The sequence below is a fragment of the Tribolium madens genome, unplaced genomic scaffold (genome assembly GCF_015345945.1).
Source record: "Tribolium madens isolate multiple individuals breed KSU strain unplaced genomic scaffold, Tmad_KSU_1.1 Scaffold_97;HRSCAF=244;Tcas5.2_LG3a, whole genome shotgun sequence".
In the NCBI taxonomy this organism is placed as follows: domain Eukaryota; kingdom Metazoa; phylum Arthropoda; class Insecta; order Coleoptera; family Tenebrionidae; genus Tribolium; species Tribolium madens.
Window position 1 is genome coordinate 8,073,775 of NW_025401069.1, and position 72,089 is coordinate 8,145,863.

The window sequence follows — 72,089 nt, forward strand, 5'->3', positions numbered from 1 at the left end:
ACAATAACTAAAAAACTATTAAAAAAATTTTCAAAATACAAAACATTCTTAAAGCCGTAATTGAAGCAAAAAAGTGATTTTAGAAAAGCTAAATACCTCTTCTTTTAATCAAAATTTACAGTTTATAAGGTTACTAGTTACTACTTACTAATTTACCCTCAGGGCATTTTCTCATCAGTCAACTGCAAACTTCTCTAATTTTTTTGATATTATAGTAACAATAAATTTAAAAGTATGCAAACAGTTGCAGATTTCTAGATTACGTTATTTCAGAGCTTATATTTAAACAGGACAATTGAAGAAGATGATAGTCTGTGCGGTCATTTGAAACAGAATTTATAACAGAGTTCACAATTGAAGCAATTTGCCTTATGTGTCGCACAAGATTAAGCACTTCTTGTATGTAACTACATACATCGTATATAGAATTGTATATTGTCTCAAAATCACCACATGTATGTCGTCATGAACCTGACTGGACCTTTATAATACCGTTTGAACGTAGTGGATCAAAAATCACTTGTTTAAATCACATTTATTAAAAAAAATACAGTTTAATTAAAAATCGATTTTTAGTTATATAGCTGATTAACAACGAAGAATAATATAAACCTAAATTTTGCCTTCTTATTTTATATTATAGTACCTCATTAAGTTTCTGATACTGTGACTTCGAAATTAAGTTGGCAGCACCAAATTATTGCTAGTACTTATTAGATTGTTTCATCTGATGATTACGCTAGACGTTTGAGTTTGATGGTCAAACTTGACAACTTAATTTCAAAGTCACAGCTTACTTTAACCAAAAATTGTTACTGTTACTATTATTATACCTTGTGCTGTATCGTTTCAAATGTGTCTCTGAAGGATGAATATAACTTCCCTGTTTATGTTCCATCAATAACATACCTACTTTTTCCACCATAGAATATAACTTGGTAAATTTATGAGAACGTTTTGTAAAGATTTCACAACTGGATCACTCTATCTAGTTGGTAACCCCCTAAGTTGATATGAAATCTTTCAATTACATAACAAGTTCTAAAAACTTTACTTATTCTCGTATGAAACTCAAAGTAACAAACATATTTTACAAAGTATAGAAAATCATAAGTAAAATTATTTGAGCTAGATTAAATATAATACAACTGCTTATAAAATTGAAAGGATAAATAAATCTAAAATACAGCTACCGCAGTTCCTTCTTTTTTTTATAAAACTGTTACCATTATAAAAAAAATATCTATTATAAAGCAGATGCTACCTAATTTTTTTATATACAAAAAGTTGAACAGAAAACATAAACAAAACAGTATTTTCCGTTTAAATTAGACCGTATTGTTAAAAAAAAGGAATTCTGGTTTGCTATAATTTAAAGGTCTTTTTAATTTAAACTTGATTAGCGTGCTGTGACAAAGCTCTTTGAGTTAAATAAAAAACAAAATCAGTTAAATTTGGTTGTCATTTGACAATGCTGTAAGCTACGAGTACATGCCTTGAAATCAAAACAGTCCGTGTTGGTGATTTTATAAAAATCTCTAGAAATTAAAATTACAAGATTAATAAGATTATACAATTCTGCGTTAGTAGTATATGAAATGTTACTTTTGGACCAGAACATTTGATGTACAGATCTTTGGGTACTTTTGTGAATCTAAAAATTAAGATTTTTCAAAGATTTCCCTTGTTTCATATCCTCGTTTAGTTGTTTTTTAATGATTTTTTCGTATTCCAGATTGCCAAAGGTCTTTTTTTAAAAGTAACATTTTATTGTTTACTCGCGTTCATTAAATTGCTTTGTTCATTAACTTTTATTGATATTAATCCTCAGTGGGTGCGTTTGATGCTTGTTTACAGCTAATTTCATAAACAAATAGTTGACTTTATGTCTGTTCGAAGTAATTATAATATAACATTTCGACATAAAATTTTATTATCTTGAGCTTAGTTTTCAGTAAACATTTGAAATCAAATAACTTTTATCTGGCAAAGTAGCTATAAGTTTATTAAATTTTAATTTAGCATTTTATGCGATATTTGAAAAGTGGTACTCATCGCAAGATAAAAGAAGGAAAACGAAAAATGACTTTTGAAGAACACTTAATATATAATTCAAATCTTTCAAAGGACGTTTAGTCTGCGCACGACCAGACAGTGCAATATCAGGACTCTTATTAAAGCAACCATTTACATGGTGCAATTCACTCACGAGATATCGTAATAATATCATGCATATGCAGCACTACTTTCAACTGAAAACTCAACTGAAAAAATTACTTTCCATCAAAAGAATGAATTAAAACACTAAACTGCTCTCGTTCTCATATAAGATTTTAACTGAAAACATTATATGAATGGCTTCAGAATTAAATAAATGGTACATGATATAAAAGAAAGTGTTTTTAGGATACACAAAACACTATATTTTCTAATTTTTACACATTTACATTTATAAATCTTACACTATTCGGAAGCATTTTAGCTCTTTTATTGAACGCAAATGGTCATGGTCTGTCTAACAAAAACGAGAGGGTGAGCGCGAACTCAAACGTTACACTGAATGCAAGGGTAACACCACACAATTTGTAGCAAAGCTTACCCTTAAAGGTCAGACAGAACACCCTCTTATTTTCACACTTGCGTTTTATTATAAATCGGGGGAGTGTTAAAAATAATGACCCAGAAAGAAATTAAACAAGCATAAAAATTGAAGGAACTATTAGGTAACACAAATGATTATAAAAAAAATAACATTTTAATTTAATCATTCAAAACAAATACATAGTTAATTACAATGTGCAACTAATTTTCGCTTTTTTTCTTCCCTATTAAATGGAAATTTTAACAAACATATAAAATTGTCAAATATACAGTGTCTATTTTTAGTTTAATTTAATTGTTAATAAATCGCTGTGACGATAGAAAGTGCTTTGTGAGAATAATTTGGTAGAAAAAGCAAACCCCGAGAGAAAGCTTTTCGCCCGTCAGGGATTTTACATTCCAGCGGAGGACACAGCAGTGTCATGCATTAAACGGCGTAGCCATATGTATAAATCTTGATAGTATCAGTAAACGCGTCATTTCAATGTTATATTGTTATGACGAATATCCCGTTGTGTTTTAACAATCTGGTCATGAAATACGGTTGATAGGATCACCATAAGCGTCTTCCATTTGCCCCAAACAACTATATCGTAATCAAACGGGAAAAAAAGATTTCGGTACACTTCCTCCAAGCAGATCACACTTGGTGGCTTTGAATATTTTAAAAAGAAGGGTCGTAGTGCGAAATAACAAAACTTTGAAATTGCAGCTTTTCCAAACGTCCAACTTATTTCACGCATCGTAAATTCTCACGGTTGTGCGTTAGTTGATTTATTTTTTCGGGCTCATATATGCCTTGCAAACTTGCAAAGATCCGAGATGCTACCTTACGAAAATTTTTATTATGTTTAATAATTTCGTAGATGATGAAAATTCCTCTCCGGTAAACGTGTAGCCAGCTGAAAATGAAGTTTGAGCTGTCAACTCTTTAAAAAAGAAATAAGACGCATAGACAAGAAAAGACACTATTGATACCATCAACAAAATCCTCGACACAAAGAACCGAACAACTTTAATTTGCAGTCAAGTTTCGTATTTTTTCCTAAACAAATAAAGCATCTCTGGCTCGTCGGTTTGTGACGTTTATTGTAAGCAGTTTCTACGTGATTGTCAGCGAATTTCTAAGCTCGTGTTGCTCTCGGAATCTTATTTTGAGGAGAAAAGAGAAGATACACCGATCAAATTGAATCAATGACACACTCGGTCTTGGATATATTGTTCCAATTGACGTTTTGACAGCGTTTGAAACCTATATGTTCTCTTCACTATCCAATACATACCTACAATACTAGTTATATAAATTTCAACCCTTTACCGTAAGCTTCTTGAATGATATGTCATATTTTTAGCTACACAAGTCAAGAAATGATTGAAAAAGTAGGTACTAAAAACGGCAAGAATTTCGAGCATTTTTTTTACAACAAGCAAAAAAATTCATAAATTACTCATAGTATTCTTTGAAATTTTAATCAAACTTGAGAAAATAAAATATTTACTAAAAAGTTCACCTTACCAGCACTCTTTTTCATTAAAGAAACAAGAAACAAGTTATTTATTAAGTATAAAACTTTATTTTATTTGGTTTCAACTTCGAAATGTAATCGTTCAAAAGCATTTAAATTAGATACATTTCGCAATGAACAAAATTTTCTTTAATTACTCATTCAAGCAAAAGAAGCGATTTTCACAAATTTAAGCAAAAAAAACATTTGAGTGATTTTACTTCAGAGTTTCTATAGCTAAATTAATAAAAAAGTAAAATTTTAAGTAGATCCTTAGATATTGCGTTGGGAGGCAATAAGTTTTTCCCTTTGATCTAGTTTCATGTCTTTCGCTTTATAGAGGGGCGAAAGTAAAATTGCCCTTACTGAAATTCAACTAACTTCTGCCCTGTGCCACTTTCAAAGAACATTCATCATATTTGTACACTATAAATATGTAATTGTGTTTCTGAACAATATCTCATACCGTTATAAATAATTGATAACTTTTGTAATTTGAAACGAGGCTGGCAATTTTGTGCCTCTAATATTGATACACCGTTACAGGTGGAATAAATTCTACTAAAATCCAACCCCAAAAGAGCAAAGTTACCTATATTGAAAATAAATCAAGTAATATCGCTCTTTGATGTATTAAATATTAGAAATTTATGTTTTAATACTTTAAAATATAATAAAAACCATGTAAAATTAAAATTATATGTTTAGTATTTGCTGAAGAATGAAGTAAGAATGCAACAATCTATCACAGTGGCTATGCAAGCTATGCAATGTTGTTAAGAAAATTTTAAATTCCCGAAACGTTGCAAACTTGCAACACGTTCACAGTTATTTTAAACAATACGATCTCATCCGCATTAATGAAATTCTAGTTCATAATATAGAAAATATGTGTTTTCACCCTTCAGAAATATTTTTTTAGAAATAATACAAGTATGTACTGCTAAATCTCTAAACGAATAAATCAGTTGTCTAACAATGCTCGTAATTTTTAGAATTTACCTCAAGGGTCATCCCAGAGGATCAGTAATGTTGATTAAAAGGATGTTGTAATCTAGGTATACGGTAATCCAATTAATTTAATATGGAGACTGTTAAAAATACTTCTGTAGCAGCCTTGGATGAATTCTTGAAAGATTTTTTTTTCCGTAACCAAATGTTAACATTTGCTTAAGTTATTCTATTCACAATGCTTTTGTTATCCTTGAAAAAGCAGAATAGCATGATAGAAATTTTCATTCGAATGTGGAAGAATAAAAGGCCCAAACAAATCCGTTGAACAGTTTAACCCAACTAAATGTAATTTTCCCGTTCATTCGGCGGTTCGCTAACAATCAGCACTCCCATTAGTTTATTTTCCATAATTAAAACTGAAATTCGCTTGAAAAACAGTATGGCAATCGTTGGAAAGATTTAAGTCAAACCGGAACAAAGATGGAACTAGAGCGCAATTAAAACGATGTAAAGTAATTGTGGGCCGTAACAGTAAAACCCTTTCATGGCATCCTATTTTACAACCTCACAATCCCAAAATCGAGATGGCGCGGACAATATTCAACAATTAAGCGTGTAATGTTGAAATATTAAACCAGAAAGAGGAGCAAAGACCAAAAGGAAGTTCAATAGACCAGCTCTCGTTAGGGTTTCCTTGATGAAAAATGACAAGGCGAGGAGATATCATTGCTGCTGCCACTTCCAATACCGATGCATTTATTTTCCTCTCAATCTCTTTCATGAAATGATTCTACCAATTAATTTTCTATTTTATGCGGCTTCAGGGATACGAAGTCAAGGACCGTTTATAAGACCTTTACTCTAAAACTGATTTTCTGGGAGAACAATACAGACTTAATTTCATTGCAACCCACAATGCATACTTAATAAGAAAAAACAATCTTTGCTTTAAATTAAATTGTTTTATTCTTTTATCCGTTAATAAATTTTATATCCAATCACAGTTATGTTTTGATGGTCCGTTTACACAAAATGTTAAAATATCCGTATAAAACACAGCGAATAAAGCAACGAAACTTTTACTACATAATAAAATGCAAATTTGTTTTTGTCGTACAGATAGACACTGTAATTTATTAACGTATTTGTAGCAATGTATAGAGCGCATTCAACATTTTACGATACCATTTCACAATTTAAAGTTAGTATAACTATAGCACAGACTGCATTTACTTTAATTCGACTACCTAATGATTTTTAGGAAAAACTAATGTAACTTTTTCATAACTAGAGATGTTGCTGAGAAAAAAATACAAGTTGTTGTTAACTCACTGTGTACATCGTACACCATCTCTGGGTCGTTGCGAATACTATCCGCTGCTTCAAATGCGTATTTTATCCACAAACGTCACAAAAGTAACCTTTTTATGACTAAATGACACAAATAAAAGTTTTACCTTAACAACTCTGTTTTCTTTGCATAAGCGTTTTACTTTTAACATGACATTTACGATGACTTTTACTAATGTTGTCTCTTTTTTATCTCTTTCGCGGTTTTAGTAATTTTTGGATAGGTACATACATTGTACCTAGATCATCAGCATTCGACATTTTGCACTACTAACTGCACTCGTCATCCACTAGTTGTATGAATCACTTTCAAAGACCTCAACACAAATTCCGATACTGACGCATGATGTTTGTTATGATTTCAGTGGTAAACATTCTGATTATTTTGTTCATTTACTTGCTCTGTACTGTCGATTTGAATAAGTTTGCGGACAAAATAGTATAATTATATTATTCAGAGTAAAAGTAAACTAAACACGCACTTTTACTCCTAACAATTTAATATACTGTTTACTTTAAATTTAGAAAAATGTTAATTTGTATTTTTTTCTTGGTAACGATATGCGATTTACAAAAAAAAATATTAAAATTTGTTTTGAGTGTCATAATTTAACACTTTTTTTATATGATTTCAAAACCACCCACTTATTAGCTAAAAGAGATTTTAAAAATGTGTCATCAAAATATTGGACTCAAGAAAATCTAGGTTACAAAATATGTGTATGTATAATAGAAAAAATTTTTAGAACGATCAAAAAAAATTTTTTCTTTAAAAAAAATAAAACTATTTTAGCAAAAACTAACTTGCAAATACTTTTTTGCACATAAGAAAATACTTCTCACAAACCTTAATTTATGAAAACATAATATCTAAAACAATGACTTGTAATCAACATTCACCATGACCACAAATCACAGAAGAACTAACTTACAGTCAAATCCAAAAAAAGTAGTCGTCAATGTCATTTCAAAACTTAATAAATAATAAATGATTTACATTTACAACAAAATTGATTTGATGACAAATTACCAAACTTCATGATGCCAAATAATGTAAATTTTTAAGTACGCTCATTTACACAGACATAGGTAAATAATATCATGGTAAAATGTGACATTGACGACCACTTTTTTTTTAAATTTTACTGAATCTCAAACCCCTATGAGACCATAAAAATCAGAAAATTTTAATAAATCTGGTCGTCACATATTACTATGGTTAAAAATATGAAACAACGTAAGAAACTAAATTAACGATTGATTTGTGAGAGGTTCTTGTGAAAATAGACTGCAGTGAAGACAGAGATTCTAATTCCCGCTGGGAGATGGCAAAGCAAATGTTTCTGAAAACCAGGATCTTCTCTTGACTCATTACAACTGCTGGTGATTTATTTAATATGTATAAACAGAAAAAAAAAGATGCTATATTAAACCTTAGTTTAATTACTTATAATTCGCGAAAGTACATATTTGTACTGGAATAATTCTCTTCAATAACAACTTTCGTGCTCATTGAATAATGAACTATTATTGAACGTCTTTTTCTTATTGTTTCACTGTAAAGTAGCACGTATAAGTTCTTGTTTCGGGTATAGATTAGAACAACTAGATTTGCTTTACATGTCAAAGTTTTTTTTTAAACTTTTATTTTGCAAAGTAAGTTAGGAGTGTATTGATTGATGCTATAAAATTAAACGTTTACACCTTGGCTTCTGTAAAAGTGCATCTTTCTCTTGATCCTTTCGAGCAAGGTGATAAGGGTCTAATCTTTTGTCCAGCCACTTCATTCATCTAGCCTCTAATCCCTTGTTCTTTGCTTAATATCCGTAGGGTTTTCCTGTAGGTATTGCACTCTGTGGCTTCAACACGCTCATAAGAACTTCCGTAATAAGAGCAACACTGACTCCACCGCTACTCTCCTGGTTAATTGATCGTCTCGTCTAAATATCGGCGAACAGCCTACCACTAGTCTAGCAGCAAAGGGCTAATGGTTTCATTTGGAAGTGCTAATTCGCGGCCAGTTGTGGTCCGTAATGCAGAACCTGTACGATCTGATAACACTTGCAGGATTATCCTCGAATACATTCCATTATCCGCATTAATTGTAAAATGTATATCGACTTTAAATTCGTTGATTAATTATCGCTAAAAGCAATCTACTTTGCTACTTGATCTCGGTGAGTTACGACCTGTTGATTAAAAATTTCACGTTTCTCTATAACTCAAGATAACTTTCTGATCTATTTAGTAACTAACGAGTAATGACTTCTTCACAAGTTTTGTTTACGCCAACGAAACTCAACGAACTACGAGATCATGTTATTCCTGAAAGTGGATCAAGTTTGGAGAAGTTGAGGCAAGTTATAGATTAAGCTTTCACCACGTTCGTTTCCTTGTTTCACGGACTCTGCAAACAAAGTGAACGCAACAGAATATGAAACGTGATCGTATTATTATCGCTTTGTTTAGAGAGACTTGCTTCGCCATATTGTTTATTTCTGATATAAACAAAACATATAACAAAAAGAAAATCTTATTGTTGCCCGTTAAAGCTCTCTTTGATGAAACAAGGGAAAAGAGATTTGTGTAGAAGTTTACTATAGCTTTAATAAAAAAATTACTATTAATGCAATTATCTGAAAATTATAGTGTAGCTTCGTATCTTAACTATTAACACATGTCACAAAACAGTGTTCTATTCTGAACTATAGACATGAGTTTATATTGCAAATAACTAGGTATTTTACTCCAATTACTTATCTATTATATTAGTACAATTCCTTAATCATTATGCGTGTATCAGCTTCAACTAAACAACCCCCTATAAATTGGCCGTTATAAAAAAGTAATAGCATTATCAACTCATATTTGGTTTCATGTCTGTCATAAAGCGATGTCAGTCTGAAATCCAAAGATGTTAGTTATTTGATGTGCAGAAGTCTTTAAAATGTTATAAAGATTTATGTGGTGATAAGCAATGGTATAAAAAATATAACTTTGTAACAAAACGATTTATGTACAACTTTGTATAAAAAAAGATTGAATCTAAGAAATAAACGCACCTGAAATAAGCGCACAGAAAAAAGCACACAAGAAATAAAGCGTACCTGTAAACTGGAAAAAAACGCACAAGACAAAAACGCATGTTGAAAATTTACTTAGTAAATTCTACATCCAAATTTATAAAATCTTGTAAATTTATTTTGTACATCTTTATATAGAAAAAGATTGAATCTAAGAAATAAACGCACCTGAAATAAGCGCACAGAAAAAAGCACACAAGAAATAAAGCGTACTTGTAAACTGGAAAAAAAACGCACAAGACAAAAACGCATGTTGAAAATTTACTTAGTAAATTCTACATCCAAATTTATAAAATCTTGTAAATTTATTTTTTTTGTATTTTGCTTTAAAAAGGCTCTAGATTGAAGATCACCTTGAAAATTTGTTCAAATGTAAAAGTAACTATATACACTAAAACAATGAAAACCATGAAACACAATTTATAATTTTAAGGTAAAATTGTGACGTACCACCACCGTACCTAAATGAAAAATAAATGATAGTTTATGCTGCGCTTTTTTCCTTGTGCGATTTTTTCCGTATGCGCTTTTTTCTCTGTGCTTATTTCCTTTGCGCACATTTCGGGTCACCAATTCTGAAATACATAACGTGGACTGTCATAAAACATATCAACTGATAAGGAAGTGACCACTTCTCAACCTAAACCTACTATTTTATGCTATTTGTTAAATAAAATTCAAATGTCATACTTTCCAACTTTTCACATGCAAAGTAATTTGATTATTACTTTATGATTGTGAATAAAATACTGAACTACGAAATAATTACAGATTTTTTTGCCATAAGCTATTAGAAGAAAAACATCAGAGAAGTTGTGGCTTTTATTTATTGTTTATGTACGTGTACAGTTCCTTGCATTAACAGTAATTAACACCAAAATTTACCATCGATCTTTTGCATCTATTTTTACGCACTGGCGAACTTTTGATAACACTTGGAAGGCTGCGCAACGAAAGCTGTAAGTACAACCTACCCCAGACATATCTTCTCAATTTTTTTGCAAAATTTTACACCATAAATAGTAACTCTGGTGGAAAAAACACTGTTAATTAATATTATGAGTCCTAATATCCTTTAATAGAGTGATTAAATGACAGATGTTATGCAAATAAGAGCAGGTAATCACTAGTGATAATCTAATTTGGTGCAGCAGTCCCCATGGGAGCGCCAGTACATACAAAGCGTCTTTACCGTTCATCACTTTCGCCCTCTGCACCCTCAACCAGCGGTCTTTGCTCAAAGAGAAATTTCATATTCAATTCATACAGACTGCGCTAACTAGAAGGGAGCTGTTATACATTGTAAACATAGGGATAACATATCTGACTAGAATATCAAATAAGATGGTTGTATTGTCGCGTCCCTTTACTTACGTTGGTCACATACTCGCATCAGTTTTTTAAAATGTGTCTCGACTAAAAATTGACATAAATATATCAATACGCGGTTTCAAACCAAGCTTATTTCTTACAAACTCCGAATTCAAAACGTGGTTTGATTGGAAAGATTGCTAGAAGGGTTAAAACGTCAAAAAAAGTTTTAAGTAGAAAGTAAATGGAAACACCTAAGTGCAAATGAAAATAAACAGAGGACATAAATAATGCATCGTTGAAGTGTTGAATTTCTATAATATGAGTTGGAACTAAAGGGAATATCTTATCAAAGGAGGCCTGAGTATGATGCAAGCCTGCCAGGCTCGAAGATTCGTTAGAGGAATATGTTTAGTCAGATGAAACATTCTACGACATTATTGAAATTCCGTGCGTGTGCTGTGGGGTTCTTTCTAATAAAAAATTTCGTACATAAACAACGACTGACATGAATTCTGCTCTTTTGTAATAATTACTTTTTTCTTTCGGCTTTTTAACATTTGATCGGCGGTATTTTCATGCTTCAAAGAATTTCCCTTTTTTTACATCAACGAAACAAAGAAACTAAATTTGTTTTCAAATAGTTTGTATCAACTGAGCGTATAACTAACAAACCCAATTTAACGACATGTAATTAAAGTTAAAATTAATTTTTAAGTAAATAGACAAAAAAACATAATTATTAAAATTCGCAATAAGTTCCGTTCCTTCTTTTAACGAGTACAAACCGAGAACAAGTCCATTAAATATGAAAAATTAACACAACTTAGCTACGATAATAACAGCTTAACTACCGCTATTAATTTTCCGGAATTCAGAGACAAATACATTATCTTCACAATTATAAAATATATTAACAAAGCGTGTTCTAGAGCTGAAAGAGAATTTCAGGACACGCTGTAAAAGTCTCCTCGTTCGGGTTGTTGACGAAGCTTTTGGAGTGTCAGCAACACCAAATAAGACCATGATGATCACCAAGAGTTGTTGAGGGAAAGTTTTCTGCTCACGCAAGAACCCGCTTGGTGGAGATATCTAATTTCAACATTAGAATAGGTATAGGATTCATTATTTATGGATCAAAAAATAACTCAGCTACTCCATCTTTAATCTCATTATCCTAGTTATAAATTGGAAGATATTGATAATTTTTACTGCTTGTTTATTCAAATTAAATACTTAACTAATAATTAGAATTATTACAGATTAACTGCCGTAACAAAACGAAACAGTATAAAAAAATTATGAGTGGTAGTAATTTACGTACTAAGTAATAATTTTTCGTATTAAAGATTACTTAATAGTATATAAATAGAAAAAAAAGGTGATTTTTTTTTGATAAATGAATGTCTTTTGTGGGTGCTTGATGATGTTTTAAGTTAACAAGACATAAATGTAAGTGGAATATTTTCCATGAGCCCTCATGACTCGAAATACATACAACTGAGACTTTGTGAGAACAAACATTGACAAGTTATTTTTTCCCGTGGTAGAGTCTGAAACATTATCCGGCACTTAAAATAAAATTTATTAAAGTTAATTCCAGTTGAAACAAAACAAATTTCAGTGCTGATAAACCACTTTGAGAAAGTTTTCGAGCTTAATCACCATCGGGGGATTTCAGTTTGACTTCAAATCCTATAAAAATAATCCATAAATGAGATACACTAATTGCTGTAACATACCTAACTTTTATAACAGTTTATATTCCAGCTTCCTTAATTACACACGAGTACTTGATTAAGTCATGCATGATTGATTTAATAAAAAAAAAATTAATAAAAAGAAGCCACCAAAATAAAACAATAATTGCTAGTAAAGAGTATTAACGTAATTGCTAAATATTAGTTTTGATGCTCTAATTCTGGAAACACACCACATACATTATTTGGCTGCATGTGTTTATGACAGCGTAGAGATAAAGGGTGCCCTGGAGATACAATACAACTAGCTATTATCAAAATAGTAGTCAGACTATAACTAACAACTGGTTTTCATTAATTGATCAAAGAAGTTGGGCTTTGGATTACACAATGAAAATCACTTAATGTGTTAAGCCTGTTATGTTCATGCATGGAAAAGTCTGTTTAAATGTTTAATTAAAACTGAATTAATAATAACAATTACTTGGTAAGCATTAGCGAGAAAACGTGGATTTGTGCTCTAATAACATTCCGTTTCCGAGAATAAACCTGAATTTTCGTACAAAAAAACTGAAAAGCTTTGAATAACAAATTACCACTAATTTAAATTGTGGTCCTAATTTTAGTCAAGTTTAAATATTATTTTCTCTTTTTTAAAATTCTTGCACTATAAATTTGAATTTTGTTGATTCAGCAAAGTAAATGTAGAGTTTTAATTATATTTTTGTTAATTTTATCACAAAGATAATCTGTAAATAAAGGCTTGCACTTTGAGAATTAGGAAATGCAGGTCCAGCGCAGTTTATTTATTCAGGATGTTACATAATTTACTTACAACTAAGACGTGCATCACAAAAGTCTAGTCGTTGAAAAGTTTGTATTTATTTAGAAAACAATAGGAGCTACAAACTTATTTATTGCGGACTTTACTTTCATGAACTTTGACCCACCCGATGCTCGATAATTCGCAAATTGAAATAACAAGGAAGAAGTTTGCAGACTTATGTTTGTTATTCATGTATGGCTGGAACATTGCCCATATGTATTTATTTCTTATTTTCGAAGGCACTGCATAGTCCGCAAAGGACATCAGAACAAACTAGTGATTTCAAATATTCAGACTGTCAACGTATGCTTAGGCCAATTCAGTTCACGGTTCTCGAACTGAATTATAATTTCCAAATGCTTACTATTCAAATTCGATTTTACAATAGTACAGCCAAAGCCCTTGTACACATCTTGATTTTGTCGTGCTTTGCATTTTATTTTGATTTTGTAACAATTGAACGTTCCTAACGTTATTGATGCAATTTCCGTACCTTTAACCTTTAAACTAATGAAAAATGGAGAACTAACCAAAATATTACTGAATTTTCATATTCGGTTAAGTATTAAGTAAAATGCAATATTGAATCAAAACAATCTGAGAACCGTTTATGACAAATATGCGAAAGCTTCTTATTTAGTCTGCATTGTCTAAAATGTTTAAATTTACAAGAATTTACAGTATTAGGACTTAAAAAAGAAAGGAAATGTTAATAGAATCGTAGCGTCGCAAAGGATTTGGAACATAATGGAAGAAAAACACTCTGCGGGATTTTAAATGCATACAATTAGAGCCATCTTACGGTTTAATTATTTAAATTGCAAATTTGACTACCTACAGCCCCTCGCTCAGACATTCCATGACGCCACATAAATAAATTTTAACGGAATTTCAAGGCGAATTGCCTAGAGATTAGGAAAGTTTAATAACCCTTTTTATAGCAATTATCATACCCGATAACTGATAAAATAATCGTTGATATAACTTTGAATAAAGGTTTCTAAAAAGTCAAAGTACCAGGCCAGACACTCCGATTCTTCTGCAAGAATTTCTGAAAAATCAGAGGAAAAACATTAATATAAAAAAGAGAAAAATAATTATGAAAGTTCAGCAGCCCAGATATTAAAAGCTAAGATGAAAGCAGCGGCACAAAATTTAGTTAAACTCAAGACTTACTGTCTAGCAAGAAAACTTGTACATTCTTTGGCAATAGTCCAAAGGATTGTAACTGAGACATCATAATTTTATAATATCAATTAAAAGGAATTAGCAGTAATAGTGTACTTGATAGCTATTTAATTTACATTTGGAAATTTGCCAAATCTAACACATGTTGTGGGGATATAAAATTAATTAAAACCGTATAACATGGAACATACCACAGCTACATAATTATATTGAACGAAATATTCCTATCACTTATCAAAGCTAAATATTATCCAAAACCAATAACACAATTGCCAGACATGAATTAATATGGCCGTGTTTCATTTATTCCACAAAAATTAGATTCAGAATTTAAATGAAAATTAAACACCATTTATCTGACAGAATTAAGATTTATTATTTAAGAGCCAGCTGCAATAACACATTAATTATTTCAAATGTGGCAAAACGTATTGTTATCTGATACCTTGTAATTTATAAGTTCATGTACGTGTACAATGACTACTGAAAAAAGTTATATGCGTATGTAAATTCACACCTACTTATAAAAACGTACCTTTACTTAACACAATGTTTATTCTATTACGAAACTGCATATTTCTTAAAAAAAAAGTTGTCATTAAGGGGGAATTTCAGTAACTATTTGCTGTTTCAAGCATCTGTAGAAATTAAAATAAACAAATTGGAAAAAAATAATGGTAGACAGAAATCTTTGAACATTAGTAAGTAGTAGTAGTAAATTAGTTAAACAGTAATTTAAAGATTACAAATTTTGAAACATGACAAATCGTACTGCTTTAACAAAAAATGATACTTTAAAAGTTTAATCATCCACCTAGTGTAAAGCAAATACCTCACTTTAGGAAGATGAACGCGTTATTCAAACAGTCTACGTCAAGATCGCGACTTTTGATCTTTGGTGTGGTCTCAACGTTCAAGCGCATTTATCTGGACACCTACTATGAAGTTGTGAAGTATCGACAAGCAGTCAAGCCGTAAGAGAAAGTATAAAAGTTACTGAACTGTGTTAAATCTTGCGAAAAAGCGTGGTGATTTATAATTGAAAAATAAACAAAATTAAATTTTAAATAAAATTGATTAGTATGATAATTAGGTCGAATTTTAAATCGGCACGGGCTTGTAAGACCAAGACAACTTTTAATTCTCACTAGACTGAAAGTTCTTTTGAGCCGGAAATAATCCGTCTCAAAACTTAACTTTTGTGAAGTTCGTTCCTTTTGGGTATAAATAAATCCCAAGCGATTTTCACTAATTTAAAAAATAAATTAATTAATAATTTAATGACTGAAAAAAAGTTCAATACAATCAGTAATATTAAATTCGTATTGCTCGCACAAAAACCGTTAAAGTTTAAAATTTAAATTGGAACCAGAAACACTAGCAAAGACGCTAAATATATGTTTTCTTTTTTAATCTATTTTCTCCTTTAGTAAGAATATAAACGCACCGGAATCACACCCCAGCGGCTACAGTTCTGTTAGTTTTCTTCCGGAATTTCTCAAATTTAAAATTACTTTTATAACATTCCAAACTTTTGTTATTTCAATTTATTTTTGCTTATGTTTTGTAAAAAATGTTGTTTCAAACGGGTAGAAAATTTCCTCGATGTAAATTAAAAATTTAAGCACGAGCTACCTTTATGGCAAAATACATCGTTGCCTTCATTAACCGCAGTACTTAATAATAGCTTTATCCGCCTAAACAAATTACCTCAGGCAATCAAAAGCTTTACGACTTCAGCATGATAAATAGCTACCTTATGTCTTATTCACGTTTCCGCCAAGACCATCAAATTCAAATGAAAGCGTCTGGAGTCGCCATCTAGTAGCTATATAAACAACACTTCAATAAGTAGCCGAAGCAAAAGCAATAGCATGCACTCCCGGCTGAGCTTTTGTTGAAAGTTTAAAACTATTTCTTGCTGCATTTTATTTAAACTTTTACAATGAAATTGTTCATTGTTTCAGGTAAATTCCTAATAAACTGCAATTGCTTCTCCGCGTAACTCGATTGCAACTTTGATCTTCAATATTTAATCAACACGGGACGAGTTTTACAACTTTGCAGTAAAACAACTGTATACATTTATAGCAATGTGGCAATGCTATGTAACATAATAATTACCTGCTGCTTTCAGACTGTTTTCTCACCACACTGGGAATTTTAAAAAGTTTTATTTTTAAGACTGAAAAAGTTTGCTTTCTTAACAGTGAGAAAAGCGCACTAAACCTATCATTGATTTCATAAGCGCGAAAAAGCAATCATAGCCATGAACATCGACGTAACCCTATGCGATCCTTTCGGGAACTGCATGTCACAGCTTTCGTCTAAAACCCAAGTATTGCGCAGGATCGTCCTGAAATTATCTCTCAAAACGAACAATAGCATTGCGTTCTGAAGCGGTTTCTTTCTTTTTAATGGAACTGTATCCAGTACGAAATAAAAAAAGTAGCATTTTTAGAAAGAAATCAAAGAAGCATTGATGACACAGTTTAGATTTCAAAGAGTATTGCGGGGGATGTTTTATTAGTTGCCGACAGCTGAGCTTCCTTTTCTCTCTAGTTTTATTGACACTTTTGTTTGAAGTTGACGTTTGTTTTTGTAATTGAAAGTTATTGAAAATATTCTTCTGGGAAATAACTGGTAATACGATATTACTCGTCTTACTTATATTTCGCGTAATAAAGAATTTGTATTGTAAATTAAATATTGATTCAAGCACCACTTGGAGTAATGCTGCAAACGATAGTTTCTCTTTCTTATTGCCTTTCGCCTTTTCTAAGATCACAATCTTAAATATTACCTTTTTGACTTAGGGCTAGTTTCATAATCGTACTTTACGAAACTTTAAAGTTAAAGTTGGTTTAGAATGTGCTAATTACTATGGATATTTTAACAAAATTTCACTTTCTAAACTAACTTTACTTTAAAATCTCTTTAATTTGATTATAAAACTGGCCCTTAATTGTTTTTTTTTATATTTATCTACCCACAAACTAAAAATAATCATACCCACGTCATATTTAAAAAGCTCTGAGGTTCAACAATTACGCCATTATACGCATTACAGATTATGTTCTCAACAAAATTCAAATCGAAGGGTATAGAAACTTTTATAGAAGTTCGATGTAATAAGCTTTATTTTATAATTAATCCATCGTTTCTGTTTATTGAATACATACCTAGTTCGCCTAGATGTGAAGTTTAATTAATCAGTTCAGTGTGTTGGTGTAGAAAATCCTAGTGTAATAAGGTAATTTGTCTTTCAAGGAGATTGCACACAGATTGCAAAACATACCTGGCGGAACACGGCAATTTCATAAAAATATGAGCGTTATTTTATTACCATTTCTTCGTAAGAAATAGACAGTAAAAAATGAAATAAACCCCGTCTCTATTTCATGGTAAATTACATCTTTAGAAATGGCCGGGATTCGTGAAATGGGCTTTGCAAACTTTTGTTTGTAAAGTTTTGAATTAATCAGCGAAAATAGCAAATGAGATGCAATTGCGGTCTTCGGTCTAAAGCGATTAAATAATAATTCTTTAAAATTTCGTTTATTTATCTTGCATTAATTTCGTATTGTTAAGAAGCAAAGTATCCATCTGGCAAACAACAAAAATGAATCTGATTAGTGACGTGAATGAAACGATTAATTTGATCCTTGTAAAGAAACGAGCTATTTATACGCTTTTCATACTTTTGTACTGTCTCTAAAATAAAAGTAAATTGAGGATAATGAACTTATTCATTAATTTAAATTTGAATGCACGGGAGCTGTAATGGATTAGCTACACAACCTGTTCAAAGTGGATAAAGTACGACGGACTACATTGTTATTAACAAACAATAAACAACAAGACTAACTTTAAAATTTTGCAAATAAAAAGAAAGTTTAAAGAAAATGGCCTGCAAATTTACTAATAAAAAAAAACTATAAAAATTACAATAATATACGACTGCCTCTGTAAGTTACTCAAGTAATCTTGAATTAATGAATTTTTTTTGGCTAGAAAATTTGATTGGTTTAGATGATTCAACACTTTCTTGTTATTACCAAGAAAATTTATTAAATGGATGGTGCCGATGTTTATCCTTAAAAATATGTAAACAAAGAGGCAAAGAAAATCAAGTAAATTAATCTTAAGTACCAAAAGTCAAAGCTATTTTAGTATTATATTTCACTTAAAGAATTGATTTTTAAATATTAATCATTAATAAAATAAAGGATATGTATTTCATTTAGATAATGGATTTTCAGTTTTAATTCTCCTAATAAGCTTAAAGGCTTAGAGGCTTAAATAACACAAATGCATTACTACAAAATTCTAAATACAAAATCTGTAATATATTCGTATAATAATAAAAATGCAGTCCATCAAACCATAAACCACAAATCACAAATCTTAAGTTAAGTCCAGATACACAAACTTTATTTAAAGTATTAATTATATTATTACAGTATAATATACAATTATATTTACAAGTTTAAAGATACATAATACTGAATTTTAATTATAGTTTTATTAAATACGACTTCTCAAAATAAATAACTTCTTTATTTCCAATTCTGTTTTTACATGTAAATTAATTTGTGGTTAGATTTTAAAAAACCCTGATTGTTTTCATAAGCAGATCAAGGCGATCAAATAGACAAAGTTAACAATTATGTTGATTCTCTGACTCCTGGATCAAATTTGATGCGCACTGCACTTTCTACATGCGTTGTCTCAACTGAATAGCTAATTAGAAAACAGTAACGGTTGCAAATATTATTATTTTTGTATTAAATAAAAAATAACTTTCCCTGCTAACTCTTCTCAATCCTCCATCAAAACTCAAAGTTCAATATTCTTTTTTAAGCATTATAAAATCATAGAGAAAACATTGTTAAATCGTATTAAATAATTTAACATTTAGAAAGTCAAAAATAAAAAATAAATTCTTTTTTAATTTAACTTTAAATTAAAGTTTTTTTACAAATATTTATTACATTTTATGGAAAAGTAGTGTTAAAACACAACTTTTTTGTATTTGTTATTTTTGGTAATTTTGTGTTGGCCTAACAAATACAGGGTGCGGCAGAACTCACGCCCCAGAGAAAAATGCCGTATAAGGTAAGATTCCAGGAACATGGAAAAAATGTTAAAAAAATTTTATCTTTAAAAATTTCGAAGTTATGAGGGTTTTAAAGTTTGCACTTTGACTCTATTTATTTCTGTTGGAAAAATAATTTTCCAAGTTTTTTTGCTATAGGCTATTAAAAGAGGAAACAAGGAAGCTGTATCCTAAATTGTAACTTTGTTCAATGTTATTTGTAGCTTTTATTGGCAAAATTTTTGTCTTTTTACTAAATAATTGTAAAAAACATATACAAGATCATCAGTATCATTGAATAGATATAAAAAAATGTAAAATGTCAAAATTTTTTGACAGATAGAATTTTTTAAACATTTTTTTCATGTTCCTGGTATCTTACCTTACTTGAAAATTTTCTCTGGGGCGCGAGTTCTGGCGCAGCCTGTATATTAGTGACTACACACAAACAAGTTCGCAAACTTCGAGCGTCATTTATAAAGATTGTGTATATTTTATTTCTTTGTACACAATAATAATAAATTAAACACAATAAACCCGTATTTTCTTACCATCAGATGTGGCAAAAATCATAAATTCTTAATTAAAATTAACGTTCACACAACAAATGAAGGAATAAACAAAAATAAGTCTGAATAATTACATAAATAAATAGGAAACGGCAAGTATCCACACACAACCCATTATCCATCTCTTATGTACATTTGTTTCTGGTTAAACCTAATTTAAAATGTACCCCTACAATAACGTAGCAAACATTCCGAGCGTGTTTTCCGGGTAATGAATCTAATTTTTATTTGCCATAAACCGAGCCTCCGAGTCTTGTTGATTTTGAGCGATGCTGAAGTTGGTGGTGTTAATACACAGTGTACACTTGAGTGTATCCCGCCAACGTGGGAGTTACGGTCGAGGCGACGACGTCCTCGTGATATGCCTTGGAGCCACTGAGCAAATAGGGCGCTACAGTTGATCCGATGTAATTACCCAATCCATTTATTTCTCCGTTGGGATAAATTTGCACTTTGGGTTGCCTATTAGAGAAGTGCACACTGGTCTTTGGGTAAGTAGGACTGGGTGTGGCAACCACGTAGGAATCGTAATCCTGGAAGCTTTTGGTCGGAGGCGTTGGCGAAGGTGCGTATAAGTTTTTGCCATACGCAGGCAAATGCGATCCGCTTATGTGATCGTATTGGTAATCGTAAGAATTCGCCTTGAGAATAGGTATTGGGATTTGGCTGTGTTGAATTTGTACATTCTGCATGGGAAGGTCGTTTTCGGTGTATTTGACGTCTGCTTTGTAGCCGTTTTTGTCGGCTATGTATGACACTATTTGCACCCTGCCGTCTGGCAATTTTACTCTGTATTCTCCATTTGTAGCCTGAGAATTTTGGGATTGAGTGTGAGAGAAGTCATCGCCGGTTAAGTGATCCACTACTTTATACGAGAACGCATAATTCTTGCGATCCTAGAACATGAAAAGCGAGCGAAGAATATTAACATCTTTAGGAGGGTTTCCACCAAATAAATTAATTGCCACCAACGTGGCCTATACTTACGTTGGATAATGAGGAGAGAGTGTAATCCTTCCTTAACTGAGAGGCTGGCTCAGAAAGCACTCTCGCCGCATGCTTGGATAAAGCTTCATATACCTTCGGATTTATGTTCGGGCTCTGCGAACAACATCATCAATATTGTAAATATCATCTTCATGAAGAAAAAAAAAACAGTAAGAATAATAGTAATACATAAATACAGAATTATAACAATACTAGCGATTAATATAAATATTTAGAGCGGATTTGTGTAACACCACTTGATTTTTAACAACATTTTCACTTTTTTTTTGTTTTTATTGTAAGTAATTTACATGCGATCTTGGCATATACCTGAAATGTGTAACTAAATAAACCCGACAAATATCTGTAAAAAATATTTGCTTCTCAGTTTTTCTTTTATTAAGTTTTCTACCCTTCCAGCAAAGTATAATTTCGTTAGTCAAATTTAAAAGCGGTTTTTTACTTTATACGCATAGATATTTTGCTCTATGGTGCTCATTAGTTTTACCAATATTTGAAATTTTATAATTTAAACATTACTGAAATATTTGTTTCACACATGTAACATTTTGGTTAAAGTTAAATTTTATGAAATGAGAAATACGCTTTGTATGAGGGTTTCTGTCGTTCTATTGCGAATTTACAAATATTTTTTTAATTCTGCCACGGGCACCGGTGCTTTTGCATAATTGGTACAAAAATTCCATTCATGTTAAATGAATTGACCCAATTAATTTTGAATTAATAATCCTGCAAAATGTGCTGGCCAAAACTGAGAGCTTCTGTTTGAACACGAATTATGTATTCAATGTTTTAATCTTTAATTATTAGTTTACGAAGCTGATCCGGTGGTCGTAAATTAAGAATATAATGAATGACATCAACCGTAGAATCAATATTTCATAAATTTACTCTGATGGAATTATAGCTTGCATGTAAGTATAAACATCCTAGGTAAGAACATTTTTGACGTCATATAAAAATTTCACTTACTATAATTAAGTACGAGGAGAAAGAACGTAATAAGAATTTTATTTATTTAAGATATAATAAATTAAGACAATAGATAAATACGAAATTATCTTTAGGTTACAACATTTCAGAAAATAATTGAAACAAAATTGAATAACTAATAACATTAAAAAAGACTCATATCAAAGTTTATAATTCTTGACAACATGAAAACAAGAAGGTATAAAATCCAACAAACTCGGATCTCCGATCATAACATAGATTTATCTTAGCAATGACTTATTCATTGTTTATGATTCCAATAAAATGTTAATAAAGCCGAAAAGTCATAACAATCTAACGCATAGAAAATAATAGTTCAGAAATATGAGTTTATATAGGTTGTAGTCAATGACATCCGTTGAATTTATAGTGTACATCCCCGGTATTTGTTTAGTTATCTATTGTAAAAATACAAATTTATAACTATAATTAAACCTGGTTTTTATGTCCCAAGAAAATAGGAATCTTTATTCAATTCGTATACAAAAGTTATTTCAGTTAATAAAACATACATGGTGGAACGAAGACAATTTAAAATTCTTTACTCCTTTATCGCATAATGTATGTACCAGTTCACTAGTTATTGCATTAGAATTGTAATAAAATTCGGGCGTTCTTTAAAGCACGCACAATTCAGCTCTTCGTGTACAATGTATAAGCAGAAACCGAGACATGTCCAGATCCAGTCAAGCCTCCGCCTTCAAGTTGGCATATATCCGGGGTGGCAACCACGTGTTTAGGCTATTATTCTTGTTGTTCTGGCAGTGTGACGTGACTGTAATGCACTTTCCGGGACTGGAGTTAAACCACGGGGAATTAAAAAGCAAGGTCCATATATTTAAATGTCTAACTTATGAATATTTCAGTTCTCTATGAAATTTCGCTTCTCACTGCTCAAACTAAAAGTTAATGTATTGTTTTGGAAGTTGTGACGGACATGTTGGTCGGGCCCTCATACCACAATTTTATGTACATTCCCAACCATTTTCGGTTAAAACAGAAAATTTAGAGATAAAATATGTACAGAAACTGACATTGTGATATTCTGAATTCATATAATATATTTGTTATAAGTTAAAGTCTATCTATATTTGCTTGAATTTTATGGTGCAATAGAGGCAATTAATTTTTGGGCCTTTAACGATAAAGAAACCCCAACCCCTCATTTGTAAAGGTTTGTTTCCTTCGAGGTTGTTATAACGGCTAACTGGTCGCTTTGGTAACAATAGCTTTACAACCATCCTCAGTAAATCTCTTATTAACTAGTTTGATTAGTCAAAAACCATAAATTTCAAGCAAAAATAGGCGGATTTTATAAATATTGGGCTTCTAAAATTAACAAAACACTAAACTGTAAGTACCCGAGAATTTAAACATAAAATTTGAGAAATAATTCAGTTTTTTATGCTTTTTTAAATACTATTATTTAGTGAGTAGATGAAATAAATCGCAAATGGAAGCAAGTTTTTCTTTTATTCATTCTACATTAAATTAGATTTTACCAAACTTTTATTAAAACCAATGTGACATAATTTAGCGTAGTAATATCTTTTTGCTTAATTCTCACAAACGCAAACTTAGAAATCCCTTATTATGTGTCGGGGGCTGACAATAAAGATAAACTTGATACTGTTATTAGTTGAACGAACCACAACGAAGATAATTTTCATTTAAGGCCAATTAGACCGCTTTGCTTTCAGCTTTCAGCAAACATTAAAAACTTTCATTTTGAGATTACCACACATGACCTAAATAGGGTGCAACTTGGTTAATTAAAAGCAAAAGGACGTCCTTTAATTGATAAATAAAGAAATTGATAATTATTTAATTTCAGTATTATTGATTATTTTTTAAACGGTAATAAACAGAGATTGACCTAATTATTATAAAATTAGCCACACATGCCAGAATAAAAAAACAATCGTGCGAAAATGCAAATTTATTATTATGACGGCAATCAGTTTCGCAATTCGTCATGCTGGTCTTTAGTCTAACAAGAACCAAGGAAGCAATCAATGTACTTGTATGTACATAACTGCTACAAATTACATGTGGTGCTAACACTAAGCAATATTCTTAGAAAAAATTACTGAAATTTGAACAACATGCGGAACACTAATTTATCTAACACGAGATATATTTTTCTACATATATGAATTATTTTAAAATATAAGTTAATTGAAAAATAGCTCCCCTTATAAAATAATTATTATTAATTATAACGAAACATTTAAATTTCTCACAAAATCAAAATATCTTTTCTTAATACAGTCGTAGGTAATGACTAATGAATGAATTCTAGAGAAACAATGATTATGTAAAAACTGTCCACTTGCGTTTACAATTTCTTGAATAACTACATGATCCTCAATGATTTCCAAAGTTTCATTATCTAGTCACAAAATTTTGTGTTATGAAATTTTTGAGTACATACATTACTCACATGGTAGCTAATAAATACGTAATTGCCTGAGAGAGTATTTAATGAGACTTGTGCCGTCCTTGGATTGAAAGAAAAGCATTTTTGAAACTGTTTTGTAATTATTTAGATAAAAATGGGTTATGATTAAAACCTTCCTTCAGTTGACACAACGTGCAAATATTACGACATAATTAAATACACATGGCACTAAAGTATTTAACATGCATAAGATGTTAAATTTAATAATACTGCAATATTTCTAAAACTGAAGGCGAGAACATCTAATCACCCACGTTCCTGCTATTACTCTCCACAAATTTCTTCACTAAGGTAATAACGTTTTACAACTGACGCATGAAACGCAATAAATTTTATAAATTCAACAGACAGTAATTAACAATAAATATCGTTATAAAACAGGTCAATAAATAAATCTTATTGAAATATAGCCAAATTGAAGTACTTCGAAATGATCGAAAAATCGAAAACTAATTTATATATGATGCATTATTAGAAAAGAGAACAAACCAACTGAAATTTTTCTACAATTACAAGTAAGGTTGTTCATCCCATAAAAATCGATTCAGCAATTACAGTAAACTACATTAAATAATTACCTGTTGACTAAATCTTCCCGGAAATTGGTATTTTCGTTTCCTGGCTACTTTTGCGTAGGGGTGATTATCTATTGGATGATTCAATTGACGCTCCCTCTCTAGAGTTAAAACATTGCTATTAACAGAGTTATCTTCGTCAGGGGGTGATGGTGGAAACACTACAGGGCCTAGCCTATTTGCATCAGAAGCATCCCTTGGGTCATAACCGGCCTCATAAGGATGAGGGTTGAAATTACGAGGAGAGAGAAATATTTCGGGTTGATTTTCTTCTACACTTGTCACTGATGTCAGAAATAAACTTGCACATAAATGGTGGAGGTGCCATCGTTGCTTTGAGATCTGCAACTAAAGGACTCTCTAGTATCTGCTATTTATAATAAAACAGATAAATGCAATTTTTTTGGTTTAAAAAAATTTTGAATTTAAAACTGAATTAAATTCCCTGAAAATTTCAGATTAAACTTCTATGGATCTCTTAAGCTCCCGCTTCTCTTACGCACAGCAAACATTATTTTAAACAAATATCGGCAACCTTTGGGAATAAGAGCCTCTGGGAGACCATTACATTTGTTTTTGAAAGTATATTAACTTGTGTACAACAAACAATACTTTTCGTTTTTATAATGTATGATATCAGCTACCATCTCAAGATTTATTTTCTAATCAATTATTCAAAATAAATAATTTTCATAGGAGTATCTGGCCAACCTACACATAGGTAAGTATAAATTAAGATTGAATAAAATCACTCACATTATCTAATACATGAATAAACATCTAATTAAACTTGTCACATCATATGCAAAATAAATTATAAATGTAAATCATAAAAAGTTATCATCAATTAAAAACTTTTTCCGCAACAATATTTTGTATCTAGTTTCATGAATAAAACACGCCTTTACACAAAACATTTATGGCTAAAATGTATAAACTCCGCAACTGAAACATCTGTTTGAATCCTTGATTGCCAAAAAACCTGTAAAAATCGAATTATCTTTTTGTGCGCTATAATTCATCGGAGCTTTTTCATAAAACTGATTAAACATCATAGCTTTGTTTAAAAGTATCAACACGTTTTGGTGATTTATGACCAAAGATTTTTGTGTAAAACGAAACTGAATGAAAATTGGTTAGTTCACTTTGCCACGTGTTCATAAAAAATTACACAATTTGATAACGTGGGAAATTTTAATTATTCTTGTGTTTTGTATCATAACAATGTGACTGAAAGTCATTAACGAACGTAATAAAACGTTCAAAAACATTTATTTCGAGATTTATTTAGATTCAATGTTTCACATTATCTTAGTTTTGTCATTCACTAATGGCAAACAATAGAATGACAGTGTTTTTAACACTTTTGAAAGTGAGAAATATTTATTGCAAAACACAAAAAAACGAATAAAATTATCAAAAAAAATATTCATATCAAAATTTTTACAAAAAAAAATTAACAAATAAACATAAACGCTCAAATTATTAAATTTATCATATTCCTGATTTTAAGACTTAAGCATAACTTTCCTTTAATTTAAACTTGCTTCAAAGTTACTTCAAAGTAATTTAAGTAAGTAAGCTATAATGCAAATCTAAAATTTCTTGTTTGAAATATGTATGTATACAAATTTTTAATTTAAATGAAGTGAAATATAGAAAGTGACGGAAATAAACATAAAGAGAGTCACTTATAAAACATGTACAGTGTTCAAGTATTCCACAAATGTGTGTAGATACCTAATACTAAAAATAACTGGAATGAAAATGTATTTCTTAATTTTAATTTGTATTGTTTAAAATGTAAATTACTAAGCGAAAGTAGGTATATTTGCCAAATACGAGTTACAAAGCATTAATAAAATTAAATGCTAATTAAAAATGTACTTGGCATTAAATCTGACAAAGCCAAGACCATAAATTCTGACAAAACTGACAACCATCCTACAACTAGCAGTTACTTCTATACAGCATTATAATCTCACTCTTTTATTCATTAGGCGCATTGTGTAAACCGAGGTTAAGAAAATTTATGAATGAACATTCTTGTGTTAAATATTTATATGCAACAGCTCAAAAAATTTATAATTCATTCCAATTAATTTGTTAAAAAATAGAAAAATATTGCTTGAACAATCTTACAACAATATTAGTTTTACTTTTACTAAACTAAACAAAATATATTAAATAAACAAGAAACAGCAAAAGTTAATTAAAGAAGTTTAACAAGTATAACATGAGTTAAATTTTACTTCGTTACGGAATAAATATTGCGAGAACGGTTTGTTAAGTTCACTCAACTGCATACATGTATTTACTAATTTACACCATAAAACACATAAAAAACAGTTTTTAATTAAAACTCAAGTATTTTTAGCGTGTCCATTCACGACGATTTGGAAATAAGAGTAATATCCTTTGGAAAATATTTCACTATCGTGACGACACTGTAATTATAACATGTGCATTCAAGCCTAAAATTTTTTCGTCACGATGTATTTCAAATACCAATCTTTTTTATCTTTCTTCCAATTAATTATTTTAATACCTACTGGTCGAATCGTAGTAAAACAATGCAACAATTATACCGGGTGGGGCATCGGTTACGCGCACTTGATAAATCGCGACTTCAAATTAATTAAAACTGGCAATGTTTCATATACCTAACTAATTATTGATATGGTATAATTTGAGAATTTTTCTAATTTTTTTTTGATAATAAATGAGTCCGTAACAGTTTTGTGTGTTTAATGAATACTTTCTGTTAATTTGCACTAAATGAATCTGTACGTGTTAGCGCATCAAACTTTGATATCACAATTTCAAATTTTGACTTGGTTAGCCAAATAATCGCTTTTTTTATTTAAACACAAACCAGACCCGTGATTTATGACAAAATAGTAATATTTGCCAACAAAAGTATCATTTACTGGTAGCCGACCGCTTTAAAGGGTCTTTTTGTTGTAAACCTTGGAATCTTATCCCAATTGCTGTTCCCCATTGTCACCTAAATTTACGATGGCACAAGTAGCAGGTCATAAATAAAAATGATTTTCAAAGTTAAGATGGAAAATTGCGTTTAATTCAAAATCTAATTGGTATTTTTTTTCTAATTTTGTAAACAATTGTAGGAAGTGAATCTGCGTAGGTCAGTATAAAAATTAGAATTAAATTTTTTGGGAGAAAACTACTTTTTATTTTTTTTTTGGCTTTGTTTGTGAATGAAAAATTACCAAAAAATTAGTGAATGTACCTTCCTAATGCCCAGGTAAGTGTGAAAAAATTCAACAATTTTATTTAATTAGAAGTGGGGATTTTCTTTTTGGGCGTAACGGATGCCCCACCCGGTATAATATGTAGTTCATAAAAAAAAATATTACCCTGGCCATCCTTTCCATCATGGTTGAAATAGAAGTAATTACATTAAACAGAGCACAATTAACTTCCACAATAGTTAATTAGAAGTTTAGCGTTCGAGCTCATCAACACTGTCAACACAAGTCAAGTATCACAGGTACGCACTCACCCACAATGATTAAATAATAATTTCATGTTGAAATTAGTTTGTGAGACATGTTTAAACTCCGCTATTGTAGTGGTCCATGAAAACTAAATTACCAACTTATAATATTCCCACCACCTTCATATCTCGCATTCCTAACGAAAAGTTTCTTCGTTGGTGGTGGTGTTTGAATGATCAGTATTTTCAAAAACCGTGATTATTAGATCACTTTATTGATAATTTTCACAAAGCAAGGTTAATAAGATGCTTATCTGAAACACTCAAATACCAAAATATGTTCACATTTTACTAGTCAAATTCCAATGAATGTACGATATTTTGCAACCACCTTCACAAAAGCATGAAAATGTTTTAATGCAGACGTGTTAAATGAATTTGGGTAAAAGACATTGTTTTTATTAGTCCTTTTTTATTAACAACGCAGGTACTCGATTATTTTAAGAAAAAATGTTCGATGTGTCGTGACCTCATTTTGAATTAGGAACCAGTTGCGTTAAATAGGGCATAAAATGATTGTACAATTCATAATGATACCTTTGATGCAGTGCACGTGACTTTTTTAGGGTCTCCTACATTTATCAAATTCTTAATTTCGTAACATAGTAATAAGAAAGTGCAAGACAAGGTTCAATCTCCAGAGAAATAAGTTTCTTGAGATACTCTTAAATAGACTGGATAATAATGTTGTAACGTGGGAGTAATGAACAATTGTTGTTACATACCTTGAGAACTGTATGTGTCAGTTATGATCTACACTAAAATCGTTTCATTAGCTATTTATTAGCTCGTTTACGTTATATTATTAAGTAATAGAATTACTCATTATATAGAAATTCCAGCACGCTACTGTATAATAAAAGAAAAAAATCGACTAATTCCTAAAGAAACCATTTTTATCTGACATATAACAAACAAATCAATTTTTATTTGTTCTTTGAATTTATTTCACTTTAAGTTCTCTGGTTGTAGTCATAAAAACGCCAATTGCTTTAATTAAAATTTCATAAGAATCATTTAAAATATTTATTAAATAATAACAATTATAACAATTTAACAAAATTTGTTATGCAATGTTTCACACCTCAATTAATTTTTGTAGTAATACACATTAACAAGTGTGAAGAAGCGTCAAAAACTAAGATTAAAGTGCTACATTTAATATACTGTTCACTAATAATGTAATAATTCAGTTTTATGAGTACTTTTCAAATCTACACTTTTATGTCTCATGTGTTTAAAATTAAAGAATAAAATTTTATAAAAATGTTAAGCGGCTATAAAAATTAAACGAAATTGAAATTAGTTCTGCTAATTAAATAAACAGTTGCATCAAAAACTCAAATTAACTGAAGAAAAAACATTTATCTGGTTAAACTTTACCCAATCTCCAAAATCAAGCAATAATGCATTGTTATCTGAAACAAAAATCTGGGTTAATTAGACAATTAAGACAAAAGCGTTTTAGTAAAAATATAACGGACTATATTGTGTAACCATTGAGTAAAAATTGCAGCATATTCCTAATAAAGTGCTGAACTAGTGTGATTGCAGAGCATGAAGCAGATGATTGCATTAAAATTTGTACAGACTTTACCCAGAGAAAAAATTTTGTTTGACTAAGCCGTATAAAACATTGCTGGTCACTTGGCCAGTTTATCTTAATATTATCTTGCTTTCTTCTTGTTTGTAAAAATAGAATGGCTTACAATTTAAATTCCGGAGTAACTACAGAGTAGTAAAAGTGTATGCTAAGAGTAGATTAAAAAAAAAGTAATGAAAATAAAAAATGTTTGGAGTGTCGTTTTAGAAACTGTTGTTAATGTAGGCTTTTCTTTTCATTTTATTTCTACAGTTATATGGCTGACAAAAGAATACTTTATATTTTCACTTAAAAAATTGTGCACGAGAGTGTTACTGTTATTAATTTGCTTAACCTCTATGAAGGCATCTTGTGATTGGGATCATAGATCCCTGAAAATACCATTCTTTCATTGATTTCCTCTTGAATCACATGCATTTCTTGAAGAATTATGTAATCTACAATTTGCTAGGGCTTTTTTTAATTTCACGATTAGCTGCTATTATCTTTGAGAGATCGTGCACAAAATACCATGAGCTATAAAAAATTGAATCGAAATCTATTACTTCACAAAGCAAATCCAATATCACGTTTATATTCTTTAAAATTTACTTGTCATGTTAACTTATGGTTCCACTTACTTTCTGGACATATTGGATGAAAATAATTTTGTAGTGCAGCTTCAAACTATATTTAGTCCTATAAATTATATTGCATGTGATTCCCGGAAAAATATTGGTTTTGCTTTTATGTAAAATGGGAAAATTAGTTGAAAAGTAACATATTGTTAATATTTACACATTTGATGCTTAACATAGTTTGTTTTAGTAAGTTTGACAATTATTTCAGTGCATATGAACTGTGCTCTCTAAAAATCACAAAAAAAAAAATTCTCACAATAACTTAAAAAAAATATGCTTTTGATAAGCTTAAATCACTTATATTATATGATAATAATATACAAAGAAATGTTATGGAAATAGTTTTATTTTAAAAAAAATGTACATATGTATACATTAAGATTGGAGTAAATTGCATATCCAATCACAAACGTACCTACCTTACACAAAAGATTGAATCAAAAATTGATGTACCTACAATAAAATAGAGTTATTATCAATGTTAGAAATTAAATATTTAAAGTTTACAATGTTAATACGGAAAACTATGTCTTATTATTATGTAATCATTATGCAGCACATATCTACCTGTAAAACAGATTTTCTTGCTGAATATAGAGGGTTATACTTATGAAAACAATAATAAAAGCTCTGATTAATTCCCAATAATCACAAATTTCATGTAATAAATTAATCACAAATATTATGCAATATAAAATAAACAGTTTCCTTTTACTAGCCTTTAATATAAAAGTACTCGTTACCATTCACACAAAATAACACAGTCAGTACATTATTTCTAAAATTCATAAATATTTTATATAACCTCAGTCTCTAATAATAATAATATTGGCATTATACACAAGTGCTCTAAAAATACTTTTACTGATTGTGCAAATTCTGTGATTGTATTTGCACAAAATGTGACGGTAATGTGTGGGTAGATACTGGTATGACTTGAGAAGTGTCCAACATAAGTGACTGACACATCAACAGTGGTTCAGACATATCACTGACCACAAACTGAGTATATTGTTGTAAATGTGGAGGTAATTCGAGTTTTATTGTTTCCATTCCCTGTATTGGTAAATTTTGGACCAGTTGTATTGTCTGTTGCTGCATACTTGGGAACTGGATATTTTCTTGAATGACTGCGGGATGTTGTTCATTTTCCATGGTTTTGTCCCCTAGTTCCTCCATCAAATTCGTCGGGAACAGTTGCTGGGTGTCTTCTTTTCTGCTGTTCTCAGTCATTTGTTTCAGTTCGGTTGTTTGTGAGATGGGATTGGGATTCACCACTTTGGGAGATGCATTAAGACCCTTCTGGACCATCTCTGCCACCAACTGGGGCAACCGATCATTGGGTTGTATGATGGGTTTAGGAGGTTCAGGTTGAGGATCGCAAGTGTGGACAAAAAAGGCATAGGGTTTCGACGTATCCACTTGATGTAAATGCATAAAATTAATCTAAAAATTTAAATAAAGGTGAAGAAATATTATCAAAAATGATGCATTAGTACTTACTTTAACCACGACATTTAATCCTAATCGAATGTGTTTATTTTTTCGCCTTGTAAACGGATTATCAGTCAGCACTTTAATATCTAGAGTACCTTTACATCGCCTCGAATCAAAGAGAAGTTCTTTTTGAACCACTTTCCCGCCTTGAGTCCAACATTGATATTGTTTTCTAAACCTTATTTTCGGACCTGTGTTTGATATCTTTTTCGCCCAAACAGTATTAGTAACTTCCGAGAAGAGGTCAACCCACTCATCGCACAAAGCGTTGAAATCTTCACTATCCCGGGGGATTTGGGTGCGAAATTTTATTTCGAAAAACTTCTCTTCGGTCCATTTTGTGTCTATTATCTCATATTTTCGGTCAATACTGCTTAAAATCTCATTAAATTCGATTTTTGCTCTATCCTCGGCGGCCATTTTGGCTACTGAAAACAACAGAACATCGATCGCTGGTTTCTACAGACAACAGGCTATTTTAACCCTTGGGCACAAGGCGATAAGGTCTATTTTCGCATGATTCTGCATCGAGAAAGAAAGAATTGATGCCTTAGTTTAAACCAAGCAATAACAGCAAAGGTCGGCGTATTTGTAGGCATTCACCTTGTTTAATAGTTCAATGGTGTTTCCATTTCGTGGACTAATTATGTAATAACAAAATTATTATTTTACTTATTAAAAGAACTGGAAATTAACTAATCTAAATAATATACACTGACAACATTTTCTTTCAATATCATTTTGCTGAAACAAGAACTTAGGTAAATAGGTAATTTAATTTTTTTCTATTCCCACATCTAAAACACAGGTTATCGTATACATTTCCATGACGCTAAGTGACGTTTTATATAGGGCTGAAGTTAGCTTTCTGTCATTTTATTTAGCTAAAGACAGAATAAAGGTTTTATGTAAAGTCTGTTTTTTTTTTTTTAAATGGAAATTACCAAGTCAAAATTTTGGTGAAAAAATTGGTAACAGCTTGTCTCCATAGCCACAAATTTTGTTTGCTCTTTGTTTTTGTCCCTAGAAATTTTGTTAAAAAATTATGGTTATGTGTTCCAATTGAGATGTTGTAAAAATTTTGACTTTTATGAATTTGTGTGTCTGTTTCCTCTTTGAAAGCGCTATAATTGAATACTTGAGGACAGACATCATTACCTAAGGTCTAAAAAAAGAATTCAGTGCTAATAGTTCTGACAGAAACACACCGCAAGTAAGTACAATGTTGTGGACAAAAGTGAGATTCTTGCTACAAAAACTTTGAAGAAAAAGGATGTATTTACAGAAAACAGTTATTTAGCAAAAGATACAAGTAGGTATTATGATGATTGGCAATAAATTTTGTGTAATTTATTGAAATTCTTCGTCAGCTTTAGTTTCAAAATTATTACTTTTTCAACTCATTCCTCAAAAAACGATGCACAAGACACTAATTTAATTGCGTTCTTTCCGAGGTTCTTTCTCATTCATGTTTATTTTGTATTCTTGTCGATTTCTTGCTAAAAATTAAGAATATTTAGCAAACCTGCATTACAAATTGCGTCTACATTTTAACGGACCCTTTTTCTAACTTCCTGTTTGCGAACTATTCGTTTCCAAATTTCGAAAAACTGGTAGTGTACCGAATTTGTTTCTTTTTTGGTGTTTCGACTCTAAATTTTCTTAGACGATTTTTTGTGTTGACGTTTAATAACATTGTTTTCAAATTAATTCAAAAAACCGGAACTGCCAACTTCCTTTATTAAAATTACCATTAATGAATTTACTAGTAATGCCAACGTTAAGACTGTTTGGCATTTCCATAAAAAAAAACAGACTTTAGATTATTTTTTGCATTTCAAAATATGGAGTAATTTGAGGAAAAGAAACATTAAAAGGGTACATAACTAATGGAATTTCAAAATCAAGTAGATAACAATTTTTTTCTTCTTTCTTTTTAATAATTTAAGATTTTTTTCAAATTAAAAAATATTTTGTAGAACCTAAATACAGTAAACAAATTAATTTGTTTTCATACTTAAACTTGTTTGTTAATGAACCCTTTATAGATAGGGGTAATGCTCATTTCGTATTTGACAAAAATTGAAATCTTTTTGATCTTTTTTTGGTATACATATTCAGGTAATAGTGAAAATTATGTTCAAAGACCTGAATTTCCTATTTGCTGATTTCGTAACATTCGTATCATTCATGTTTCATGTAACATCTCAAACGTCACACATTGGAGGTTAGTGAGGTTACGTAAAATGTGAGGTTATAGAACTTGTTTTGTAATAGATAATTTCAATGAAAATTATTAACTTCATAAAAAATATAGTTATTGGAGTGCCCATTGGTGTTACAATTCTTGATACTGTCGGTTATGTAGCTCGTGTGGATGGAATTTCCATGCAACCCGCTCTGAATCCTTACCAAAACACAACAGATTATGTTTTTTTGAATAGATGGTCAGTAAAATCCTACGATATAAAAAGAGGCGATATAATATCACTGATCTCCCCCAAAGATCCTACACAAAAAATCATAAAACGAGTAGTGGGAATTCAAGGTTTTTATTTAACACTTTTATGTAACATTTCTTGTTTCACGAAAAAATGATTTTCTAGGTGACGTAGTGGCAACACTCAGTTATAAATCAACAGTTGTTAAAATCCCCGAAGGACATTGCTGGGTGGAAGGTGACCATACAGGTCACTCCATGGATTCAAATAATTTTGGCCCAGTCTCTCTTGGTTTAGTTACAGCAAAAGCCTCCTGTATCGTATGGCCACCATCAAGGTGGCAGTTTATACCGTCCTTCTTGCCTGATTCACGTGTACCTCTTAATCTCTCTTCCAAGTCGTTGTTATAGTTTTAAGTACAAAATGCGTGCTATTTCTTTAGTTAATCGTTTAGAGTTCCAATTTATGGGTAATGTTGCTAGAAATGCTGTTACTTTAGGAGATATAGACAATGATGGGTGTAATGAATTAATTATTGGTAACAACAAAGGGGAAGTCGCTGTTTTTAAGGTTTGATTAAAGTGGTGCCCACTTTATGTCTAATTTTTTTGTGTAGGGAAAAGAACGAATCAAAAAAATAACTGATCTTTCATTTGTTAGTTGTGTGGCTGTTGGCGACATTTTCAATAAACAAAAGAATAGTCTGGTTATTGTAACAGCTGATGGTTGGTGTTACATTTATGAAGTTCCCGATAATGGTATAAATGTTAGTGAAGAAGTTGAAAAAACTGATGAAGATATAAGCCAGGCTAGTCGAGCTAATTAAAAAATAACAAACAAGTTTATGTTTTTTTATTTAGGTTGATGGGCAAGTACAATCAGGGGAGACCTTAGAATATAGCACTGAGTCAAATAGGAGTCAAGGTGACAAAGAAGAAAAACCACAATTGGTTTGTGTCCATATTCAGAGAATTCCTGCAAATGCCAAGGTATACCTGTGAAAAATCTTCAGATAATTATTAAACAATATTCCGACTGACTTAATTAATTAAATTTGTTCTTAATTTTTCAAGAACATTGTTCTGGGTGACATTGACAACGATGGAATGATAGAAATGATTTTGGGCCTTACCGACAGAGTTGTCCGTTCTTATAGATGGGTTAATGAGCCCTTCAAACCGTCTTATGACACAGCTCACAATCTTGGTTAGAAAATCGAAATTGCGGTCATTATTATTATTTGTTTCACATTTCAGAAAATGTACAATATTTTGGCAAACTAATTGCTTTAAACAAATGGGAATGTGCAAACCAAATCGGTTCAATCACACTCCACCACACCAGCGACGGAAAACCCTCTTTATTAATTGCTCAACCAGGCGGCACGTTTATGAGAATTCGTTGCCAGCCCGATGACAGTGGCCAAGCTCAAGAAAATCTGGAATTAAGTGGTTCAAGTAGGTCAGTTAAGTTCAATTATTTGAGTTTTCGTGTGTTAAATTATTTTAATCGTAGCGATACTATGCCCGGCTCTGCCATAGACTACCAGTTCCTAGGAATTTCAAGAATGAGGAATCAAAACATATCAACAGAAATTTTGGGTGATTTCCAATCGAGAAATTTGGAAAGTCAGAATGAAGATGCGAAAAAATGTCCTTATGCTGTTGCTACTTTGGATGGGACGATAATGCTGGTTCAAGATGAAGTCATCCTTTGGTATGTTTCGTGTTGGTTTTAAAACAGTTGAGCAAATGTCGCATTTAGGGCCATTGCTGTTGATCACCAGATTTTTGCATTGTGTAAACTTGATGTCACTGGTAATGGCATGGACGATATCGTCGTATGTTCGTGGGATGGCCAAACTTATATTCTTGATCAAGAGAAAAATTGTGTTAGATTTCATCTTGACGAACCTGTTCAAGCGTTTCATTGTGGACACTATAATCTGACAATCAATGATGATCCCGTAACTTGCCTAGTCTACATCACCTTTAAGAATACTGTACGAATTGAAATTGATGTAGGAAGTTTTGGTTTATATTTTAGTGTTTCAGGTAATTATTTACTATGATATACCGCTCAAAGAACTGAAGTGCAAAAAATACGAGCCTTCGCTAGATTTATTGCGTGAATTGTACATGAAAGACGGAAGAACTGAGGAAGAGGCACAGGAGATGGTTAAAAACTTAGACAAGAAAAAGAAGAATCAACTAATACATCGTCTGTTATACAACGTGAAGAAATCATAATTGTTATTTTATTGGAAGTATACAAATATGTATTTAAATAGAAATAAACTTTTTACAGGAAACATTAAGTCTAATCTGTGTTTTTTCGTTTACTTAATTTAGGCCCTTAAATTAATTTCCTAACGATCACTGAACATTAGACAGATATCTTTCAAACTAATCTAAAGATATGTACATGGAATTATATAAAAATTATCAAATGATATTTCGATGAAATACATTCCAACTGCCCATTTGGCACAATTATTTGACTAGTAAATATTAGAGCATTTCTTATTTAAGTATGATAAATTCGTAAAATTTATTGTATTGGTCAAAACTATACATCTACTTGTACACTAATAATGTACAGAATGGTTTCCATCTAGGTAATTATATACATAATTAGTGATATGAAATGTCATGTGTTGATTTTTAAGTTATTGCACATTAGTAGGTATCATAGAATCAAAAGCGAATATTCAGAGAGGCAATGTTATAAAAATATTTCCTATTGCAATTTTGATAAATGCAGAACAAAAGTGAATATTTTTGTACATAAGTAAACGTTATTCATTAAATGTTCTGATTGATGTTAAAATTTTAACATTCAGTAAGTTATTAAAACTTGACTAAAAATTGGAATTCTATTTACTTCTTCCGGCTGTTTCTTTTCATTTCCGCTCCCATCCTGAATTGTAGAACCAAGAGGATTCATCCCGGGATTTTCCCCAACTAGTTTCCAAGCCATTCTCCTGAAACAATTTTACTGAAATTACCAGAATCGCTTGGCAATTAAATTAAGCTACCCCAAACTGCGAGTGGCTCATTGTCGACGAACTCAGATAATCCATATTAGAATAATAAGGGTAATTGTTATAGCAGTTTGTAGTTGAGTTAGTAGTGCTCAAAACCGGTTGTGAAGACGAGCACCAAGACCGGTGTTGCTCCAAAGTAAAACTATCTATTGACGCCGGCGACCAAATGCTCGAATTTGCAGAATTTGTATAAGTTGCCGATGCAATCTGAAATTAGTCTCATTATTTTGAAACTGTTGGGAATCCCTGGTTTACTACCGTTGGTGAGCTGGTGCTTCCTGTAGATACATGGAGTTGGGGCTTGATATAGTTTGGACTGTCTCTAAGGTGTGGCGCTGCCGTGACGCTCGGTGAGCTTGCTGAAGAACTAAAAATATTGATGAAGAGAAAGAAAAAGAGTTTCGTTATTTTACCTCGTACTAGTGTTGTTGTTTATAGAAACTGGTGTTGGTGATGTTTTTGTCAGAATTGTAGCACTTTTGTTCTTTAGTTTCGAGCTTTTTTCGACGCTTTGTTGCTGGTTATGCTGCTTTTGCTGTTGGCGACACTTTGCTCGACGATTTTTAAACCACACCTGCATTCAAATATTGTTAATAATGTAGATAACTTATAACAAATCATCTGATTGACTTTTAGTCGATTACAACTGCAACATACCCTCGCAAATCCCTGTTTTCTTTTTAGGAATTTTTTTCATTATTATTCTTTACTATGTTATACCTATTTATAAACTTTACTTAGTTTAAGTATTCTAAAATTAAACACAAACAAAATTTTCTCTTCAATTGAAATTCTAATTTATGGTGTAGCTCAAAAATTTACCAATTTTCAAATACCTGAAATTATGTGACACTTTTTATTTGGTAGATGTTATTTGCTTGTGTATAAAGCAATGGTTTCTTGAATTCCAAATTTTTTATTATAATTTTTAAATTTAGAAGTTTTACAAAACTTAGGATTAGCGGAAAAATGAAAGTAGCCATTTTTTTTTAATTAAAATAGTCAATTGAAAAACCAAAATTGAAAGCAAAAACAAAAAGAGTGATCTTTCTACGTATTATTTATTTATAGACGTAAGAGAAAAATGTTATCAAAAATATATATACTTAGTAATCCTTTCAAAGACCTTTATATTCGCAAATGTCATTATTTTACAAAGAAGCTGCAAGTTGAAGCATAGAAACAAATTATTGTTGCCTTTTCGCTCCTATTTAATATGGACTTGAAAGCACAATAGTACCTACTAAGTAAGGAAATGCAACTGAATGTGATACCAAAGCTTGTGCTTTATCTATCTGAAAATCAATAAACTTCGTGTCACATTGTTACAAAAGGAATCCTCACAAATACAGCAAACGAGAACAGAATTTCTGTTCAATACAGATAAAGGTTTCTCTCCTCGATCTGTTGACAATAATTCAATCGTTGCAATGTCACTATTTGACCATTTACATCAAAGAAATAACAAACACTCACACCAATGGCACAGCGAGGAGAGGTTTTTGGAGTTAAAACTCCCCTTAGAACAAAATCAGGCAAAATTGTTTTGTAGTGGTAATAAAACTAAAATTATATTTTAGAAACCACCAAATTAAACATTCGAATTTTGTACACAATGATCTTCGATGTTGTCATAACTTCAGAAGATTCACAAATTTTTACTTTTTTATTTTGTAAATTGCGGCAAAACTGTATCTTAAACGTTGTTGTCATAACTTCAAATTTTTACTTTTTTATTTTGTAAATTGCGGCAAAACTGTACCTTAAACGTTACAATGTTTTTATGCATAAATATGTAGAAGTACGTTTTTGCTACATTTTTATCATCACTGACGGTGCATACTGTGAGAAATTGTTGTAGATCAACGTGTTTCATCGAAACTAAGAAATTTGAGCTATTTTCAAGCAACTCGAGTATCGCATACCTACGTCAAATGACAAAAATATCATACAAAATGAAAAAAAAATATACAAAATTATCTGGCAAATAAATACATACCTATAATAATAAATTTAATTTAAAAATCTCTCAACAGAAAAAAATATGTAAAAAACACGCGTTACAACCTCTCATTGTGATACTCGAATAAGTGCCCGAAATTTTTTACATAGGCAAAGCCCCTTGGCTGCTCTACTGACTCACACTGTTTAAACTAATTAATATTATAATATTAAAATTAGTTTACTGTTAAACAATACAGTTATTATAATGTAATCATCAAGACTACACAAGGATGCAGAAAGTGAACTTTTACAATTTTTATCTCGTTGGTTACCGAAAGTGATCTTGAACGTGTGCCAACAATAAAATCGTTAACCGACATGACAATCGCAAAACGCAGGGGCACAACGAAATGCACAATGCGGAGTCATAATAAATCACTAAGGAGCACATTAGAAAGCGATCCATTTGAGAATGAATGGTAACGATTGTTGAGACCAGTCGTTAACTTATTAGCTATAGAGTGTAATGCATAAGCACGCCTCGCCCACGGCTATTGTTCCTTTAGGAAGGGAACCCCAGTTTGGACCCGAGGCGACAAATTGCTCTCCCGTGTGTTTGTTTCTTTATGGATGACAATCTTCTGCGCGCCATTTGTCATTTATACCTTCTCAATTACAGTAATTTGTTGTGCAATAACACCGTTTTGGTGTCCTAAAGCCGCCGGAGGCTTTTTAGGGCAAGCCGTATCACTAACCGGTAATTTATTAGAGGACTATTAAATTAAAAGGAATGAAGGATACGTATGTAATAGTTAGTTTCATATTATGTATAGTTAATGTAATAATTAAGGCACATTGTACTATATCTATCATATATTTTTTACTCATACTGGTATAGGAACATTCAAGAAATTTAAAGATAAAAATTTAAAATTACCAATATTTTAATGAGTTAATAAATTAATTAATAAAAGGAATTTTTAAATATTAAACCGATGTATACTCTGTGTATGTTGTACCTCTGTGTGGACAATTCCCAATGTTGCTGATAAAGAATATAAAAAATGATAAAACATGAAAAATGTAGCGATTTTCCAAATTTAAAAAAATCATGGAAAAAATAAAGAAAAACCAGCATGAAATACAATTTTGTATAAACATACCTATTGAGTTATTTATTCGCAATATATTTTTTAAATTAGAAAAAAGTAGAAGTTATGGAATTTTTTTGATGAATCTCCAGACGTTACAGTCTTTTTTTAGTAATTCATTTTATTTTCTACGCAATAATTGGTGTAAAGAAAAATAACTTTTTACAAGTCTTACTAAACAACCACGTTTTAACTTTTCGAAAAAACAAATTATTTATTTATGTACTCTTTTTGTAATGAGCAAAACGAGGAGCAAAATATTTTACTGTATTTAAAATACAACTTTTTTGCAGCAGTTAAACTTATAAATGTGCTGTTTTGTAACAGCCATATATGTCATGCATTCGAAGGGTTAATTAGATCAAATTTGAAAAAATAAGTTAAAATTCAAAAGTTTTTAATTATATTTTTGAAAGACGACTGATACCTATCATCATAAAAACAATATAGGTATAGTTGAATCCTGGGGAAACAAGCTTTTTGTTTACTTTAAAGCCCCTAATTTAAATTTTTCAATTTTGCAGTGTTGGAGATGGTGACAAAGATTGTTTTATCAAGTTGAGATCCTTTAAGAATTTTTTCTTAAGTATACAAAAAGTTGTATACATCAAATTGATAATTTATATTTTTAAATCAAAAACAAAAAAATAAGATAACTATTTTTTGTTATTCTTTTATTTTATTTCTAGTTTTTCAATGTTACACAATTTGTATTTTGTAGAAAAGTTTTATTAAATTATATAAAGTCTGTTTTTTTTTTAAATGGAAATGCCAAACACTCTTAACGTTGGCATCACTAGTAAATTCATTCATGGTAATTTTAATAAAGGAAGTTGGCAGTTCCTGTTTTTTGAATTAATTTGAAAACAATGTCATTAAACGTCAACACAAAAAATCGTCTAGGAAAATTTAGAGACGAAACACCAAAAAAGTAACAAATTCGATACACTAACAGTTTTTCATAATTTGGAAACGAATAGTTCGCAAGCAAGAAGTTGGAAAAAAGGCCCGTTAAAATGTAGATGCAATTTGTAATGCAGGTTTGCTAAACATTCTTAATTTTTAGCAAAAAAATTGACAAGAATAGAAAATAAACATGAATGAAAAAGAACCTCGGAAAGAACGCAATTAAATTAGTGTCTTGTGCATCGTTTTTGAGGAACGAGTTGAAAAAGTAACAATTTTGAGACTAAAGCTGAAGAAGAATTTATAAAATACATCAAATTTGAGCTCATTTCAATAAATTACACAAAATTTATTGCCAATCATCATAATACCCACTTGTATCTTTTGCTAAGTAACTTTTTTCTGTATATACATCCTTTTTCTTCAAAGTTTTTGTAGCGAGAATCTCATTTTTGTCCACAACATTGTACTTTCTTGCGGTGTGTTTTTGTCAAAATTATTAGCACTGATTTCTGTCTTTAGACCTTAGGTAATGATGTCTGTCCTCAGGTATTTAATTATAGCGCTTTCAAAGGGCAAACCGGCACACAAGATTCATAAAAGTCAAAATTTTGACAACATCTCAATTTGAACACATAACCATAATTTTTTAACAAAATTTCTAGGGACAAAAACAAAGAGCAAACAAAATTTGTGGCTATGGAGACAAGCTGCTACCAATTTTTTCACCAAAATTTTGACTTGGTAATTTTCATTTAAAAAAAAAACAGACTTTACATAGGTATTATTAAATTCAGTATTGCTAACTGAATTCATTATTATTAATACTTTGTATACTTACGTTTTTACAAATTTATGTTTTATTAGTATTGACCAATTATTATAGTTTTATCATTGTTAGTTTACACCAACCTTATAACTGAAAATTACTTTTTGTAATGTAAAATTTATTACAATAAAATGTGATTCTTCACATTGCTGGGTACTTTTAATTTAAACACGAATTTATTATACCTTAGAGATAATTTAATGAGACTATCTAAACTCTAAAATACCTGTATACTTATTTACCTACAAAATTATTCAAGTGTAAAAGACCAAAAATTTTGTATTTTAAAATATCTATAGGTAAAAAGTAGGTATAAATTGGCTAATCAAATAAATAACTGGATGTGCTGTTTAGTGCGATTAGTTTGTCATTTCAAATAACGTTAATGTGATTTCTAAGAAGTCTGCAGTAAAATAGATCCTCTGATATAAATTTCAACCTCTCGAAATGTTTTCGTTTGAATCTTCTATACACGACAAAATACCTGTCCATTTAACAGCGAGAGCAAAAAAAAATTAATTACCTGAACTCTGGATTCTGGCAGATTAATTTTGAGTGCGACTTCTTCTCTCATAAAAATGTCAGGATATCGCGTCTTTCCGAAGAGGGCCTCCAGGACGTCGAGTTGAGCCCTGGTGAAGGTCGTTCTCTCCCGACGCTGTTTTCGTTGATTACCTGCGCAAACACATGAATCAGGATTATCACCTCTAATCCTTCGCACTTATTAAAATGGCTCAAAAAGATATAAAACAACCAGTCTTTGTAGACAATCGAAGAGCATTTTTATTCATCAAAAAAGTGCTCCACGTCAGATTTGCTAAATTATTTTAAAATATGGATTTGTGGTGTGCGGAAAATTCTGTATAAGCCTGTAAACTAATGATTAACGCTAAAACAAAATCAAAAGCATTGTGACTATAATAAAATGTCTAATTTAATAAATACAAAATTGGTGATACATTAATGTATAGTGGTCGATGTGTATGTTCTAAATAAAAGGGCATTTTGGTTCTGATTTGGTTGCAATAAATTTAAATAATTTATTTAAAATAACATATCTACTCATAAAACGCATATATTTTCAGATTCCAAATATCATTTAGGCATTCAAACAGATTTTAAGGATTTATCATATTTATTTGCAAATAATCACAAATAAAATGATTTTGTTTTATATTGAATCTCTTTATTTTGTTTGTCTACCTTTATGAATACACACATTTTACATTACTAATTCACTCAATACCGCAGAATTAAACAAATACCAACAAATATGCATATTTTACATATTTTATTATTTTAGCTTTTTTGATTTAAATTATTTATCTGTATAAAAATTTATTTACAATATTTTAGTAAAAATTGAAATAAAAATTTACATTTTACAACATTCAACGTTATGCATCAGACAAAAATAATTTTTAATATAATTGTTTGTAATGTAATTTACCTGCTGGGTATCCAGCCATGGACGAATGGAGAGAATCTACTGGAAGTCCATGCAAGCCTAAACCTGGCACGGGGTAAGGGGCCGACTTTAAATAAGCCATACTTGAGGAACTTCCGCCGCAAGTGCTTCCAAAACCCGGAAATAATTCGCTGTCGGGATTGCATCTGCAAGATGAATGAAACTGTTACGTACCTATTATTTAAGCAATCATTTGGACAAAAAGTAAATAATGTGGTTGATTCTTTTTCTGGTTTTGAAAGAAAGGGCTAAGTATTTGCTCAGGAGTGTCATATTCTCTTGTAACAAAAGAAAAAGGATTCAACAGTTCGCAGACAGCATGGTGCCAGAAAATCCCAGAACGCAAGAATTGGTCACTAATGTAGAAAATACTGTTATTATCTGGGGCTTAAGTCGGCATCATACAAACATCTTATAAAAACTTTCTTAAATGTTTGTCTCGTTGGTCAATACACCTTCTCTAAAACGCTTCAAATACTCTTCTGGGCGATTAACTCAAAAAATTGGGTTTCATTCACGAGCGATGTTCCCGTAATTGTCATTAAATCGTACAAAGGAGTCAAGATGACACAAGATACAGCTTTGTGCGGTGTTTTCCAGTTTGCTGATAGGTGAATGGGGTAATATCTATTACTCCCTTATGCCAATTAGAGCCGCTGCCGTTTTATGCGATTTAAATCTAGCCCGAAGTTTTTGATGTCGGAATCTACCCTCTGTGCCTTATTAGGGGTAAACAGAGGGTGGCAATTGAGTTAGGCACGACATGATCACTCTTGATAACGTTAATGATGGACCATTAGCCAGATTGCTGCCTAAAGAGTGGACGTCAATTACTTTGATGCCGTTCAATTTATTTCTTAATTAATCGTCAACTTAAAAAAAAGACAAGCTGCCAGATAAGCAATTTCATTTCATCTTTTTGTGTGGCGCGCATGATTGCCATTTATTTTCCTGCATAATTTATCCCTGAGACGTCCATACGTTAAACCACTTACCTCTCAAGTGTTTATTGTATATTTATGAATAGAAAGGGTATAATTTTGAAATTCTCACCAGAGCCCTGTGTAAACTGTACCTACTCATCGACAGGGTAGAGAAAACATTGCGCTCCCTAGACGTAAGTTGTTTAAAATGTATTTTAATCTGTTTTAATCTGGCAAGGCATGACGTTTCTTTTGTATTTTAGGATTATGTCGTCGCTAACGCCTCTTCTTGGGTCAAGGTGTCAAAGAAACCTGACGCTTGTATCAAGGACAATAAAGTCCATCTTGTTGGAAGTTGTAATCGAACACCCGAATTTTTGATGACAACTTTTTTAGATTCTTAAGCCTCATTTATATCTTATCTGAGATTGACAAGTTCTCTTTAGTGATTTTTCTACATTTAGGGGATGCTAAGCGGGTTATTAGAGATTTTAAGACGTGGTTCTTTCAACGATGCTTCACTTTATGGAAATAAGTAAAAAACATAAAAAAATTCAATAATCTCTATCAAGATTTGTGGTAAAATTTTTGAAATAAAGAAAGCGTATGTGAATTTATTTTTTACAACAGGTAAAATGAAATGAAAATATCAAGTCCGACATTTGTTTAAATTTATGAAATAATTGTTAAATAAAAAAAACGTAGGTAATATATTGAAAACATCTTTAAAATTTAAAAGTAATTAATCAACTATTGAGAGTTTTGATTTTTTTTTAACTTGTTGTCTTTATCTTTGGTAAGCAATTTTAATGGTAACTAAAAAAAATAATAGGAGGGACCGAGGGAGGGACTGTTTGTGTATAAGGAAGTTTACACTTATTTTTACTAACCTGAGATGATTATAAGATGTAAAACAATAGTACTACATACAGAGACATTTTTTCAATTCTGAACATCAGCTCTATATGCTCAATTTAAAAAAAGCAAAATTCATTGCTGCCATTCAATGATAGTGTCAGTGGCGTGTCTACGATTTAAGAGCAACAAAATAAAAAATTGCTTTATTTAAATGAGGATGATGACAAGACAAACAGAAAAATTACAGACAGATAGGACATTAAATGTCTTACAGTAAGAAAAAAAGTTATAGCAAAAATTTTCTTGGAATTGAGAAATTGATTGAAATAAAGCAATTTTTTATTTTGTTGCTCCTAAATTGTAGACACGATACTATACAGAGACTATCATTAAATGAGAGCAATATACATTGATCTGTGCTTTTTTAAATTAAACATAGAGGACTGCTATAATTGAAAAATGTTTCTGTGTACTACATACTACAATAATAATAATACATTTGATTAAATTTTTGAATAAAAAAATGTGTAGTTTTGACGCACAATTTTTTAAACACTTTATTACTGTAATTTAAAACATTAAGATCAACATTTCTTATAAAAGATGGCATCGTAAAGCGGTTTTAAGATCCAAAATCTATTTTTTCTACGGGTTATAATCTTTTGCTGACAAATGAAACAAGATGTAAAAGTATTTTGATTTTTGTTGTCAAATTGTTATGTGTAAAGCTCACACTTTAGTGTTGCTAATACATTTTTTCATCAAAATCATTTATACTCGTGGTCACACGGTAGATAACTGTGCTATTTTTTTGTTAGTGGGATTATACTATAATACGTAATGGCAAACCTCACCACAATCGCTCTAAGTTAACAATCAAATGTTCCCTTAATTTGTTGCCAAAATAGTTATCGTTCCAAAAGTTGAACAAACGCTCTGCTTAAGCGCCTCATTATTCAATAACGATCACTCCATTTAATCTACCGGTGATCATTAGAGGAATAAAAACATGCACGTGTTCACCTATGGCTCAGTTTGAACACAAATACATAATACATTGATCGAATATGTTCCCTCTAAATGATGGAATCATCTTTTGCAACTATGACGACGAGCATTTACACCAACTGACTGCAATTTACCGATAGACAAAAATGCAAATCCTCTTTCCTCTATAATTGTTTAGATAGGGGAGATAAAAGCCTACACTGGGCCGTAAATTTGTATTACGTGTGTTATAAAGTAAGTTTGGCACTTTTAGAATGTATCTTATTTATTCCAGAGTGACATGTCAGTCGTTAAATTAATAAAATCCCTGTGTAAAAATGCGTTGCGTGAATTGGGGTCAGACAAACAGCCTTTTACGGTTGTTATCTCAAGATTCCAGTAGCAGTGTAGCCGTGATGGCCATCGAGAGCCCGAGTGCAAACCCAGATAAGAGCTGAAGTGGCTGTGAAGAGGGGTTCGTCCCTTCAATCAACCCTACAACTAGACAACTCTATTAGAGAAGCACACGACTTTATGTTTATTGTTTTACAGTGGGAAATTTACACCTCGTGCTGTTCTTAAAGTGTGTTATTTAATTATTGAAGGGCGAGTGCATGCCCTCCTAGTGGCATCTGATCAGGAGACGCAAGAAAAATTATGCTTTAAAAATTGACTCAGATTCTGTTAATTAAAAAATACAATAAATAAAATATTGGTTTATTGTAATGAATTTTTGTTATACTTACAACAGAACATGAAAATGATATAAACCAGCGTTTTCAAAACTATGCATGCTTCGTGGTTCGCAGAATAAAATTGCCGGTTTTCAGAAAGTATATAAAGTGTTTACATTTACATTACAATGTGCGAGTTATTGAGTTTAATGCAGTGTATTTATTTATTAAATCATTTATCAAACATTAATATTTACCTATACTTAGCTTTAAATTATATCACAATATACCTTGTATATAAAAGAAGGAAAAAAAAACTTACCCAGCAGTGAGGCTGTTTGACCACATCTACTTTGGTCCCTGAAACAAATTAACAATGAATAATTACATTACCTGTAAAAAGTTTTTAGATCAAATAAATAAGTCAACAAAAAGTTTAAAAATTTTTGCAGATAATTTATTTTTCTTTTTTTCAGGTGATTAAAGGCAAAGAAAGACTAATGTCGTACGGTATTTTAAAGTTCTAGACTCAGTTTTTAAAGAATAAAAGGCAGTAATCCGCGCTCTAAAACTTTTTATTGAAATTTTTGTAGGTTCCTAAATGAAATTATCTACCTATAGGCACTTACGATAACTACTAAATCCTACTTAATTTACTTAGGGAACAAAGCGTTTGATCGACATAAATAACATCTTTCCGTCGATATTGTGGCAGAGTCGTGTTGCATTTCTTCTCTTTTTGCACTTCCACTTTATCGAGCAATGAGTCAAAGCACACTTGATGTTTACACAGAAACTTCATAACGCTCACTTGATTTTACAAAAACGTTTTTAAACATCTGTAAGTTGAATTAAAGGGAGAGGAACGAACGCATTGAAACGTACAAGAATGAGACGGTATTTATTTTGTGTTTTGTGCAATGTCGATCAGATATTAGTACGGATATTGGTTTTGAAGTTTACATTCCTTTTAATGAGTCTTGTATGGGAAGTTTATTCAACTGTGAGTAATATTGCTCTTGATTCTTTTACAAAAAGCTTCTCAAAGTTGCCGCTGACAAAAGTTAAGAAGGATGTTCTATTCAAAAGTTTAACAAGTTTGGCCAATTTTCTAATTTTCGAATATTACACTTTCATATGGAGGATTTGAAGTTTCGGAAACCGTTATTACATATTTCTCTATAAAAAGGCCAAAGCTGAAGTATCTGTTATTAAATCACCCGCTGGCAATTGGGGGTGCTTATTTCAAAACTTAATATCCACAAATCCTTTATACTCATGTGGTTTTCCAAGTGCTATGTTCACTTTGGGTGCTGCTATTAAATTTTCAATGAACATACGCACAAGTACGTTCTTATTACATTTGCCACGTAAGATTCAAATTTCAATTGAAATGTACCTAATATACAGTTATCTATTTGCTAAACGCTCTGAAACACAAATCGAGTCTTAGTAAAGTAATGTCAGTTCTAAAAAAATGTATATTGTATCATTTACACAAACTCTCAACTCGAGGTATTCAAAGTGCATTGCTGGCTTTTATTCTTTATTAGTAAGATCGTGTACAATGAGGATTTTATTTCGCTGAACATCAACATTATTAACTCCTCGAGTTCTCGAATGCATTACAAGCAATTACAACATATCCAAGCCAATCTAGCGACAATGTTTGCGACACAAATATTCAAAAACTGAACATGGAAACGTATGTCAGCAAAATCAAATTCTCACTATACCATCCTTTCTTCATATGAGTGAGTGTACGTGGATTAATAATTACAAATAGCTAATTATAAAATAATAGTAAGTATATTAAAAACAAGTGTTACAAACACTGCTCTTACATTGTGTTACAATGCACGAGTATCACAAATGAAAGGTTGTAACACGTGTTTTTATATTTTTTTCATTGAGCGCTTTTTAAATTGAATTCAGTACTATATTCACAGTTAAAATTAGTAATATTTGAGATATGCGGTACCCAAATCGCTTGAAAATAGCTTAAATTGCATTAGTTTCGGTGAAATACGTTGATCTACAACCATTTCTCACTTAAAAACGACAGTTTGCAGCCAGTGATGGCAAAAGTATTGCATTACATGTTGTCAAAAACAGTGTGCAACTGAAAACGGTTGCAAAAAATGCTTATTGTGACACTAAAATTGAAAAAAATGTGTAAACGGTTTTAACATTGTGTTTTTTCTTTTTTGATAGTTATGAGTAAAATGCTTTTAAAATGTCTTTTTTATCTTTAATAATACTGGTACCTAAGTATAATATTTTTGCTTAGAAAAAAAATAAATAAAAATGGAACAAATTTTGTAGCGAACAATTGATTAAAGAGGTATGAAACATTTAGTTTTTAGTTGGTCATCTCCGTATTTGGAGTTTAAATAATTAATAAATAATAATAAAATTAACAATGCTTCCTTCACCCAAACTTTTTTAGTTTTTAATGTCAGATCAGTTGTATTTTTTGGGAGACTTTACGTCCTATGAATTTGAAAAGATACTTGTTTCAGAAAGACTTTTAGTCTTTTAGATTTTAGTTGAAATAAATGCTTATTACGTCCGGAATAAAAAATTATTGCATAGTTTGCTGTAAGAACTCAAGGCTTGTATTTATTCAATAGTTTAGCTTAAAACTTCTGTTTTATGAGAAAATAGATCACTGACTAAACAAAATATAAGAGATAACTCGGAAAATAAAATATCTACTATAAAAATTGAAATTTTTATTTGTACAACTAGTTTTGAAAGTCATACTTTTTTTCACGAATTTGCAGTTGATTAACTGAGTTAATCAAACAAATGCATTTTTTTGCATAGTAATAACCCCAAAAGAATCTCAAAGACCAAAAAGATATCAATTTGATAAATCAAATCGTAATGTATCGCGAGCTCTTTCTAACGAACTCTATAGAAACTATAGAAATAACTATAGAAATATAACTATAAGTAGAAATCGTTTAAAAAGTATAACTTTCTATACGATTAATCGTGATGAAAATTCAACTTTCATAATCACTATGCAAAAAACTATTTATTATCACTTTTGCTGAGAGCTTTATTTTTTTAATAGGTAACATACCAACTTATCATAGAAATTTACCTATATGGTAAGTAAATTATAACAACCCATTTCCAATTATTAAAAAATACTCTTATTTATTTAAAGCAAAAACTTTCTCAATTATTTCTTATGTTATTTTATTACACAAATAAATTTTGTTAGTTACCTTTCGATTCAGGCTTTTAATCAAACAATGTTTTTATAATTACTTGAAATTTCTAAAAATATAAACTGTTTGCTACTTGCACTTCAACGTAACTACTAGTAATTTTGTTAAAAGCGTAATAATAATTTAAAGGTGATAAAAATTATAATATGTACTCCTAACTTGGTGCAGTTATTTAAATGTAATATTTGCTCAAAGTATATTTATTCCGTTGATTTATTTAAACACTCTCTTGTTTTCAACCCACCACGAATCTTCGGATACGTTTTTCAGTTGAAGTGGTGAACTCCCAATTTGGGATTTTAAAAGCTTGCGTAGGTAAAATCTCTTGCCAAGATCTTATCGGTGTCAGAACATTTGTGCAAATCCGGGGAACGTCGCAAGTTTACACCAATTTCACGGTGGTTTGAATTTGGAAGCCCAGTCAACTGGAAGTCTTTCTAAAGACCATATAATGACCAAGGTGCTTTTTCAACTTTTTTTTTTAAATTGCAAGTTCTAGACCGAAATGAGTTGAAGTGTAAAAAATGCAAAACTACTCACTCATTAATTGATCTTGTTAAGGTAAGGCCGTCGGAGAAAATATTTATTGCAGTTTGGTCGTAGTTTATTATGTCAGGAAGTAGAAGATTAAGACAAACTAGAGACTGAAACCGGTGAATGTGAAAGAAGATCACTTTAACGCACTCACTGTAGAATATTCCTATAAACACTGCAATATTTTTATCACTTGATGTAACAAGCGAAACAACTATCATTAGCGAGTTGTAAGATTCAAACTTTTTTTTACTTTGAATGATTTGCACGAAGTTGCGTTCACAGGAGAAGACGGCGGTGAACTGAATTACCACACAGCTACTCCGAAACGGCACTACTAAATCCAATATAATCATAATATAATGATAATACTCTTTGCGGGATCCGTGGATTTACTAGCAGCTAACTAATCGTCTTATGTGTGAATTTTGCCTCTTTTTCTAATCCGATTCAGGCATTAGACCAAGCGGAACAGTGTCAGGTTGTGATGACGGCCAACAGTGGCCAATATTTTACTACTGGAACTTAACATGGAACAAAATAACAATATACAAGTACATAAATAAATTATAGCAGGCAATATTTTGATTTCACAAAAATGTAACTTATGAATGTTGAGCTTGTGACTGTACTGGGGTAAATACTGATTTTAATTGGACCAGTTAAGTTAACCTACTTCAAGTAATTTGATAGAAACAATTTTATTAACTGTCGATTCTTATCTGTTTGTATAATAAATAGGTGGAATTGTCACAGTAGTGACTGTGACATTTTTGCATGCATAATTGTTGTTGAAGAAGAATATCATTTCCTACATAATAAGCGATGTCTAAAAAGCTATAAACCATAAACTAAACCATTGACTATACTAATGGGTGCTGATTTGTGATAACATTATGATTTTTATCGTAATAGAAAAGTGTACTCAGGACCGGCGCTTCTTTGTTTCTTGTTTGCTTGTGCGGCCTCTAGATTTTTAAGATACAGATAGATTTCTGTTCTTTCCTCTTGTAACACTAAAAGTTTCTTGAATTCAAGTACATGTTTTTCACGTAAATTATAACTTTTATCACTATGGACAAAGAAGTCTAGAAACAAATTTTTCTTACTTTGATCGATGCAAATAAAGTACTCACAAGTTCTTTATAGTTCGTGTTGAATCGAAATTACTCCCAAATCAACTAAACGCGATGCGGCTTTGTTGATCTTGGATATTTTTATTATTAAAATGTTAGAAATTAGAAAATTATTTGCAACATTATTATTATCAGTTTTTCTACTAGGTATGTAATATTATCGTTATAATAAATAATATTTATTACAATTAGTAGAAGCAGTACTAGAAATGAATAACTTATTACATTTATCACAATCGCATGCCTATTCAACTCATTTCTCTTAAAGAGTGGTGTTATTGTACAATAAAAATTTAAAATGCATGATCTAATAGATAGTACTTTCTAAATATGTATTATGTTATTTGTGTTAGGTATATATGGAACTTATAAAAGTGCATGATGATGAATTGGCAGGTTTGTGTAGGGTCAAAAAATTCTTAATTTTTTTTGTATGCGAGAAATCTTTATTATTTTTATACAAAAATATTACAACTTTTTAGTTTTCTATTATAAATTATCACTCTGGTAAACAAACTGAAGACTCGCATATTCATACATAAACGGTATAGACATAAATAAACTAGTTAGGTATATAAAATATATGTATGTTCATTAGGGTGTGTACATTTTTTAAATTTTGATTTATATAGGACAAATTTAATCGATTAACGAACAACTACTATTTAAATAACTATTTCATAAATAATTTAACAAAGATCTAAAATGAATTAATTTAAACAGGTTTTAGTTCCACAATCATGGTAATGTGTATAATGTTATTAATTAAATAGAGCTTCTGTTTCCAGTAATATGCAATAAAAAATATTTGGTCCCGACGGCACTATAGTTGTTGACATCACCAACTTTTACATGAGTTGAGTAAAATAAAAAACCAACTAATTTGGTAAAATTAAATTAAATTGCCATAATATTAATATTTTAATTAGAGAATGTATATTTAGTATTGTATGAAATATGGATAATCAGGAATTGGAAATATAAAATAATGATTCATTTGACAATGAATTCGATAATAGAATGGATATTTTATGAAGTGAAAAATGAGTCCGTTTACATGTGAGTAATGATAAGTAGAAGTTAATTGGTGTAAAATAAAAAGGATAGGGATCATCAAATGATGACGGCGAACCCGTATAAACAAACCAAAACAATATACTAAAAATAATCCGCATTAATCAAATCGGATTAAAATAAAAACGGAATTAAAAGCGCAAATCGCGTCATGGAGTGGCTCGTGTTCGTGAAAGAAGCGTCCGACACCGTCCTCTATTCGAAGAAGTACGTTTTGAGTGAAAACTCACCTTATCGAAAAAAAGAGGTGCAAAGAAACAGATGAGAATATCGGTGCACAACGTAAGTCAATATATATCACTCCATCTATTTGTTCACTTAGTCAAACACAATGCGGAGTTAAGCCGAGGTACTTAGTGTAGATAAAACCCGAGTTTAGCGCAAATCGGTTTACAGTGGATTCCTAACTATATACACGCTCCTAATACGAAAGCTGTATTAAATAAGTAGAATTGATCCTCACTTTTCGTGGCTGAGGACACGCCCCACGCCCCGCAAGCGCGTCGGGGAAGCTCGGTGGCAAAGCGCGATGCACCGCAGGAACGGCGTAGCGGCCGTCCACCGCGTCTACGGCCTACGATCGGGATCTTCCGGACCCAAAGCTCATAAGCTCAAAACCACCACATGCGAGGACGAACGGCGTCACCTGCAGCATAATCGATACTGAAAGAAATAAGGATCATATCCTGCGATTACCTCTTTAAAAAAACACACCTCCAATTTAACTAATTTTTTCCGGTACCACATTTTTAACAAGTAAAGCAGGTAAATTTTTGTCGGAAGAATTTTAACTGGTAACAATTTTATAATTCAACAGAATCAGAATGAGTCAAAAAAGCTAATTTGTCAAAATTTTTGAGAAGTGTGTTATAAATATTTTCTATACTTACCCACTCTTATGGAACTAAATAACTAAATAACATCTTTTATTTTTTTTAACAGTTTACAACATACTAATATTACATAGCACATGTAATGTGTGTATGTAATTATTTTTTAAAAGTGGGAGTAAAAAAGTTTTAAAGCTTTAAAATCGCTGTGATCTATTTTATTAAACTGTGGTTGAAGAATATCAAAAAGTTTAATAATTATTTTACGCTGTCATAAAATTTTGTCAATTACAGACAAACACTAATTTTCTATTAGTATCAGAGATAAATATCGATGTGATAAATAATAACTTTGACTAATAACTTTTTAATTTATAAAATTATAATTTTACATATTGACTTGCACCTTTGTGTCTATAAATTTGCAAAATCGTAAATAAAAAAGAAACTTCCTTAAATACTAAAATTTCGCCTAAAATTGTAGTCGATGAAATTTAAATAAACAAACAAAAATTTAGTTAAAATTAAAGTTTGAATTTAGATTCGGTGTTAAACTAATACACCATCTTAGACTTTGTCAACCACTGGTTTATTAAGTAAAAAAGCACACGTTTTTATTTTACTATTAATTTAATTCTTTTTTGTTTTGAAAATTTAGAGTTTAGAACTTATAACTCTATAAAAGATTCCTAATTTAAAATTTACTGTTTTAAAGCTTTTAGTTTAAAAACCTAAATTTTGAATGTACCTACATACAGTCGAACAAAATGAAAATATAAAAAGAAAGATAAATGAAACTTTAATTGTACATGCCACTTTTAATTTTATCTTTTTAGAGATACGAGTTACACCTGACTAAAATCTTTAGGTGTTGTACTAAAACCAAAGGTTGAATTTTCTCATCAGTACAAATTTAAAAAAAACTTGAAAACGTAACTTTGTCAACACAATATTTCTGAACTGATTAGCGTGTACGTAAAAGAATCATTTACAAACAAGCAACGTCTACGAGTATAGGTAATATTCTCATAAGAAAATATACTTAAGTAATATTAATTTAGAGAAATATCTGTTTCTTCCAAAATAAAAAAAAAATTGGACATTTACTACTCTCGTCATAAACTTACAAATACGATGACGATCATTTATTAATTCAGTATAGGTAATGTCTTTTCTTATTGAAAATGGACAAGATTAAGTACGTCATAAAATCGCTTAAAATTGAAGCAGTTTCTGTAATTTAATTATTTTCAATGCACGCATGATGCTTTTATGGCATGTTAGTGGAAATATCCATAAAATGTGGGTCATAAAATACAAAATCATCTCTTCTCATAAATGTCACATGTCGCATGTTGAAGAAGTCTTTATTGCATTTGGGGCGTACAAAATTATAACAAGTCATAATTTATGACTAAATATGAACTCACACATTAAACAAATTAAAAAAATATACCTAATTTAGATTACACAAAATTTCCCTACATTTTTTTTCCAAAGAAAAATGGTTGCAGGTCCTTAAATTTCTGTCTTTGAAAGCATCCAATTTTATAGGAGACTATTTCGGGGAAAACAGTGTTTTCCTCACCCTACATCCTGTCAGCAGTAAATACTCATCTGCACTTGCTCATGCAAGACTTGCTCAGGAATCGCACCTTTAGGGAAACGTATTCGAAAATTTTTCAAGACTTGTTTGGACGTATGTAGTGTTGGAAAATTGAAAACATCCCCACCTGCACTATTCTGGACTCCCCACCTAGATGGAAAAGTTTGTGGTCCAATGAAAAGCTCCTGAAAGCACAAGCTTGTCTTGTGCAGAGGAAAATGTTGATAGTCGAACGATAATATGAGTGAATTATCACTGCTTATAGGTAAGAGATGTGCTTATTGTGATTTTTAAAATTTTACAAATGTGTTAGTGAAGGATAACAAAATGTTTTCATTGCATTATAACAACAAACTTAAAAAAATTTTGCTTAAAAAAAAAGAAAATCAATGTACATCGCTTAAAAAATTTGCGATTTATTTTTGGTTTGGGACAAATCTTGAGAATTAGTTGAGAAAGTCGTTACAAAAACTCTTAAGTATCTTTTACGCGTTCAAGCTACTTAAGCGAATTGAACGTAATCAATCTTAAAATCACCAATGATCGATCCTATTATAAACACGTCTATTACAAGAAGAGAGTAAAACGTGGTAAAGCAAAGAAACAACCTCTCCATGCATTCGGATCCTGCTGGATGCTGAAACATCTCGTTTCGACCCGCCCTCTTTTGTCTCAACGCCTACTAGATGTGGCGCTTGCGTGATCACGTGACCGCCGATCGTCCAATACACGGTGGATCCTCTAAATCAATTCCCTTGTCCTGATAGCAATGAGTTGGATAAAGAGCGAACACGAAAGAGAAGAGGATTGCGACAAGAATACTGAACAATTTCAGTGGGCTGTTGAAAATATTCAAAGATTTTCGAGTCAAGTTCACTTGAGTTCGATTATGGCGTTTTGGCCGCTGTCAAATGTACCTAATCTGTATTGATTTGTTCTTTTATGCAGCATTTAGAATGGGAGACCTATTACAGCTTACAGCCTCTGTTTACTGGGGGAAGAACGAGCGCGCAAGGATGTGAAGGAGGCTGGATTGGTTTTTCAGTCTGACTTTGTTATATACAAAAAGAATATGTTAAACCAACAAAAAGAATATAATGCCATCCTACTGATCAGAAAAAATAAATATAAAAAATTGGCTACAATACTTAATACAATGTTTATAATAATTATGTTATGTTATGTTATGTTATGTTATGTAATGTTTCATTTTATAGTTTTATTGTATTATATCGGATGGAAACGTATCTTATTTTCATATATTAATAAAATGTAAATTTTTAATAGTTTAATTTTATTTTCCATGATCAAACATCTCCATAATATTATAATAAGGAGTGAAAATAATATTTTATAGTTTTTTTTTAATAATGTCGAATTCTATAGTGATGTCTAAATTTCTGTATGCATATGTGTTACATTTATTATAGACGATAATGAAATGAAATTGCCAGCATCCATTCTACGCACGTCTCGGCATGGCTCTAACAACCTCCAACATTCAAGCCACAATAACATTACGTTAATCCTCCAAATGTATGCACTTGCTGCACTATTCGTTATGCACATTGCCGCATTTATAGAAATTGCCATAGGTCTGAAATATGGGCACTCTATGCTCAAAACCATTAGTTTTCAGAGCATTGTATTCTTTAATGTCGGTTTTCCTTTGAGGCGTTTCTGCTTCTTGAAGTCTTTTCGACGATATATTGGCGCTACATGACTACGTGCCACATTCAAAAGGGATATGCGACACATCTGGTTCAAGAAATCTTTTACTTTGTGGCAGAGAGTGCAATTTTGCATTGTATTTGAAAAAGAAAAGTGTGATGTTTCGAAGAAAACATTTGAAAATTTTTATAACATGCTTTAGTAGTCTGTTTTGTATTCTTTTATTCGTCAATTTTTTTAAATGTGGACACAAAAATAAAATTAAATAGAAATACAATAAAGACTACAAAGTACCTACCTGCTTATCTTTACAATAATATCAATAAATAACAAATAAAATAGCATCAGTTCTTTTATTCTACAGTGCGATTGTAAACGATTAAAAGTAAGGTGACTGTTATAGGATAAATCACTTAAAAATTTGCCTTGTTTTTTTGCTGTGGTTACATGGCTTTTGATAATAATTAATGTTTTTTCAAGAATAGATATTAGCACTACAGGTGGCCAATTTGTGAAAAGCGTACCTATATCTAGATATTTTGCTTAACCACCAAATTGTAACTTTTTAATTTTTTTTTATTCAAATCAACCTACAAGTAAATAAACTTAAAACTGTACCAAAAGTTACTTTGTTTGTAGAAAAGACGTTTTGTGTTTCACAATTTCAATAAATTAGATGCATCTGGTTCTAGGGTTTTTAATGAAGTCTATTTACTAGAATAAATTTTTGAGTTTTCTTGTTTGTTTCAATAATTTTGTAGTCAATGGAAAGTAGGACAGTAGATTATATAAAATACATAATAATGTGCTTGCATAGGTCGTTTTACAACCATTTAAGGTAAATGACTACTTAATTCTTATTGCTTTAATTAGGACAAAAGAATTTGTTTTTATAAAATGCTTCTACCAATTATTTGAAGATTTTCAAATTTTTAGGTTTTAGTCTGAAAATATTGCAAGTATTATTGTAAGCAAGCTTTTTTTATTTTCGTCTCACTACTACTTACGTGCTACCACTAACTATTTACGTCTCACCACTACTTACGTGCTACCACTAACTATATAAACAAATATGAAACAAGTGCGTTTGGGTGGATCAATTGTAGTGTCACTAGTGGTCACAAAGTTGGCGACTCCAACTTTGTATAACGTTGCGAAAGGCAGCGTTTTCAAAATCCACTAAGAAGAGATGAAATGCTCTTTAAGGACACAATGCAACATACGGTCACCCACATTTTTTTTTCATTTTGATCGAGTTGGTGGAATAGTTTTATATACCTAATTGGTCGCCTTAAATGTCGGTCTCCCGTTCTCTTAGCCAGATTAAATTTGAGCTTATGTCTGATGTTATAAAGAAGTTTTAAGTAATTCTATTATATTCTATTATTATAAATTTGAGGTTATGTCTAATGTAATAAAGAAAGAGTTTTAAGTAATTCTACGAAAATAGAGCAGACTAAAAATTTGAGATAAGAGAATTGATACAAATTGTGTCTGCAAGTCTCACTTTTTTTAACTTTTCTGTTCTTCAGTTTAAAAGCATTTTTCAAGATGCAGTCGTCATAGTTGTTTCCTCCTGTGTAAAATTTTTCTAATTTCTAGTAAGTTTCATAAGAATTATGGCCGTTTTTTAATGAAAATATTCTTTCTTTACGTTTTTGCTTAAATACAAATTTTTGTAATTTTTTTTGTTAAATTTTATACAGATCTACAAGTAGGTAAGAAATTTAAAACAGTACCAAAGTACCTAACTTTAGGTACTTGTAGAAAATATGTTTGTGTTCATTATTTCAATAAATTGCACAGTGTCTATGGAATATAAAAACGTTTTCTAATGAAGTATACATTTATCTACTAGAATATTGTTTGTTTTAATAATTTTGTAGTTAATGGACAGTAGAATACTCGTAGCTATAGATTTACATAAAGAATGTGCTTCCAATTTGCAATCAATACTTTTACGTTTAGCGGTAAGGTATAGATGACAACTTAATTCTTATTGTTTTAATTAGGACTAAATTTAAATTTGCTTTTACAAAATGATCTTACTAAGTATTTCAAGATTTTGAAATCTTTATGCTTTGGCTTGAAAATATTACAAGTATTATTGTATAATTAAAAATAAAGTCATCGGCGAGCCTTTTCATATTTTGCGACTCACCGCTACTTACCTTTACTTACCACCACTAACTATACATAAACAAAAATATAAAAAATATAAACAAATATGAAACAACTGCATTTGGGTGAAATCGGGTGGATTAATTTGTTGTAGTCCGACTAGTGGTGAACGTTGCGAATGGCAGCGCTTACAAAATTCACTAAAAGGATAAAACGGCACTTTATGGACGCAATGAAACATACGATCATAGCTACTTTTTTTATTTCGATCATTTATAGAATCATTTAGAATGCAAGTTGTAACCAGATAAATTTTTTTAACCTACTCAGCTACTGTAGGTGGCTATAATTTGATGGTATTACAAGAACAATCATTGGAAAATTTCAAACTTAATATATGACGAGCAGACTTTCAAAATGCAGTTTGTCTATGTTTTTATGAATTAAAATAAAGGTTTTTAAAGTTTTTTTTTGTAAAATGCCTAACTACTTCAATCGTCCAATTGTGTTCAATGTGTAGGTACATATTTTTTCACATTTGTCGTCACTGATATAAAAAATTAAAATTATTTTTTAAAAGGACAGTTTTTGTTCTCTCCTGCAAAAATGTAAATTTCGACAGTCTGCTCCTCATATACGTTGTTTACTTTATTTTATATCAAACTTTGACTGTGTGTTTTTTTTACTTTTATTTAAAAGGAGAGGAACCTATTTTATGTCAGTTATTTAATTAACACTTACATTATACGAAATACGAATGTGTCAGAAAGATGGCAGCATTTTTCGAAACATTTCAATATAGGTCAGCAAAGATCGATTATCGGCCTAGCTGTATAAGTATTTAATCTGCTGTGGTGTTGCTTCACTGTCGGGTTCAGGAAACCTTAGTATGTTGCGATGTGGATGCTATAGATGTTAGACTTGTGCCAGTCATCCGTCAAAAAGAGGGACGGACACAAGAGCGCTGATTATTCGGTCTAATCCTGCACAGCACGCTACTGGCCCTACTAATTGTAATACCCACCATCACCGCAGCACTTATCTGCCTACACAGCAACGCCGCTAACTACCGCGACGTCCGACAGTCTGTGCTAAAATAGCCAAGTCATCTTCAAGAGATAAGACACACCCGGGGTTGATTTTTCATCAAAAAATTTCAATTCGTGGAAAGAATTACAGAAATTGATCAACAATAAAGATCTGCAGAGAAAATTATTTCGAACCAATTACAAAGTGATTCGAAGATACTGACATACCTAAGCATATCTAGCATATTTTATTGATTATACAGAGTGCGCCAAAACTCGCCCCCCAGAAAAAATTTCAAGTAAGATAAGATGCCAGGAACATGAAAAAAATGTTTAAAAAAATTCCATTGTCAAAAAATTTTGATATTTTTTTTTGTTTATTTAATGATACTGATGACGACAGTTACGGAATTAAAATCTCGGGCAGTATTTTTCTGTCACTTCAAAAAGTTCACTGTAAACTACCTTTTACTGTCATCATGACTGACATTTGATAATTAAACTTTTCTGTCACTGACGCTATTTTATAAGTCAAAATGACATAAACATGACAAGAGTAACAAATGAGGTTATTAATGTAAAGGTTGTTTTAGAGTTTACATTGTGAAAATGACAATACTGCCCGAAATTTTAATACCGCAACTGTACAGTGATGGACAGTAAATTTCATCCACCCAATTTCTGTGAACTCACAAAAATTCACTGTAGTCTGTGCTTTATTTTCGTGATAACTCACATTCAAATACGTATTCTCAAATTTAGCCAAATTCGAACATGCCAGTAGTAAGTGTGTTTAATAAAATAAAAATTATCTCTCTAGTACAAGAAGGTATGTCTCACAAAGACGTGTCTCTATACTTTTGGGCATACCAAGGGCTGCCATCATTTCAAAGGACAAAGGTAAAAAGTAGCAAGAAGCATCGAGCATTCTGTCAACATGACAAACGATAATCAAAATTCTGAAACAAGATTAGGAAAACCTAAAGACTAATTTACACTTTTAATCTGTCAGGAAAATTGGGTGGACGAAATTCACGTCCATCACTGTATACTTGGTTGCAAAAAAATCGGAAAATGTCAAAGCATAAAAATGTCGGATTTTTATATTTATCCATAGTTTGAACATGGCTTAATTCTAAAGAGTTAAGTTAGAACTGACAGTTAATCTGTAGTAGGTACTCACTACTTATTGGATTTTCACGTAAGTACTCAACTAATTGATTATTTTGATTTGGATTTGATGCTCTCGGCTTTTAAGTGCGGCATTTCAGAAAAAATTATTTGAATGCGACAGATAAAAAATTGACATCTAAATTGACAAGGGCAAAACCTGTTTCAATCTAAAGAAACTTTCATTTTCCGTTTTTATTTTACAACCAACTGTATAGGAGTATGTTTTTTTTATAATTTGCTAATAAAAGTCACAAATAACGTTAAACGTAGTTACAATGTAGGATACAGCTTCTTTGTTTCCTCTTCTAATAACCTGCAGCAAAAAAACATGGAAAATTATTTTTCCAACAGAAATAAATATAGTCAAATTGCAAAATTTAAATCCTCATAACTTCGAAATTTTTACACATAAAATTTTTTAACATTTAATCTACCAACTAAATATTTTATGAGGAAAATAAAAATCCATAAAATTTATGTATATGAACATACTGTTAAAATTTTTAATTGCAAAAAATTACTGCTAAAAAGTTGTTAGTATAAAATTACACGCCGTTTTGAAACGTATCGCACAAAAGGAAGTGGACGTGGGAAAAACATGAAGGCGGCAGTCCACATCAAAGACAAATTTGCTCTTCCGGTGCAAAATTTAAACTCCCATAATTTTTAAATTTTTAGATTGGATTTTTTAATATTTTTTTCATGTTCCTGGTATCTTACCTTACATGACATTTTTCTCTATGGCGTAAGTTCTAAAACACCTTGTATATTACAACTGTACAGTTTTTTCTTTTGGTTTTCCTCTTTTGGCAAATGTATTTCACGATTTCTTAAAACTATTTCATTTGATATATTAATGTCAAAGCGACTTAGGTGAGAAATTGTAAAACACATTTGACGAAAGAGGAAAACCAAAAGAAAAAAACTGTAATAATTTAAATTTAAGAAATTTAAGCTTGTATAAATGAAGAAGAGTAAGATTACATTGAAAAAACTTTTTTCTGTTTTTTTTTGTATATTATTTGTACTGTAATTATTACCTTATAAAGCATCTTAGCAGATTCATTGCTTGAAAACTAAATTTAAATATTTACCTAGAATTCCTAGAATCTAGATAAAAAAAATTTACTATATAAACCTTATGCGGTTTGATTTTCTATTCATCAGTCATCAGTCATCACTAATAGCCAATTAAAATGAAAACTCAAATACCGTTACAAAACTAAAACTACCTAAATTTATTTGTTTATTTATCTGGATTACGACATGATAATACAATATAATGGAATAATTATTGTTTGTTTGTTAATTTTTTATTAACAAATAAACTAAAACTTAACGTCATTTGTTGAAATGTGTTTTAAATACGAGTGTATGGGGTTCGAATGTCGCTTACAGTTGAACTGTAAAAATACATGTATTCAAGTTATGTTATTTACTATATTAACAAATACTAAGCCGTAATTTTGTGTTAAAAGTAAATTTGGTTTAAAACGTAAGTATGTTGCATATTTTGGATCTTGAAAACCTGTTCAGTGACAATATATCATATTGACTAAGGAACTGTGTAGTATTTTATCACATTTAAAATCAGATTTGCTAATATTCATATTCAGCGTCCCCATTACCACAATTTTCTCTCTATTGTGATCATTTCTTTCCACCTCCACCGACACAAAAGAATCTCACCAGTCTCACAATTTATATGCATTATATAAAATCATATTCATGTATGAGTTTGTCTCGGGGGTTTTGTTCGTTCCTACCAATTTGACACCTGACTAAAAGAAAAATATTTCCAAGTCATCCTCTCTTGCACTTTTCCCAGATCAAAACTTATGTCATAACAAATTTTAACTTTATTCAGTGATTTAAAAGAATTTTGATTTTTGCCAGCGATAAAGTCGTTCATTCACCCCCATGGCGAATATTTTAATGAGATTTTTGAGATAATTAATTATGTGACGTGAAGGCACGAGCTACAGTTTACTTTTGTATTGAGATATATTTATTCAACTTGGATGCTGAGTACAGTTATTTAATTGTTGAGTGCAATAAAGCACAACTTGCTGTTGTCACGATTTTATTCATGAACATCTGATTTTATGTGCAAGTCATCTTCTTTCATGCTCGAAATTACTGCACAGTTTATTTACACCTGTTGTCAAGGTTTTGTTAACCTGACTGCATTTTAAACATTTTGTAGTGACAATTAGATGCTCAAAATTTTTCAATAAAACAAAATTTTTAGTAGCATAAAGTTATTAGTCGTATTATCCTCGATGAGTCATGATTTTAATCTTTCGCAGGTAAATCACGACTCTGTTCTGGGATGTAACCCTTGACCTACAATATATTCTTCATATAACTCTATTGATCAGATGACAGCCGACCTAACACATTCACAGATTTTTTTATTGATATATCAAAGATGAGAGCGCACTTTTCAAATTGATTGAGTTATTTGTGTTATTTTATTGAAAACTCTATTAAAAATCAGTCAATATAAAGCTGTCTAAAAAATCTGTCACTCATCATGATGGTATCTAAGAACGGCTGAGATTTGCTAAAATAATTTCACGGTGGCCTTACTGATATTCCCCAAGGACTCCGTTTTCTGAGATTAAATTATTTGACAGATGGTAAAAAGTAATTGCGAGTTGAAGTAAAATTCTACCCTTAAGCTCCCATGGGTAATGTTGTAATTTGTTACTTCTGCAACGTGGATACAGACTGCTATTATCAGTCGAATCGCTAATGGATGTGGTTATACTATTGAAAACGGCGTTTGTATGTGTGGTGAAAGTAATTTTATACAGAGATCCCCTGAGTACCCGAGCATTTACCCTCTTTTACGGTATATTACAACGTGATTAAATAACCATTTGGGGGTTTCTTTGCTTTAATCTGCCCGATTCGCAAAGTCTCTGAATGTGATGATAAGTGTTACATATATTAATTGCGTTTATAATTTAAAACTAAATCAAAAAAGAATAGTTATAGCTATTAATATACCTAGGATGTAATGAACGTCATAACAGCTGCAGATGACAGTAAGACATCTAAGGCCTTTATGACATTATTACATCCGAGATTTGTTCAAGATTTTATCGGTTTCTGTCGAATAAGCCAAAAATTTAACAGGTGTTTTTGGAACATTTCATCGTTGGCAGCTCCGTTTTTTTGAATTAATTTGAAAACAATGTCATTAAACGTCAACGTAAAAAATCGTCTAAGAAAATTTAGAGATGAAACACCAAAAAGGAACAAATTCGGTACCGCCAACAGTTTTTAGAAATTTGGAAACGAAAAGTCCAACAACTACTACTTAAACGATGAAATGTTTTTTCCACTTTTTGTATCTGCAAGGTAAAAATGACATATGGATGTTGTAAAATTGACATTTCAATATTATAAAATTTTACAGCAATCAATAAGGTTATGTCATAGTTACCAGACTATTTTTGTGCATGTAACATTGCTCTTAATATACAGAAACCGATAAAAAACTTACAAAATGCAAAAGATGAAAGCTTTCAACACGATGACTTGACAGTGTATGAATTAAAGACAAATTGATCAGGAAATAAAGGGATATTAAATAAAAAGCCGAAAGTCAAAAATCAAACAGCAAAATCCGATTTAAAGTCATTGATTCGTTGCATTATGCCGCTCCGTGTTCACCGGATGTGTAATTCAATAGAGCACAGAGCGAAGCCCAAAGTTGGAAATTTAAAATTTAGTCGACGTGATTACATGCCCAGTTAAAACCTATCACGACCGATCTTTTGATCTTTTCCTAATTTACTCCAACGATCAGCTGTTTCTAAACTTCAATCAATTCATTATTATTATTTAATCAATTTAACTGAACCCTCTTCTCAAAAGCGAAAGTTAAAACTTTGACGAGTACCTACGTTAAAAACAACACAATCTTAATAAATAATTCATTAAAATAATGACAGGAGTCCCTTCTTTTATAATCCTGACTGCAGGACACTCACAGAAGCTGCTGCAGTTACTTTGTGGTTCGTCCTACCAGGAATTAATTATGAGAGAGATTTTGCATCCAGGGGAGTTTTGTAAACCCTGCAGGCCTTTTTTTTGTTCTTGACTTAAGTGTACCCTCTTAGCCAACAGGTTAATACACTGCAGGATACCGATCCTTTCCCTCCATTATTGACGTGGAATTTTCACAATGCTCAAAAGAGTGGTGAAAGCTTTTACAATACGGAAATAAAAACTCTCAGGTAATTGCACATTTTAAATCAAACAAAATATTTAAATAAGAATTATATTTTCATGCGTTATTGCAAAAATAAAAAAAATATGTCACCAAATAAACAGTTTTTTGTTAATGCTTAGTACAATAAAAAACGTATCCGGGGTACAACAAGGGCTGAATACATCCGGAAATCATAATTTAGGTGTTCCTAAATGCATTGATATATTTACTTAAAAATTCAACATGGTTTCAACTTGATTCATCTTTACGGAAATCAAAATAGCGGTTTAAAATACGATTTCACGTTCATTCATAGTCGTCTCAGTGGTCTTTATATTACGACTTATAAATTATTGCTGTTTTTTACGGTTTTGTAGAGCAAATTTTGGGTCTTTGCCAGTCATTGTTGATGTCTGCCTTTTATGTCTATCTTGCAAGGAACTCCCACATAATTCATGAAATGTCATGCCACAAAGGCTCATTTATTGCCAGAATTTTCCGCTGAGCTTTACCGTTAAATTATTATTTTTTATCACAAACTAAATTAGACTTGGGGTTAGAACAACAATAAGTAAAACAAAACTTATTTTTTAAATAATGTACAAATACTATGTATATAAAAAAATCATACAGGTGTGCCAGAACTTGCCCCAGAGAAAATTTTGACGTAAGGTAAGATACCAAAAACATGGAAAAAAAGTTTAAAAAAATTTATCTATCAAATTTATTTTTTGACATTTGACATTTTTTATATCTATTTAATGATACTGATAATCTTGTCTATGTTTTTTTACAATTATTCAGTAAAGGTACAAAAATTTTGCCAATAAAAGTTACAAATAACATTGAACAGAGTTACAATTTAGGATACAGCTTTATTGTTTCCTCTTTTAATAACATATAGCAAAAAAACTTGGAAATTTTTTTCCCAACAGAAATAAATAGAGATAAAGTGCAAAATTTAAACTCTCATAACTTCGAAATTTTTACAAATAATTTATTTATAGATAATTTTTTAACATTTAATCTACCAACTAAATATTTTATAAGGAAAATAAAAATTTATATAAAGGTACCTACATACTGTTAAAATTTTTAGTTGCAAAAAATTACTGCTAAAATTTGTTACTATAAAATTACACGCCGTTTTGAAACGTATCACCACTATTACAGCACAAAAGGAAGCGGGCGTGGGAAAAACATGAAGGTGGCAGTCCAAATCAAAGACAAATTTGCTCTTCCGGGTCTTCCCCTATTTAGTATCTTTTATACTATTATAATAGTCATTTGAAAATTAAAATTTATGGCTTGGGCATTTGCACTTGGTCTACGCTTTCACAAAGACACAGCATCAATCGTAAAAAAACCTAGCATTAACCCAGTGAATAAAATTGATGAAAGCTCAAAATATCCATAATCCTACAATAAAAACCTAATAAATTAAGATTTTAACCCCTAAGTTGACGACATTACAATAACTTAGGGCCAGCAGATGCGTTTAATACGAAGACACATTGCTTTTTGTCACGTTATAATTTAGGTCTTAATTTAGCTAATGAAATATTTTATCAACTTTATTTCGCATGATTCTCATTGCTGCCAAATTTGGAATAAATTATTTTTGAAAGGTTACACTGTCAATTGTCATCGTGAAGTGCCACGTGTTCGCAACCAGACCACTAGATCAGCCAGATTAGTAGGCACGTGATCTGTTCATTAGCCTGCCACGTGTTTATTCCTACGCTTAACGTTTTCTACTTGGTGCTTAATTGTGCTCCTCCTATTGTTCACTTTTGATGGCTGATAATATTTGTTTCACATAAGATAGCTTTAATTTTTTTTCACTAAAATGTAAAATGAAAACTTGTAGGAATAAGAATGAAAAGTGGCAAAACAATAGCTGTGTGTCTATGTGAAAATTTTAGATATCAAAAAGCATTATAATTTACCGGCTTGATACTTCTCACTGGTTCTTTTGGCCTGTACATGTGAGATAAAGTAAACACACTCACTCACAGATTATGTTGCACTAAATAATAGATTACACTTTACTGAAAGCTTGCTAAATGCTTGGATTCGTTTCTGTCAATGTTAATCTAAGCTTGACATATTTTAAAAAATTTATAAACGGATTCTTGTATTGTTTAGAGAAAGAAAATAAAAAAGAATTTATTGACAGCTTACTACTTGTGAACGGTGGAAGATTTTAAATATTTCAAGTAATATATTATAGTGTCTGTAGCCTTTTCTACAACTTAAGTCTTAATAACCATTAACCATTAAAAGAAATGTGATATACCTATTGCGTTATGTAACTGTAGTATCATCAACTCTAACGAAATGGATTGTTTGGTTAAAATTTCGTTTTTGAAATGGTGTGTTTTTATTGGTACACCGTTTAGCTACATTTTTGTTCTAATTATTTTGTTTTAAAATTAATTAAGAAAACTGTTTTGATATCTTTTTATTTAATTTATTAATTTTTATAATCTATTAAACCCCTCGTGTGTGGTATATAGTTGGGAGTGCTGGCACATATCGATCAGGGTTTTTTTTTGTCCAGGATCAGATTACTGTCAATGCAAAGAGCAAAGTCCTGTCGGGAAGGAACACAGCAGGAGGCACTCGGATATCGGCCACATTCGATTACTAGCAACCTCCTAAATTCGGACAAACGGCTGTCATACGAAGTGGCTCCTCTCCGAAGAGGGTTGTCCGCATAAAATCCTGTCGTTAATTGCTTCATCAGTTTTAGCAGGATTACGGCGAGACGTCAAATGAATTAAAACGGAGGTATCTCACTCTGCTCAGCTTGATAAAGAACTTGTTCTTAATTGAAAACTGATGTATATTTGTGCTTTTCTCGTGTGAGATGGTGGAATGTGTGTGTGTGTTTGTTTAAGGAAAGGCTTTTTCACGCAGACATAATGGGAGTGGAGGAAACCAAACACTGATATCTTTCAATTATTTAGAAATGAATTAGGGCGCATGCTAGACACGTGTCTTTTGTATATTTAGATTAATTTCGGGCGTTTCATTTTGGATAGCGGTTCGTGTTACTGTGCAGGTTTCCTATTTACAGATTAAAAGCGTTTTCTGAGCATGAACAAGTCTTTCTACACTTTTCGGGTAATTAATTTTGCTTGCATGCACAAGATTCAAAGGAGAAACTTAGCGCACAAAACATAACTTTATGCTAGGATTTAAAATTGTTCAAAAAACAAAAATTAAAAAGTGAGTAAGAGAAGCGGAAATGTATGTTTTTCAATTAAATGATTAAGAAAGTACTTTTGTAGGTTGTAGGTGTATTTAATATAAATAATAACATTTTTTTTGTAATTATTATACCTACAGGCTGGATTATAACAATTGTTCCAAGGCATACCTGCATTATTTTTAAAAATAGGACAATACTTCTTAAAACAAAGTTGCACAATTTATTGTCATCTATTGTTTCAGACTGATGCCCAATCAATGCTGCTTTCTGTTTCACCGGAACTGACATCACTGACATCAGTTTTGATTTTTTAAATGGAACATCTGTATATTATTTTTTTTGGATTTCTTGTTAAATTGTGTTTTAACAACCTTACCATTTTTTATTTATTTTTTAGGTAATCTGAAAATAAAATAAAATAAAGTAGGTAAGAAAAATAGAACTTTTCTATTTATTTTATCTAAAACAAGCAAACGACTGATTAATTCTGATTAAAGAAGTACGTAATGTTTTTAAAAGTAATGAAATTATTTCTGGGGGCGTTTTGTATAATCCAGCTCTGGTATGTAGACAATTTAATTATTTCTGAATTTTTGAATTACTTATATATAAATGATAATTTTCATATTCAACAAAGTTTTTACAGACACAAACATTTTGATGACTGATCCTTAGTTTAATCAAAAATTTTAAAAAACATTTTATCATTGTTTACCTATTTTTTTGAGATATTAAAACAATTATGTGTTTGTTTTTGTTTATTTTATTATACCTGTCATTTTTTTATGTTTATAACTTACAAGCTAATATAAGAATCATAGAACACTTTTTTCCAAAATTAGTAATTCTAAAATTTTGGGAAGGAATATTTTTACAAGTTACTAAATCTTTAGATTTAAATTTTTTAGGAACAAAAAATTGAAAAATTAAAGTACTCCTATTTAATTATATTTACTTACCTACTCGTATTTGTAGTGTGGAGAATTTTTTCTGGTATGTAGGTTTGGATAATGAAATGTAAACAAATTTTCATAAAATAAATACTTATTTATTTCAAGTAGTTTCAAAGTAAGATTTAAACTGCATACACAAAATTTAGTTTGTTTTTACGACAAAGACTTATAGAGTTGTACATAATATTACAAAAAATAGTATAAAGCGTTATAAAATTTAAAACAATCTGACTGAATTAACCCAAAGAATTCACCAATAATGTTTTGGTTTTAACATGATCAGTTAAACATTTTATCTGTAAGTTGCTTTTAAATTTACAGCAAGAGGGTTGGAAATTAGAAAATTTAATCCAAAAATAAAAACGTATAGGTATACGTATGATGTATACTTTGTCAAATAAATATGTGGCGGTCAAAGCAAACAATGTCTTACAAATAAAATATTTATACGATTGCCAAAACATATTCGGACGTGAGTAAAATCGCATTAGTTTTTCATATTACCATTATCATTTAATGTGAACGAGAATCTTATTTAAATGACTAACGCCATTTCACCCAAAATTTAGGCAATTGAGTATTTTTACGTTTTATAAAGCTACTTTTAATCTAAGTACAACATAAACTGCAAGTTATCAGTGATCCTGATATCAAACAAAATTATATAGCTACGACCTACAAAAATTATAATACAACCAATTGGGTTATAGTCCGCTTAACCCATGGACGAAATAAACTGTTATTTACAAATTATCCTTGGAAATTTTTAATGTAGTGCCTTTTTCGCATTCGAAATATACAATTTTAATTACACATGCACACTCACATAATTATTGCGTCTTTCGATGATATGTACACTTAAAAGTCTTAGATTTGTACTTGAGGTAATTAAGCCATATTCGCGAACTCCATACTGCAGTCGGGAGGATGCCTTGGTCCAAAATTTTGGTGGTGTGGAGCTGCCATTCCCATGGCACTATATCCAGTCATTTGGTACGTCCCAGCCATATTGTTCATGGCTTGCATATGGTTCTGGGTGGTCTGCGAATTGAGATAATCGGGTTGCATTTGCCCATAATACGTGGGCGCATAATTTTGGGCATAATAGTTATGGGAAGAGGTGTTGTGACCATGTCCATTGGTCGTCCAGTTAAACGAGTTGTACTCGTGCTGGTAGGCTAAAGGCGACGCTGACGGCGACGGCGTCGTGATAAGACTCGAGGTGTTGCTCCCATGGGGTGTGATGTTTCCTGTGGGTCTGTAGCTCTGCATCTGGGGAGACTCCTTCTTGATATTCACCGTCGGAGGCGACGCCGAAGTGGACGGCGTCGGTATCCCCGTCGGCGTGGGCACAGTCCTGGGAGTGGTCGCTGGTGAAGCCTTACTGGCCTTAACTTTCGTCGGAGACGTCGTCGTTCTCGAGGCGTTCTTGTTCTGTTGCTGCTGAAGCTGCTGCCGGCACTTAGCGCGTCGATTCTTGAACCAGACCTGAAAGGAAAAATGGCTGTTAACGACGGGTTATGCGGTAGTTTCTTCATATCAATCTCGAACACATTTGGATTTTCCCCTCGTAAAAATTGCTAGTCGATA

General features: G+C 31.0%; 6 protein-coding genes across 14 annotated transcripts in view; 2 read left to right on the plus strand and 4 right to left on the minus strand.

The window, feature by feature from the left end:
- Window positions 1-19,967: 19,967 nt before the first annotated feature.
- Window positions 19,968-28,798, minus strand: LOC123014668. Of its 2 annotated transcripts, none has more exons than XM_044413890.1 (4): window positions 28,603-28,798; window positions 25,226-25,564; window positions 21,173-21,286; window positions 19,968-21,081 (listed from the first exon to the last, which is right to left on the minus strand). In XM_044413890.1, the coding sequence occupies exons 1-4, from the start codon at window positions 28,621-28,623 to the stop codon at window positions 20,473-20,475; spliced, it is 1,083 nt and encodes a 360-aa protein (XP_044269825.1). In that variant the 5' UTR covers window positions 28,624-28,798; the 3' UTR covers window positions 19,968-20,472. The 2 variants fall into 2 exon arrangements, with proteins under 2 accessions (XP_044269825.1, XP_044269824.1); XM_044413889.1 differs by having other exon boundaries at window positions 25,226-25,570.
- Window positions 28,799-31,293: 2,495 nt separating this feature from the next.
- On the minus strand, window positions 31,294-32,904 carry LOC123014528. The gene is made up of 2 exons (XM_044413688.1): window positions 32,469-32,904; window positions 31,294-32,411 (listed from the first exon to the last, which is right to left on the minus strand). Exons 1-2 carry the CDS (start codon window positions 32,880-32,882, stop codon window positions 31,827-31,829), a joined length of 999 nt encoding a protein of 332 aa, XP_044269623.1. The 5' UTR covers window positions 32,883-32,904; the 3' UTR covers window positions 31,294-31,826.
- A 1,752-nt stretch (window positions 32,905-34,656) lies between these two features.
- On the plus strand, window positions 34,657-35,313 carry LOC123014268 (mitochondrial inner membrane protease subunit 2). Its single transcript, XM_044413295.1, has 2 exons — window positions 34,657-35,010; window positions 35,069-35,313. Exons 1-2 carry the CDS (start codon window positions 34,749-34,751, stop codon window positions 35,311-35,313), a joined length of 507 nt encoding a protein of 168 aa, XP_044269230.1. The 5' UTR covers window positions 34,657-34,748.
- Window positions 35,314-35,326: 13 nt separating this feature from the next.
- Window positions 35,327-37,226, plus strand: LOC123014266 (KICSTOR complex protein ITFG2-like). Its single transcript, XM_044413289.1, has 8 exons — window positions 35,327-35,473; window positions 35,520-35,711; window positions 35,764-35,892; window positions 35,977-36,109; window positions 36,160-36,364; window positions 36,419-36,619; window positions 36,668-36,905; window positions 36,958-37,226. Exons 1-8 carry the CDS (start codon window positions 35,327-35,329, stop codon window positions 37,150-37,152), a joined length of 1,440 nt encoding a protein of 479 aa, XP_044269224.1. The 3' UTR covers window positions 37,153-37,226.
- On the minus strand, window positions 37,181-54,070 carry LOC123014267 (homeobox protein OTX1-like). 4 transcript variants are annotated; one of them, XM_044413294.1, is made up of 8 exons: window positions 53,906-54,070; window positions 48,012-48,049; window positions 44,230-44,393; window positions 43,303-43,454; window positions 38,363-38,523; window positions 38,208-38,316; window positions 37,941-38,156; window positions 37,181-37,883 (listed from the first exon to the last, which is right to left on the minus strand). In XM_044413294.1, the coding sequence occupies exons 2-8, from the start codon at window positions 48,035-48,037 to the stop codon at window positions 37,806-37,808; spliced, it is 906 nt and encodes a 301-aa protein (XP_044269229.1). In that variant the 5' UTR covers window positions 48,038-48,049; window positions 53,906-54,070; the 3' UTR covers window positions 37,181-37,805. The 4 variants fall into 4 exon arrangements, with proteins under 4 accessions (XP_044269229.1, XP_044269225.1, XP_044269226.1 ...); XM_044413290.1 differs by having other exon boundaries at window positions 37,181-37,886; XM_044413291.1 differs by lacking the exon at window positions 53,906-54,070 and adding an exon at window positions 51,472-51,694 and having other exon boundaries at window positions 37,181-37,886.
- A 16,519-nt stretch (window positions 54,071-70,589) lies between these two features.
- LOC123014388 (homeobox protein OTX2-like) overlaps window positions 70,590-72,089 on the minus strand; it is a 38,766-nt gene continuing 37,266 nt past the window's right edge. For all 5 annotated transcript variants that reach the window (XM_044413471.1, XM_044413474.1, XM_044413472.1 and 2 more), the window contains one exon: window positions 70,590-71,987. In XM_044413471.1, coding sequence (XP_044269406.1) covers window positions 71,388-71,987 — 600 coding nt within the window. In that variant the 3' untranslated portion in view covers window positions 70,590-71,387. The remainder of the gene's footprint in view (window positions 71,988-72,089) is intronic.

Bases quoted from the DNA above. Each gene is read 5' to 3' on its own strand.
- LOC123014668 (XM_044413889.1), bottom strand. From the start codon at position 28,623: ATGATGGAAAGGATGGCCAGG. The intron at 25,571-28,602 runs GTAATATTTTTT...AGAGTCCTTTAG, and splicing joins TGATGGAAAGGATGGCCAGG to TTGCAGATCTCAAAGCAACG. The intron at 21,287-25,225 runs GTAATTATTTAA...TGTTGTTCGCAG, and splicing joins CGGGAAGATTTAGTCAACAG to AGCCCGAACATAAATCCGAA.
- LOC123014268 (XM_044413295.1), top strand. From the start codon at position 34,749: ATGAAAATTATTAACTTCATAAAAAATATAGTTATTGGAGTGCCCATT. The intron at 35,011-35,068 runs GTTTTTATTTAA...ATGATTTTCTAG, and splicing joins ACGAGTAGTGGGAATTCAAG to GTGACGTAGTGGCAACACTC.
- LOC123014528 (XM_044413688.1), bottom strand. From the start codon at position 32,882: ATGGCCGCCGAGGATAGAGCAAAAATCGAATTTAATGAGATTTTAAGC. The intron at 32,412-32,468 runs GTAAGTACTAAT...TTAAATTTTTAG, and splicing joins GATTAAATGTCGTGGTTAAA to ATTAATTTTATGCATTTACA.
- LOC123014267 (XM_044413290.1), bottom strand. From the start codon at position 48,037: ATGTGGTCAAACAGCCTCACTGCTGG. The intron at 38,524-43,302 runs GTAATTAATTTT...ATTTGAATGCAG, and splicing joins TGCCAGAATCCAGAGTTCAG to GTGTGGTTTAAAAATCGTCG. The intron at 38,157-38,207 runs GTAGTAAACCAG...GACTAATTTCAG, and splicing joins GAAGCACCAGCTCACCAACG to ATTGCATCGGCAACTTATAC.
- LOC123014266 (XM_044413289.1), top strand. From the start codon at position 35,327: ATGCGTGCTATTTCTTTAGTTAATCGTTTAGAGTTCCAATTTATGGGT. The intron at 36,620-36,667 runs GTATGTTTCGTG...TGTCGCATTTAG, and splicing joins CAAGATGAAGTCATCCTTTG to GGCCATTGCTGTTGATCACC. The intron at 36,906-36,957 runs GTACGAATTGAA...TTAGTGTTTCAG, and splicing joins ACATCACCTTTAAGAATACT to GTAATTATTTACTATGATAT.